The sequence below is a fragment of the Artibeus jamaicensis genome, unplaced genomic scaffold (genome assembly GCF_021234435.1).
Source record: "Artibeus jamaicensis isolate MK-2021 breed Jamaican fruit bat unplaced genomic scaffold, CSHL_Jam_final contig_415, whole genome shotgun sequence".
Taxonomy (NCBI): Eukaryota; Metazoa; Chordata; class Mammalia; order Chiroptera; family Phyllostomidae; genus Artibeus; species Artibeus jamaicensis.
The window spans coordinates 10,157,149-10,229,237 of record NW_026521823.1 but is presented as its reverse complement, the minus strand read 5'-3'; the positions used below and the strand labels follow the sequence as shown (position 1 = coordinate 10,229,237).

The following is a 72,089-nucleotide window of genomic DNA, read 5'->3' as shown; positions in this document are numbered from 1 at the left end:
ATGGATCCATTTTCTAAGAAATAGATTTAATTATAATATAGTACTTGTTTATTTCATAGAACCTGCAACCTAGAGACTGGTCATCTCAGGAAATGCAGTAATAGCACAGTGGCATGACTATTCCATTGGCTTTTCATCTTCCCATTCCATTATTCAGAGCACAAAGCACCCATCCCTAAGTTGCTACCATATCTCAGAGTGACTGCTGCAGCTCCAAACACAGAACCCATGCTCCATTCAGGAAGAAAAAGAGAGACAAAAAAGGCAAAACTTTAAAATTCAGCCAAAAAAAGAGAAAACAGAACAACCCAAGTACCTATTATTCATTAAATTAATTTGCACAAATTTCATAGAAATGATACAAAATAAAATGTCATCTTAAGTCCAGTAGTGTCATCATATTAAATATATCACTTTGTCCATGAGTATAATTTATACTCTTTGGAAATGTTTTATCTCATATTGTCCCAGGTAAGTATGACAATGTATTAGGTTTTTTATTTATTTATTTTTTATTGTAGCTGTAAATAGCTGCAACAAATTTAGAGTGGCTTAGAACAATACAAATTAATACATTATAGTTCCAGAGGTTAGAGGCCTAAAATGGTACACATTTAATTCGTAGACATGGCTTATTGTCAAAGTTCTAGGAAATAATCTATTCCCCCCCGCCCTGCTTTTTTTTTAGCTTCTTGGCCTTCTCTGCATTTGTTGGCTTCATTGCCTCATTCTCTATCTTCAAAGCCAGCAGTACAGCATACTCTCCCCACCCCCACTCCTGCTTCTCATCTCATTCCCTTATCTAGCTTTCATATCTCATATATATCTTTCTCCTTTCAAGGAGAATTGTGATTTCATAGGGCCCACTTGTATAATCTAGTATCATCAAGTTCCTTAATTAAACCTATCTGCAATGTTTGTTTCCCATCCCTGTAAAATAGTATATTCACAGTTTCTGGGGATTAGGACATTGATATTCTGAGGGATGTGCAATGAAAATAAAGTGAGCTAGAGAAGTGCCCACATAATATAAAGTTGTAGAATTTGGGACAGAACCAGACTGTGCAGAATTATCTAGACTACAGAAGACTGTAGCCTTGCAGTTGGTGTCACAATATTCTCGAAGGATGCCTAGTCAAAGTCACTTTAAAAATCTATATGGAGACTAGACAGAGTCTAAAAGATTAATATATTCTGTCCTCGATGATATAGCTCAGTGGATTGAGCACAAGCCTGTGAACCAACAGATCGTGGTTCGATTCCCAGTCAGGGCACATGACTGGTTTGCAGGCCAGTTCCCAGCAGGGGGTGCACGAGAGGCAACCATACATTGATATTTCTCTCCCTCTCTCCTTCCCTTCCCCTCTAAAGATAAATAAATAAAATCTTTAAAAAACAAAGCAAAACAAAAAACCTTAAAAAAGAGTCTGATATTCTTTATATAGTACTTATAATAGAAATCAAGGAATTTTGCAGTTAACCTGAAATCTCTGTGGAAGGGCCCAGCTTTTTCATCAAATCAGATGTGTGTATACTTGTGTGGGAGTATATGTGTTTTTTTCCTACTCTTATATCCCTCAGAATAATTTTGAGCATAGAATGGACTCAAAATATACATTTGGAGCACATTTACAAATACACATTTGTATATACAAAATATACTTCAGGAGCACAGCAGTGCTGGGAACAGAACAGCAGATTTGGAAGGGTACCAGTTTTGATTTTGATGCTCCTATGTTGAAAGCACAGCTGAAACACTCAATAGCCGCATAATTTCAATGACTTACTACTGTCTTCTCTGAGTTTACTTCTATCTCTCATCTCTGAGGAGGAGGGAATACTTTCTTTCTTCCATGAGTGATAGGAAGATTGGAGATTGACTTGACATATAAGTTAGTTAATAAATGCTAGTTGCTTTTATTATTAGTAATATCCTAAATATTGTGATTAACTCAGATCTTTCAATTTTATCCAAAATGCTCCTTATTAAGAAATAAAAAGGTATATAAAAATGAATTTCCATTATCTTCCTCTGAACACACCAGAAACTGATATGCTACATAATTATTTCATTCAATACATTTTAACAACTTTATTGATGTGTAACTTATATACAGTAAACTGCATGTTTAAAGTCTACAATTTTAGTTATTTTGGCTTGTGTATCAAATCATCACTGCAATCAAGATAATGAAAATATCTGTCAAGTAAATCCAGTGAACATTACTCTTAAAAACATTATACGCAGCTAATATAGTACTATTTTCCCATTAGGATGAGGGGGAGCAGAATTCTGCCACCCCAAAATATAGTTTTTGGGGATGTTAATTCTTAAGAAGCAAATACTCAAACAAAACCTTTTACCTCCCCCTTACCAGTCTATAGAAATTCAGATAAATTCGCTTAAATTTTCTGAATTCAGATTCAGAAAAACTTGCCCAAAGAAAGGAAGTTATCACCTTAGCATAACATGAACTAAGTGTGACAGACAGACAAGAACCTAGCAAACTCTCTATTTCCTGCTCTTTCTGGGTGTCCCAGCAAGAATTTGTTTGCCAATGTTTGCTTGTTCTAACCTACATGTGAGTGGTTTACCCTCCCTTTGAGGTCCAAACCACATATAAGCCTCAGCTGCCTGATTGTCCTGTGGTGTCAGGTGCTAACAAACCCTGTCATGTGCATATTCTATAAATTTGGTTATTTTTTCCTGGAACTCTCTGTCACATCAATTTGATTATTAGACCAGCTAAAAGAACTAAAGGAAAAGAAGGAAAACTGTCTACCCCCCAACAGGGAATCTGATAACATACACTACACATTTTCACTTGGATCATGACAATTCTTCTAAACTAAACAAGCCTTTCCTCCTTTCTTATTTATTCTATGCATGTGCTATACATCTAGAATATCATATACATATATATACATACATAATATACACACATGCATAGAGGGTGGGGCAAAATAGGTCTACAGTTGTTCATATGGAAAAACAATATAAAAATTAATATTAATGCAAGAATCAACTCTGTTTTGCTTACTCACAACTGTAACCTACTTTTGTCCAAATGTGTATGCACATACACACTCCCATACTTCTTGACTGTTTGAAGTTGTGAGAAACATCTCTACATCATGCCAAATAGGCTTCCCTGAAAAAAGTGGCTTAGGCAATAAAAATTTAATTCTCAAAAACAAAAAGTCTCTTCACAGGCATGTCAAGACTGATGCATTGACTTCTTCATCATGTCATCATGTATTCAACCTTAGGTGAAACTAGTTTCCATTTTTAAGACTACTGATTTATTATCACAAGTTGACTGCTGTACCTCTAGGCAATGCAAATGATTCACAATTTTTCTTTCATTAGGAAAGCAAACGGATAACCCAAAGCCAACAGCACAGTTTCTTTTGAGACAAATCGGTCTTAGGGACACTTCTGATTGCAAGGAGTATGAGAAATTGAGTCTCCAGCAAAGGAGAAAAATACTGTCACAGTTGACTTAAACCAATAATGATGCTGTAATCATATTGGGACAATGCCTCACTTAAAAGGCCTTGGATCTTCTGAAAATCAAAAAGAAGGGATGGAAATTAGGAATGGGAAATCAGCATGTCTGCCACAATGATACCGTATCTCTATATAAAATTAAAATTCATGGGAAACCTAAAACATTTGAGTATTCCAAATAAAGCTTGACTTTTTTAAACCATCATAATTGTGTACAACTGAGTAACAAAACCATGACATACAAGAATAGAAGAAAGTATTTAAGACAAAGGAAACATTTTAAAGCATGAATGAAATTATTAGTACACATAATATAACTAATTTTTTTAAAAACAGGTATGTGAAATATATGAGAAAAGTGTTAAAGTGACATATTTACAGAAAAGCACTAAAGTATTATATAATCTCTGTAAAAACAGAATTAAGTAAAACATTGTTAATATAAATTCACAAAATTTTGTAGAAAAGCTACACTTTCATCATTCATTCTATTCTAAGATCATTATGATTTTGAAAATAAAAAATGACAAAGCTGACCCTGGCTGGTGTGTGTGGCTCAGTGGACTGAGCACTGGCCTGCTAACCCCCAAACTAATGTGGACACCGGCTTGCAGTCCCCATGGCATCATGGATGAGACATGAGACAAATTCACATGGACTACAGAGTCCTATGGAGGAAAAGGGACAGCATGGCTACTCCCCCAAGGGGGGAGCACGCTGACCCTTGCTCGGACAGGCTTTTATTGGCTTCAATTAGCACAGGAATACAGGTAAAGTTCATTAATCATTGTCAGGCAGTGAGGATCAAACAGTAGATAGCATATGAAGAACTATTAGGGCTTCTTCTGAGTCAGGGTCTATCAGCTAAAAGGCTACAAAATTTTGAGAAACAAACTCACTTCCTGCTCCGGCCTTTATCATTTAATTGAGAGCATTCTTAGCAAGGCAGATTTAATGGTTTTTTATATATTCTTGCTTAGGCCTGATCACCCAGGGAGCCAGCCCTTTCCAGCACAGGGCCGTGCCGCCCTCTGTCATTGTTTCAGGCTTACCACAGGCAGAGGAGGCAAGATAACCAAGAAATTAGAAGACTTCTCACAGACAGAATGAGGACTCGGGCTTCATCAAAGCCAGGAGGCGAGGGTCCATCACCCCCTTTCTCCATAGCCCCTAAGTCCTTCCCTGGGGCCTCCACATCATCATGCCTGTCTTAGGTCGTTCCCCTCCCTGGGGAATCTTACCCATCATTGACTAACTGATCAAGCCTTGGAGGCCAGTTATGGAAAAAGGAGCAGAAGCAGCGCTCCTGCCAGAGAGATAAGCTTTGTCTCCTTAGTGGCTTATGGTCCAAAGATCACTCACTCAGTCTTAGCCATTGCTGGGGTTTACAGCTCCTAAAACCAGGCAGGCTGGTTCCCAACACAAAATAACAAAACTGGTAACATCATGTCTATGATAGTTAAGTAAAAATACATAAGCAAAAATGTAGAAAAATGTGTTTATGTGCATTTCTTTATGTCAAATGCAATTTTAAGTCAATATAGCTTATATTATATCAAAAACAAATAAAAAACTAAGTAATTTTTAAATAATGGTTAAACATTTTGATTTCTTTTAAAGTGTGTTTCACAGTAGTTACTTGAAAATTAATAAATATATAATATACTGTTGTGGATTGAATTGTTCCCCCCTTACAAATTTATATCTTAAAGTACTAGCCCCCCAAGTGACACTGTATGGAGGTGGAGTTTTTACAAATTAAGGTTAAGTGAGGTCATAATCATAGGCTCCACAAGGCCGTAAGGGTGGGGTCGATAGGATTATGGCTTTATAAGAAAAGGAAGATATATTCTCTCTCCTCCCCTTTTCCTTCCCCCCTTTCCATTCTCAGAAAAACCATGATGAATATAAAGCAGCTATCAAAAAGCCAAATAATCTCTAGCCAGAAATTGAATCTGGTGAAAACTTGATTTTTATCTTAGACTGCTAGCCTCCAGAACTGTGATAAAACAAATTTATGTGTTTAAGCCTGTGTATCCTAATTTGTGTTTGTGAGTCATTAGGGTGGGCCGTAATCAAATATGCCTGGTGTCCTAATAAGAGAAAATTAGGTCATAGACATGTACAGAGTGAAGACCACGTGAAAACACAGGAAAAAGGTGACCATCAGCAAGCCAAAAGAGGCTTCAGAACAAACCAATCCTGCCAAGGCTTTGATCTCCGACTTCTAGCTTCCAGAACTATAACCACACAGAAACTTCATTTCTTTAATATGACCTTTTTTCCCTTTCTTTCCTTTTGATTTTAATTGGCCTCATCAGGCACCCTGACTCACCTGCCTTTTTCTTTCTCGCAGGACCAATCCCTTAATCATTAAGCCCTCAGGAAAATGAGGTTCTAGTCAGCAACAAATAATATTAAGAACAAAGCCCCAAGTCAGCTGACCACAGAGATAGAGTTTCAGTCAACATTTAGGCCTCATCCAGACATAACATTTAGGCCTCAGTTGTGTTTCAGCTCCAGGCCCAGAAAAGCAATAAAAATAGACAAAGTAATACCATGGCTGACATCAGATGAGATTATCAACTACTTCCTACCTTAGCAATGGCCAGTTAGTGGAGACCACAACCTTGACCATAACACTAACTCCCTTAGTCACCAAGATTAATGACGTTTTCTCTATATAACCCATCCTCTGGAAGCCATTAGGGAGTCAGGTCTTTGAGCATTATTAGTTCACCTGTCTCTGGGCATGGGCCACTTCCTAAAACCAAACCCTTTCTTTTTTTGCAGCAAATTCCCATTCCAGTCTTACTGCTCTTTGAGGCACACAGGCAAATGAATCTGTTTAGTCTGATAACAGATTGTGAGAAAATAATCTTCTATTAGTTAAGCCTTCCAGACTATAGTACTTTGTTTTGGGAGCCTTAGCGAATTAATACACTATCCTAGTTTTCAGACAACATAATCTCTGTTTAAAATACAAGAGATCCCATAAACTATGTGAACTAAAGAGAATTCAAACATTTGCATCATAAACAATAAGAAACATCCTTCTACTTCTCTGAAGGAGAAAAAATTAGAAAATGAATTAGAACATAAAGATGCTATTCCAAAGGTTTAAAAAATGTTACCTGTGATTAAATCTAGAGGACTACTTGGAAGATTAATGTTAAAAATGTAAAAGAGCAACTAAATGAATGCCTAGATATGGCAAGCTCACAGATTGGCATACTTATTATCATAACAATATACAATTTAAAAAATGATTCTACAAACTCAATCCAATTCCAAAATTTCTCAGAATATTTTTTTAACTTTTCAAGGCTTTGAGAAGAACAAAGTTTGAAAAAGGAGGACAAGATGAGTATGTATCAAATGTGTATAAATCACACATGATATTGCCAAGGATAGAAAAATGAACCTAATATAATGAATATACAAGGGACAGACTTCATATGTGACAGTAGTGGTCTTACAAATCAATAGAAAAAAAGTATTATTCAATAATTGGCAATGAGACAACTTATAATGGTGCTTTCCTCTCTATCAGTGGAGAAGGTAATGACTTAAATCTGCATTACAGTCTTACTCAATCACTGTGCTTTTCCTGGTAACTTCCCATAACTGATTCTCCCCTGCCAGCCTCTTCTCTTGTCTTGAGCCAAAAGTGGCTTCCTCCATTTAGGCCAGGTTATTCAGTGTCCCTGGGTCTCTCCCATATATATACAGCAGGTATACATGTCATTAAGTTTTAATTAGTTTTTCACCTATTAATCTTGTCTCATGTTAATTTATTTGTCTACTCAGAAGAACTGAAGAGTGGAGTATAATTCTTCCTCCCCAGCAATGGGAGCCCTTGCATACTTCCAAAGGACAATTTAGTGTTATCAATTCCACTTAAAGTTAAAGACTTAGAACATGTGTACAAAGAAATGTGTAAAAGAATGTTCTTTATACCACTATATCTAAGTTAAATTTGAAAACAATATACTCATTATGGTGAGGCGTGTAATTAGATTTTATTTTATTCATATATTTGTGCATTATACTGAAATCTAAATAAAAGACCTAGAGGTATATGTATCTACATATTCCAATTCAAAAACAAACATTTTAGTGAATAAAATCAAGCTTCAATATGAATATTACAAATTTAATTAATATAACAATTAATATATAAAGATGCACAGATTCAAGATGCAACAGGGTGGGAGAAGGAGAAGGGGGAGAAGTTACAGGAAATAAGTAGCATAGATGGTAGGTAGAAAATAGATAGGGGGGAGGGCAAGAATAGTATGGGAAATATAGAATCTAAAGAACTTGAGAAATGTGGTCATAAACTAAAGGGGGGGAATGGTGGGGGAGGAGTGTGCAGGGTGGAGGGGAATAAGAGGGGGAAATAGGACAACTGTAATGGCATAATTGATAAAGTATATTTTAAAAAGAAAAAATATATAATAATATATAAAGATGGAAAAGTAGCAAATCAGATATCATTGTGTAATATGTACCTACATATATGATAATAATATACCATTGAGTAAATTATAAACAGTATGTTCAAGGTTTGAGAGAGTGGCTACATCTTTGGAAGAGAGCAAAATGGGATTAGAACAAAGAGTATGTAGAGGAGTATTCTTCAGCTTTGAGCGTGGAAGCAGCTCTATACCTGGAAGATAGGAGCCCTACTGGTTCTCGGTATGCGTGTCATGCTCTGAATCTCTTTTATCAACACCTGTCACTACATGAAAAAAGATGTACAGGGATAAGGGAATAAAATGCATCAGAATTTCTCCTTTTTATCTACTTTACATTTTATTTTTTATTCTATTAGAGTTGTACCATTTTTTTCCTTTCTCTCCCCTCCACTCAGCCCTTCTCTCTCACACACAGTTGATTCCCCCTCCATTGTTTCTGTCCACGAGTCATTCGGAACTGCTCTTTGACCAAGCCCTTTCCCTTACTTCTACCATTCCCCACTTCCTCCTCCCCTCCTACAACTGTCAGTCTGTTCCATGTTTCCATGTCTTTCATGCTGGGTTTTTTTGTTACTTTATTTTGTTCATTAGATTCCAGTTGTAAGTGAGTTTATATGGTTTTTATCTTTTGCTGACTGGTTTATTTCACATAGTGTAATAGTCTCCAGTTCCATCCATGCTGTCAGAAAAGATATTTCTGCTACATAGTATTCCATTGTGTAAATGTATCAGTTTTTTTATCTATTCATCTACTGATGGCCATGGGCTATTTCTAGCACTGGGCTATTGTAAATAACACTGCTATGAACATAGGGGTGAATAAGTTTTTTGAACTGGTGTTTCAGGATTCTTAAGGTATATCCCCAGCAGTGGAATCACTGGATTGTAAGGCAGTTCTATTTGTTGATTTTTAAGGAAATTCCATACTGTTTTCCACACTGGCTGCACCAGTCTGCATTCCCACCAACAGTGCACTAGGGTTCCCTTTTCTCCACATCCCCTCTAGTACTTGTCTGTTGATTTATTAATGACAGCCGTTCTGACAGGCATAAGCTCACACTGTATCTCTCTGATGGCTAGTAATATTGAGCATTTTTCACATGTCTATGGGCTCTCTCTATGTCTTCCTTAGAGATGTGTCTATTCAAATCCTTTGCCCAAAATTTTCTCATTGGATTTTTTGTCTTCCTGGTGTTGAGTCATATTAGTCCTTTACATATTTTGGAGATCAAACACTTGTCCAATGTACTATTGGCAAATACATTCTCCCATACAGTCAGTTCCCTTGTCATTTTGGTGATGGTTTCTTTAGTCATGAAAAAACTTTTTAGTTTGATGTAGCCCTGCTTGTTTATTTTTTCTTATATTTCCCTTCCCCTAGGAGATATATCAGCAAAAATATTGCTAGTGGGATGTCTGAAATTTTACTGCTTATGTTTTCCTCCAGGACTTTTATGGTATCATGACTTATATTTAAGTCCTTTATCTATTTTGAGTTTACTCTGGTGTATGATGTAAGTTAGAAGGCTAGTTTCTTTCTTTTCTTTTTTTTTTTTTGCATGTACCATTCCAGATCTCCCAACATCATTTATTGAAGAGACTGTTTTTACTCCACTGTATGCTTTTGTCCCTTCTGTTGAATATTAATTCTGCATAGAGACATGAGTCTGTTTCTAGGTTCTCTATTCTGTTCTATCACTCCATGTGTCTGTTCTTATGCCAGTACCAAATTGTTTTGATTAGAGTGGGCTTGTAATGTAGTTTAATATCATGTATTATGATCACTCTAACTTTGTTCTTATTTCTCAGGATTGCTGAGGCTATTCAGGGTGTATTTTTTGATTCCATATCAATTTTTGGAATTTTTGGTCTAAACCTTAGAAATATATCATTGGCATTTTAATAGAAATTGTGTTGAATCTATGGTTTTTTTGAGTAGTATGAACAATTTAATGATATCAATTCATGAACATGCTTTATGCTTCTACTCATTTATATATTCCTCAATTTCTTCAGTGTTCTATAGCTTTCTGAGTACAGGTGTTTTACCTCCTTGGTTATTCCTAAGTACTTTATTTTTCTTGTTGCTATAGTAAATGGGAATTTTTTTAAAAATTTCGTTTCTGATATTTAACACTGGTGTACAAGAATGCCATTGACTTGTGAATATTGACTTTGTATCCTACTGCTTTGCTGAATTCACATTTTAGGTCAAGTAGTTTTTTGGTGGAGACTATAGGGTTTTCTCTGCATACCATTATGTCACCTGCAAATAATGACCATTTTTTCTCTTTTGAATTTGGATGCATTTTATTTATGTTTCTTGTCTAATCACTGAAACCAGAACCTCAGTATTATGTTGAATAAGAGTGGTGAAAGCTAATATCCTTGTCTCATTCCTGATCTTAAGGGGAAAGATCTTAGTTTTTACCCATTGAGTAAGATGTTAGTAGCAAGTTTCTCATATATGGCCTTTATTATGTTGAGGAATGCTCCCTGTATTCTCACTTTGCTGACTATGTTTATCATAAATGGGTGCTGGATTTTATCAAATGCTTTTTTTTAGCATCTATTGGTATAATTGTATGAGTTTTACCTTTCATTTATTTTATGGGATGTATTACATTTATTGGTTTGCAAATGTTATACCATCTTGTATCCTTGGGATAAATACCATTTGATTTTGGTTTTTGATCTGTTTATTGTATTGCTGGATTCGGATGGCCAATATTTGTTCAGAATTTTAGCATCTATGCTCTTCAGAGATATTGACCTGTAGTTTTTTCTTTGTGTGTCTTTACCTGGTTTTGGAATTGGTTAATATTGGCCTCATAAAAGCAGTTTGGGAGTGTTCTCTGTTCTCAATTTTTTGGGAACATTTTTGAGAAGGATAGGTGTTAGTTCTTCCCTGAATATTTGGTAAAATTCACCTGTGAAGCCAACCGATCCAGAGTTGTTGTGTTCTGGGAGATTACTCCGCCCTGCTTTTTGATTACTGCTTCAATTCCACTAGTTGTTATTGGTCTGTTCAGGCTTTATGCCTCTTCTTGATTCAATTTTGGGAAGATTACATGTTTCCAGAAATTTTCCCATTTCACCTATTTTATCCAGTTTTGTGGCATATAGTTGTTCATAGTAATTTCTTATAATCTTTTGTATTTTCTGTGGTATCAGTTACTTCCCCTCCTTTATTTCTGATTTTATTTATTTGAATCTTCTCTATTGTTTCCTTGATGAGTCTGGTTAATGGTTTGTCAATTTTGTTTATCTTTTCTAATAACCAACTCCTAGATTCATTGATTCTTTGGATTGTTTTTTTTAGTCTCTGTGTCATTTAATTCTACTCTTGATTATTTCCTTCCATCTGCTCACTCTAGGTGGTGTTGTTTGTGTTCCTCTTGTTCTTGTAGATGTAGGGTTAGGTTGTTTATTTGAGATTTTTCTATCTTCTTTAGGAAGGCTTGTATTGCTATGAACTTCTCTCTCATAACTGCCTTCATTCTGTCCCATAGTTTTGGGTTGTTGTGTGTGTGTTTTTTTCTATTTGTTTCCAAATACTTTTTATTTCTTTCTTATCTCATTGTTAGTCCATTCATTATATAATAACATGCTATTCAGTCTCCATTTATGTTTTTGTTTTTCCCTGGAAGTTGGTTTCTAATTTCAAACCATTGTGATCCGAAAAGATACTTGATATTATTTCAAATTTCTTTAATTTGTTGAGGTTAGCTTTGTATCCTACCATCTACTCTATCTTTGAAAATGGTCTACGTGCATTTGAAAAGGATATATACTTTGCTTCTTTGGGGTGAAATGTTCTGTAAATACCATAAGTCCATTTGATCCAGTTCAATGCCACAATATCCTTGTTGATTCCTCGGTTGGAAGATCTACCTATTATTGATAGTGGGGTGTTAAAATCTCCTCAGATGATTGTATTTCTGTTGATCTCCTTAAAGTCCTCCAAGATTTTTATTATGTACTTAGGTGCTTTTATATTGGGTTCATATGTGTTTTCAAGTGTTATATCTTCTTGGGCAACTCCCTCTACTATTATATAGTGACCTTCTTTGTCTCTTGTTAAGGCCTTTGTTTTCAAGTCTATTTTTGGTGATATAAATATTGCTACCCCAGTTTGGTTTTCATTTGTTTAACATATTTTTCCATCCCTTTACTTTTATTCTACGTAGATCTTTTGTTCCGAGGTGGGTCTCTTGTAGACAGCGTACATGCAGATAGTGTTTCCTACATGTTCAGGTACTATTCTAAACCATTCTACTCTTTTTGTTTATTTCTGCATCTCAGCTTGTTCTGCTTTGACTTTCTTTCTTTGTGTGTTGGCCTTTGTGTAGGAGTCTGTGGAACTCAGTGGTGCAGTGTCTTTGATCTCTTGATCTCAATACTTTAGAGATTCTCTTTATTCAATTTATAGAGGCTCTCTTGTGGTACTTGGGCTTTTCTTATTGATGTCTCATTCATTAGTGTGTTATCTCAAAATAAAAGGAGCTGTTTTCACATAGTCAAATTTAAAACGTGGGGCTGGTGAAATCAAAGGAGGTTTCTAAGCACATCATCATTGTATATTCTGGCTCATACACCTTCCTGCATAATCAGAAGATTATGCTCAAGAGCAGTGTTTCTCAAACTGTGCTCCCCAGGCTCCAGATCTGGGAACTTATTAGAAATGCATATTCTCCATTCTCATCCATCTCCTACCGTAATTTTTCATGGCCCTCTTTATAGACCATATTCCGCAACTCCAGAATTTCTCCAACTGTTCTTTGTGTGGGTCAATTCCCCATGCCAATCCTGAAGGAAACTTACGCTGCTGGCTGGTAGACCCTTGGGCTCAAGGAGTGGCTGACTAAATAGTGGTCATTGGAGGCATTTTGGACGGATATGGCACCTGAGTGCTCAGCCATCTATGTATATGTCTACAGGATTCCTCATGCATCTAGAATGAGCCAAGTGAGAAAGTAAAGAAGTAAAGACCAAGGGGCAGAGATTTCTATTTTTACTCTTTACATATATAAGGGAATGTATTTTCTAAAAACAAAAACAATAGGTAATATATTTTGTAAAACATTAAGAGCTTCTAAGAGGTTGTTTGAGTACATAGGGGTTTTTTTTACATTTTTCCACATTTAAAGTATCTAGTCATAAATTATATATAAAGTGTTTTTTAAATATTTTATTTATTTTTTTAGAGAGAGGGGAAGGAAGCGAGAAAGAGAGGGAAAGAAACATCAATGTGTGGTTGCCTCTCACGTGTCCCTCACTGGGGAACTGGCCTGCAACCCAGCATGTGTCCTCATTGGGAATTGAACCGGAGACCCTTTGGTTCAAAGGCTGGCACTCAATCCACTGAGCCACACCAGCCAGGGCTAAAGTGGCTTTTGAATGCTCCTCAAAACAGCATTTGGTATGAGAAGAGAATGGTGTCAGCTTTGTAAATGGTGCTCATATGTTTAAGGTGACTCAGAAAAAAGATAGTAAAAAACTTACTCAGAAAATAATAAATTAAATTAAAAATTTTGGGTTTAAAATGTTCATATTTTAGTTAATCTTATACATAATGTTCTCTCCAGTTGAGTTTTCAGAATCTCATACAGTAGACTAATCAGGTTATCAATGTATATTTGTTGAATGAATAAATGGATAAACAAATGAGATGAGGAATCTGAGTAATTGATGGCTTTTAGAATTTATATACTCATTATAGGAAATTAAACCACTTCTACATTTCTCATATTTATTTAATTCTCTTTTTGCAAATATTCATGAATAATTGTGCACAGTGTTCTGATGCTGCCTAAATTTTTATGTTAAGTTATGCCTGTTTGTAATCTAGTAGAGGAAGTAGGAAACAGAAAAATTACCAACATTGAAATAATAAGAGAGAATCCTGGATGCTTCTGCTACAGATAGGCTCCTATAAAACCAATCATGGCCATAATTAGGATCTCTGGAAAGCCTTAAGACAAACAAAAAACACAAGTTCACTGCGAGTGAATAAGAAAACAGCATATTTAAAAAGGAAGTGGAAATCTGAAAGAAATTATACAAACCCTATGGTGACTCAGAACTTGGAACAAGCAAAAAAATGTTAAAGCACATATTATTCTATACTGTAATAGCAGATATAAATTAAAATGAATCTCAATCTTCCTGTTGAAAATAAGAAAAAAGACTTTCCTCTCCTCCTTTTTCTTAGAACATTTGCATTAACAAACCTACAAATTTAAGTTTGAAATGTATGTAAGTCTTTAAAAAAACAAACAATCCTTGTGCCAACTTTATTACTATTGGACTTCTTTCTCAAGGATCTGAAAGCCATCTCTTTGAAATGTAAACATTGAAGAAAATAGCATGCTTATCTCTCATTTTCTGAGAGGGGAGTAGGAGGCTAAGTCAGGTGGTGGGATCCCTATTCCAAACTGCAAAACTATGTCTTGCCATAAAATGAGGAGTTCATATATTTTGGGAGGATAAAGCAATTGAGTAACACAGATAAGGCAACCCAACTACTAAGTGAATTTAGGATGAATCCCTATGTGACAAATGGTGTTGTCAAGTGCACTTACTTGAGACTGGTTATTGCTTATTTTGAAAACATATACGCAATGGGTGGTATTGTGACAGCACAGTGAAAAGCTAGGAAAATTCATGAGCAAGTGGAATAGGGAAGCTGAGACAAGAAAATTAAACAAGGCCAAACAATTTGAATAACTTACAGCCAGCCAGTGAATTGCAAGACCTTATCTTCCACATCCAAGGACACTCTTTAGAGCAAATGGTTTATACCTCTCCTTCCTAGCCAGAGAATACATAGCTTAAATCACCCTGATCTGGGAAATAGAGAACAAAAACCCAATTTGTACCATTTGTAACAGCCAAACCCCAGGACAAATGAAGTCAAAGGAACAAATAACAAAAACTCCATTAGAACCACACAGGCCCAACATAAAAGTAAAACAGTAAGGCAGACCAAAAAAAAATAATCCCCAATTCCCTCCACCAACACACTTTTCTCGATGTATCAGCATGTTAAAAAATGTACCTGGAAAGCTAATGAATATTTTGCTGAAACCTTCCCCTTTCTTTCTTACCTACAGAAAATAGATAGAAACTCTCAAGACAAAGACGGTGTGGGTTCACTCTAGAGCATGCCCACGCCCCTTCTTGGGCATGAACTTCAGGAGGAATCCTGAACTCTAGGGGTTCCCATGAGATGTACAACCAGGGAAGCAGCAGACAGTGACAGCTCGTCCCAGGTTTACTCACTAACCCTGTCTCCAAGATGAGCTACAATCAGTCCTGCCTTGCTTCATTTGTTTCCTATAATGTTTCTAGGGGATGAAAGCAGAACACTACCTAAGCTCCCCTGTGCTCCTTCTACTCTAGGTCTTTCTTTGTTTCACTGACCCTAGTTTCGATAGAGGTACTCTCAAAATCACCTGAACTTGTATAGTCAATCTTTCCTACATGAAGTCAAGATGCCGTACACTACAGGCCGGCTGAGACAGACCTGCTCTGGGTTCCTGTACCAGGAACCTTGGCTATATAAAAAGGTGAGATTTCTGTGTTTGCAACCTCTTAGTAGATTGCCTGCAATGTACATTATACTCTGATTTAGTGCTTATTTAATACCACGGCATTTATTTCTCTCTAATCCTTTGTGAAGAGATTTCTGGGTCGGCAGGAGATTTTGTTTTCAACTGTGTCTCCACAACAAATCTGGTGTCGAGGACAGACTGTCTGTCTACCAGTTACTGAATTAAATGGACAAGTTGAAGGTCTTGGGGCCCCACAACTGTTGGGGAAAGGAACTAGAAATATCAAGTCTCCCGTTTAAGTCTCTGTTCTTTTAGAAGAATAGTCAAATTCCATTTTTTTTCCCAAAACCAAAATTAAATAAGCATGAGAAATAGAGGTTAGAAGATTCTATTGAGATCACCATATGGTTGGGTAACATGGGAACGCAGGGGCTTTGCCTTTGGGTCTTTCTCTTAAAGAGCTAATAACTTTCTGTCATATTTATAATAGGTATATGAGAATTCAGTCTTGCAGTGGCCTAAGGAGAATTTTTTATTTATATAAATTAATGTACTTATTGAATCTCATCCCAAGCAAATGAATTAGTGATAATATTATAAACTTGAACTTCCAACTTCACATTATACACAAAATGTAGTTTAAGATAGATCATAGACTTAATATAAAAACTAAAACCATGAAGCTTTTAAAAAAGAAACAGAATATATTTGTAGCTTGGGGCTAGCCAAATGTTTATAAGGAGTTCACAGAAAGCAATAACCCAAACAAAAGAAGAAAGAAAAAATGATACATTAGAATTCCTCAAAATTATAAACTTTTGTTCATCAAACACATCATTAAGAAGGGTAAAACAGAGACCGGGAAAATCTCTTTACAAAACACATGTCTGCCAAAAAGGACTCCTCTAACTCAATAATAAGAAGTGTAAGAAAACACACAAAGTAGTCAAAGATTTGAACAGGCACTTTACAGAAATACACATGACCCAAAAGTGCACGAAGAATCTACCATCATTAATTGTCAAAGAAACACATACTTAAGATTTGTGCATATATTAGTAAGCCTTCTCCAGAGAAATATAACCAATAGGAGGGAGAGAGAGTCAGAGAGGGAGAGAGACAGGGAGAGAAATGTCAAGGAACTCTCAAAAAATTATAAAAGCCGGCAAGTCCAAAATGTGAAGAATAGGTTGGCAGGCTGGAGGCCCACGGAGGAAGTGATATTGCAACTCACATCAGAAAGCAGGTGCCTGGCTAGATTCCGTTTGGGGGGGAGGAGGTTAGTCTTTTTTTTTCTTGTTAGGCCTCCAACTGATTGGATAAGACCCAGCATATTACAGAGATATTTTGCTTCACCAAGGTCTACTGATTTATATGTCAACTTCATCTAAAACACACATTGACAGCAACATCCAGACCAGTGTTTATTTAAATACCTGGGCACTGTGGCCTAAGCAGATTGATACATAAAATTAACTATCACAGTGAATTTCTTTGTAAATTTTACATTAAAAATGTGTGAATAACTACTGACCTTAGCTGAATACATGCATGCCAAAGCATTGAGGGTATGGCAGTATGAGGTTGCAATTTACTTGAAATATACCAGAGGTATTCCAAGTCATGAAATCTAAAGACCTACAACCAAGATTGCTCTATCCAGCAAAACTTTCATTTAAAATGGAAGGACAGATAAGGTGCTTCTCAGATAAGATCAAATTCAAGGAGTTCATCATCACCAAGCCCTTATTATATGAAATGTTAAAGGGACTTATCTAAGAAAAAGAAGTTAAAGAAACATGAACAGTGAAAGGACAACAAACTCACAGTTATTAACAACCACACCTGAAACTAAAGCAAACTAAAAGGACAGCTAGATCAGGAGTGGAAACATAGAAATGAAGATCTCAAGGAGGGTTAGCAACAGGGGGAGTGGGAGGAGGAGAAGGGGGGAGAAGGTACAGAAAATAAGTAGCATAGACAGTAGATAGAGAATAGATGGGGGGGCAAGAATAGCATGGGAAATATAGAATCTAAAGGACTTGAGACACATGGTCATAAACTAAATGGGGGGTGATGGTGGGGATGGGGGGTAGGGTGGAGGGGAATAAAGGGGGAATAGAACAACTGTAACAGCATAATCAATAAAAAAATTAAAAAAAAAAAAAAAAAAACAAAAAAAGAAATATACCAGAGAAATCTGGTGGGTGGCTGGATGGCTAGATATAGAGTAAGACAGATTAATAGATATGTGATAAAACAATTATCATGATATGCTAGAGTTTAGGTTGTGAGTGTATTGATGTGTATGGTAAAGTTATTCTATGCTACAAAACAGGAATATTTTGTTGAACATATAATTATAGGTCAAATTAATGGACGACTTAATTTAGAGGAGAAAGAATCAACATGGGATCATTTAATCATCATATATTTGAAGCATGACCTTAAAAAATGAGAATATTAGCCATCAAAGGGAAAATATAGGAATATAGCTCTTAAAATAAGTAAAAATGAAGTTTCAGAATAATGAATAGGATACTTCAGCCTTGACCAGTTTGGCTGGATTGGGCATCATCCAGCAAGGTAAAAGGTAGCCAATTTGATTCCTGGTCAAGACAAATGCCTGGGCTGTAGGTTCAATCAGGTTAAGACATATACAAGATGCACGTACCAGATTGATGTTTCTCACATCCATGTTTCCCTCCTTCTCTTTCTCCCTCCCTTCCCCTCACTCTCAAAAAAGAAAGGAATGCTTTGCTGGAATAAGATATTTATGTTAGAGACTAGTAACTCTACCTTGCCCCATTACCCATGTGAGTATCCTAGCCCCTTATCCTTTCCGACATTAACCTCTATTACTTACAAGTGCATTCATCTGATCTAATTCTATTAGACTTCACTTGAACTTTAGAAAAGATTTCCCAGCTATAAGCCTCCCTTCAAATTACTGCGACCTTGTGTAATGCTTTCTTTCCCCAGCACGGACTTGCCTTATACTTCTCATCTCTCAGTGCTTAGTGACAGTAAACCTCATTTGCTTTTCCAAGATTTCTAAATTATTCCTCCTTCCAGTGATTTATCAAATCATTTACATTATTTTAATAGAATTTTTCATATTATGTTTCAATTGATTCATTTTTATTGTTTTATCAATTTATTAATTTATATTACATATGAGTTAACATCTTATTTTCCCGATTAGAATATAAAATGAATTCTCGTCAGGAACTGTGCCTCATTTACTTTTCTTCCTTCATAATTCTTATTGTATAATCTTGTCTACAAGCTAAAAAATATTTAATGAGTGTATTAGTTTTATTTTTTTAATTTTTATTTTATTGATTATGCCATTACAGTTGTTCTATTCCCCCCTTAATTCCCCTCCACCCTGCACCCCGCCACCCCTACCATTCCCCCACTTTAGTTTATGACCATGTGTCTCAAGTTCTTTGGATTCTATATTTCCCCTATTATTCTTGCCCTCCCCCTATCTATTTTCTACCTACCATCTATGCTACTTATTCTCTGTACCTTCTCCCCCCTTCTCCTCCCACTCCCCTGTGGCTAACCCTCCATGAAATCTTCATTTCTATTCTTCTGCTCCTGATCTAGCTGTCCTTTTAGCTTGCTTTTGTTTTGGATGTGGTGGTTAATAACTGTGCACTTGCTGTCCTTTCACTGTTCATCTTTTTTATCTTCTTTTTCTTACATAAGTCCCTTTAACATTTCATATAATAAGGGCTTGGTGATGATGAACTCCTTGAATTTGACCTTATCTGAAAAGCACTTTATCTGCCCTTCCATTCTAAATGAAAGTTTTGCTGGATAGAGCAATCTTGGTCTTTGGATTTCATGACTTGGAATACCTCTTTCCAGTGTATTACTTTTCTATTGCTCCCTAATAAATATTACCAAGAAAATTAACAGATCAAAACATTTACATTTTCATTTCATGATCAAGAGTCCAGAAAGAGCTTAACTGGTTCTTCTGCTCAGGGTCTAACAATTTTACAAAGTGTCCACTAGGAATGTGATGCCATCTGAGGTCCTATTCTGAGATCACATGGATGTTGGCAAAATTTAATTCTCTGCATCTGGGGAACTTACCATGGCATGCTTCTTCGGGGTCAGCAGAATGAAGTCTGTAACTTCTCCTATCTCTGGTGCCTGCACCCTCTTCTATAGGGCTGATAAGTTAGAATAAGATCCAATGAGGAAAACCTGCCTTTCAATTTACTTAGACTCAACTGATTAAAGATGTTAATTACATCTAAGAAATCTTTTTACTATTACGATTTAATGTAATATAGTTACAGGAATCATGTCCTTTAGATTTACCAAATTCTATTGGGTAAATAAAAAATAACAAGTTCTGCCCACACTAATAGGAAGTGGGTTGTCTGTACAGGGTATATGTGGGTCATTAGAGTTATACCTACCAAAGGGAATAATAAGTAACCTTTATACTTGCATAATACATTGAAAATGTCAATCAACTCACTGGCACTTTGTCAAATATGATATCACTGAACAAATGGACAAGGGATGTTCACCATGGGTGCTTCCACAAAAGTCAGCAAATACCTCTGTTATAAGACCTCACATGTGAAAATTGTGCTTGCTTTACAATATTGTTTAGTTATTTAGGATCTCAACATATGTCTCTAAGGAGTCATTGTCCTCACCATAGTTTAATAATAAGATTTTAATAATATACATGTTAATACTCAAAATTTAGAAAAGGTGAGAAATAAAATTTGGAGAAAAAGCATCTGCATGTTAATAATGGGTTATAAAACATTTCTGTAACAGAGAAAGACAAATAACATATGATTTTACTTTAATGTAGAATCTGAAGAACAAATTGAAAGAAGAAACAAAATGGAAACAGACTCATAGGCGGAGAGCAGCCCAACAGTTCCCAGAGAGGAGGAGCATTGGAGAACTGGGTGAAAAAGAGTGTAGGGATTGAGATGTTCAAATTGGTTGTTACGCAGTAGTCATGGGGATGTAAAGCACAGCATAGGAAATATAGTCAATAATGTTATAATAACTGTGCATGGTGCCAGGTGGGTAATTGAAATACTGAGGGGACCACTTTGTAAAATATGTTATTGTCTAATCAATATGCTGCGCACCTGAAACTAACACAAAATAATATTGAATGTGAAATTCAATTGAAAATAAAATTGTAATGAAAATTGTTTTATGCAGGTTAATTTTACACTAAAGTTCTCATTTGTGACTTGAAAACAGTATTTCTGTAACAGAAGGTACTGAAGTGTAAATTCTTAAATAGCATGACCCTTTCTTAAACTAGTTATTGTCAGAGTCATTTCTGCACTCAGACTTACTGCTGTTTAAATGATCACTGGGGGTGGGGGGGGTACAAAAGGACTAAATGGTAATGGAAAAATATAATAAAGATTAAATGTGAAAAAACCTACTTAAATCATTCTAAAGTACTAGAAACAGAATATTGTCATGTTTTAAAATTAAAATAGCATTTTGTGTTTTCGTAGAAAACAAAGTGTACACTCTACAGAGCAAAGCAAGTTTCCTAAGGCTGTAATACAATGGTGACTCAAAGGACTTTATACTTAAGGGTTTCTGACTCTGGTCACAATAACAGTCTATGCTTCTTAATGTGCTAACACATTTCTTAAAAGCATGTTCTCTCATCTCCAGAATGCAATGGGAATATGAAAATAAAACTCAAAAGGGGAAAACAGTATTGGTCTTTTTTCTTGGTTATTATGGCTATTAGATAGTAATTGGCTTATTCCCAATTCATAAAATGTTAATACAATATTAAACAGCACATTAGTGCATCCTTTCCATGAAAGGGAATTTACTGCCAGTTCTCTCCTCTTGCAAATGTCTTCTATTTATTATAAACAATAGCATAAATACAAATATGGCAGAAAAAAGTAGGTAATGCATGATATGTACTCATAAAGTATTTATTTTATTAGAAGTAAAATAACTTTGCAGAATAGTCTTAAAGATCCTATTTGTAGGCAAATTGTATTACGAGTTATTTTGAACTTTGGAATTAATGTTTAATTACCATGGCAAATTGTACTTCCAATAGGATATATACTCATTGACAGGATAATGTGGTATACAACTAATAAATGATGTTTAGAGTTACTAGATCAAATAAGCCCACATGTAAAATATTTTATCTTTTAACAATCATATTTTTATGAAGTTTTTAGAAATGGAGCTGGGTATGTGAAATAAAATACTCATTTAGGCAAAAAAAGTTGCTCTGTCCCTCTCAACTGGCAGAGAAGAGCTGGTGGTACTAAATGAAGAGAGTGGAACGTCCCCCCTGGAGCACAGAATTCGGGCTCATCCTAGGAATGCTTAAACCTGTTTTTGATGGTCACTCGTCCTTTAAGGTGGAGCACACTACTTACACACTCCTTGCCTTGGTTTCTTTATTTGTATAACAAGGATAATAAAACATCTACCTTAGAGTTGTTGTGAACATTAAGTGAATTATTACATGGGAGTCACTCAAAGTAGTACATTTTGTGGCATCAGCTGTTTAAAAATTACAAGTATTATAGTCTCTTACTTAGAATGTTTCTTAAGTGTAGATACATTTATTGTATTTGTATTTATTTATTTTAAGGGTGAAGCAAAAAGTGATGAATTTAATTAAATAAAAATTCAAGGTTTTAGTTTCATGAAGGAAACAAACAGGCAAATGACAGAAATAAAATTCTGTCAATATCTAAAGTAACAAAAGGTTAATATCCAAAATATATAAATCTACAAATCAGCCAGAAAAAAAACAGTAACCCAATGAAAAACGAGCAAAGGACTTGAATCTGTCATTTACCTAAAAGCCTATTGAGTATATGAAAAGATGCTCAAACTTGTAAGTATCAGAGAGATGCACATTAAAACCACAATAATTTATCACCTTTCTCACCAGCTAGAAAGCTGTGTAATACCTAGTATGATGTGGAAGTTAGAAATGCTAGTGGGCTGCTGGCAGAAGGGTAGTTGGTGCAGCTGTTCTGGAGAGCAATAGGCATTGCTTAGTCAGATTTTATGTCTACATCTAGATGTACACAGTGAACACAGTAATTCTGATCATGGGCATATCCTAAAGAACATGTCAGACAGGTTTATAAAATTGTACATGAAGACCTTCAAAAATTTTGATGAGAATTTAGGGGAAATTTATCTGTTCATCATGTAATCTGTGACAGTGGGGTTCTCACCGTGTCCAGAGGAAAAGAATTTCCTGAGATCTTCATGGGAGGATAGGACTCTGTGGTATGGTTAATTGATGATGTACAATTAAGGAGGTTCCCCTCTTGACTTTCCAGTGTAACCATCTCCATCTGTCTCACCACGAAAAATGTCCAATCTTGTCTTTAGTGGGGCCAGGGGGAGACCACTGCTTAAAGTATGTCTTCAGCTGCAGTCAGTCCAGTGTTGTGCTTCAGGATTCAGACTCCACCTGGCAGTATGGGCCACATGGCTGTTAAGACCACATGGCCATGAAATGCACCATGCAAGTGTAGGTCACAGACGAGACAGAGCTTCTTTGTTTCCCTGGAATTATATTAGCCTAGTCTTGGGATGAACCAGGTGCCTTTTCAAAAAAGCCAATTAACTTCCCAGTCTTTCATAGGTTTTGCTGAGTCCATCCCCAGTTAAAATGTCAGGCTTATATGGTCCAACACCGCCCACTGTGACCCCCAACAATCTGGTACTAGAGAGAGAAAGGCAGTAGCCTCAATCCTTTTGGTAGAACAGTGCTCTAATCAACTGGGGCACTTATGTGCAGCTTAGAAAAGGGGAGCAAAGCGTACTGGACATAGAAGGGGTGCAGGCTTATGCTCCCCTTCTATGTCCAGTATGCTTTGCTCCCCTTTTCTAGGTAACTGCCAGAGGTAACAATCACAGTGGAAGTCATGAATGCACAGCATGGATTATTATGCAACCATTAGGAGTAACAGAGTAGATGATAACACAGTGCTTGGTGAAAAAGGGAATGTAAAAATAAACTCTATAGCTCTACAGCACAATGTCATTTATGGAAAATATTCACATAAAATAGTCCATGCTTTGCTAGGACACATAAAAATGAGTGGCCATGCTTTCAATGAAGTGTTAGTTGAAGGAAAAAGGGTAAAGAGAATGCTGAATCTTATTATTTCCTTTTTTGCAGTCTTTCATAATTTTTCTTATGCGTTTATTTATTCCCTTACATGCTTGTTCCCCATTTGTTGCAGTTTAAAAAATAAAAATTTTATAATGTGGCCATTTTACACTTCAATGAAATCATAGTATAACAATACTTTACATCATAGAAAACACACAGATCAATAATAACAATATTAGAATATGTACCCCTGACATTTTTTTCAGTAAGTCTTTTTGCTGAGCTGTAATAAGCCATACATTCTGCAGATCAAGACACTGAGGCTAAGTAATGATTCAAGTCTTCCCTCTGCGTCACACAATTGTATGACAAAAATTTAATTAAGTAACCGCAGACCAGCTCAAAATGGTTTAACAAGATACTGAATTGCTTTTCAGAGACAACATACCAAAACCACAAGCCATGCAGTCCAAGCTTGTGCAGGAGAAAGAACTTTGACCTCCTGCTATACCCGGAAACACAAAGTCTCACCCTCACTCCTTCCAACCCAAGGACCAAAACCGGAATTGAACACTGGAACACTTTCAGAAGTAGACAGTCCTTTGCCCAGGAGGATCTTGTGTCAATGTCCCTTTCCATAAATGGCCAAGTTCCAAGTCTTTAAATTCAAACTTGTTGAACAGCACTTCCACATACCTGTTTTTTCCCATACCCTTTTAAAAAACCACTTCAGAACCCAGATCAGAGTTCAGGCTTTTGATCATTAGCTTCCCCTTCCAGTAGGTGGCACTGTTCACAATCATTTTTCCCCCACTGCAATTGTTGATATTTAGTGTTTGGCTCTGTTAGTGCTATGTGAACTTTTCCTGTTCTGTAACAATTATTAGCAGTTTCCAAATCAAAACCCCATGCTTCCTATTCTACTTCAAAAATGTAAATAGGAGCTGCTATGTTTTATTATTTTTTTCACCTCATAAAAGTAGTGGTGATGAGAGTATTGCTTAATTTGGAATTAAATTTTTGTAGGGATATTTTACTACAATGTATAAAGGGGTAATTTCTCAGTTAATCAGAAAGCAATACTGAGGGAGAAGTTTCTATTTTAAAGTCAGACTTTTGAATTATGCATATTCAGCTGAATTGAACTGAACATACTCAATTTCCATACACATGTAATGAAATGGAAGATTTATATTAATAAAGTTTACCACAGAGACCAGAAAGAGAATGGCAATCATAAATTACTTAACTTCAAATTGTTACAACTTATGAGCTCTGCATTTGGGTGTGAAGAGTAAACAGAGTAAAATTAGTATTTCACAAGTTTGGGCTTAAAGGTAGTAAGAAGGCTGCAGATGTTGCTAGAGATTAGGATCATAATTGTTTGGGCAGTGGGAACACACTGTGATATGTATATATCTCCTTGCTCACAGTGGCTAATGAAGTTCATTCTCTGTTTCACTTCCTGATGGTTTTTATTGCCTTTGCATTATGAAAATACAGAAGAGCACATTTATATTATGATATGTGAACAAAGTTGTCATCCTTATGGTCTAGAGGGAGTGTGTTCTGTTGATATTACCTACCTCTTTACAAACAATCATTGAATTATTTTTTTTAATATGATGACATTTAGTTCAGTGACAGTGGGGCTAGACTTTCCAAATGCACTTTGAAATGGAATGAGGAGTTGTCATAGATGGTGAGGAGTTGGGGTATAAGTTAGTTTTTTTGGACATAAAAACCCACCGAATATAGTTCACCTACATGGAAAGAGTAGTCTCATTTGTAACACCAATACTATGTTCTACTACTCACTTTTATCTGAGCTTTTTGAATTTGTTTAAGAAGAACTAACAATTTTGCAAACACAGCAGTATATACATACACACACACACACACACACACACACATATATATATATATATATTTGGTTTATTATGAATAAACTTCTAAGTTATGTAGGAAAAAGTTATACCTTTTACACTTTGAAGTTTCCAATGGAGATGAGGGAAGAAATGGGGTATAGGATATAGTGTGGGGAAAATATGTATCATTTAACAGCTAAAGAAATTAACTCTGTTTTTAAAAATCTGAATAAAATTTGAAAAAATTAAATCTAAGTATGAAGGTCAGAAGATGAGGAAAAAATTAAATACAGCTTCTCTTCCTTAATGAGAGAAAATAAAATTTGTTCTACTCCTGAGAAATGGGAGAAAGTCAAAGATCAGAAGAAATATTTAGCAAGAGAATGATATCCTGGAAACTTAAAAATCCTTTATTCTAGCAAAATAAAGGATGGCTGATGATATCCCCCTGGAAGAATGCACTAACCCCCACCCTTTCACAACAACGTTTAGTGTTAATTTCATTTTTATAAATCCTCAAGCTTTCTTTACTCAATTTCCAGGCACTTGGCAAACTATGCAAGGTGGGCTTTCTGTCCTGTTACACAAACAGAGCTGTTCTCACTGAACTCATTAATAACTACATTGATTCCATGAGGCACCATCCAATCTGGCTCTCTTAGAGATAGAAAGGAAATAATTAACAATCAGGCTTGGCAATCAGGTCTATATAAACCTGAATTTTCCCAATCAAACCTAAACCCTTTGTCATCTTAATAGGAATTTTTTTCATATTTCTTCCTGATTTCTAAGCAATATTCAGCACTGCAGATAACTCCCTTCTTGAAACATTATCTTCTCAGAATTCTACCATGCACATCTCTCCCGGTTTTTCCCTCATTAGCCACTAATTTTTAGTCATCTTTGTAGGCCTCGTTATATCTATTTAGAGTTCCTCAAAGATTAGTTGTCTGCCTGGCCTCTTATCATTCCATGGACTGATGAGACAACATATTTACTCACATGCCCTTGGTGAGAGCCACGTGGCCCCAATTAAATGCAGATGACCGTGGTTGTGGTTTAACAATGTACTGAGAAAGAATGAGACACAGGTAAGGGTATTAACGCACTATAAGGAGTTGTAGCTGATATATGAGTTAGGTTAATAGAAAGCTTATAGCAGAGCCCCAGGAGTAATACTTGGCTCAAACATGCTCAAAGTATCTGAATTCAACAACCTAATATTAAACATGGAGTTTATTTTATAGACTAGAAATTAGCCACGATCCAGTTGTCAATTTGTGATGCTATTATTATTTGCTAAATATTAACAGGAAGTAAGAATCTCTTGTTGATAAGACTTATTGATAATATACAGGAAGCAATTTAACAGGCTTCTATTGACAATGGGGAAAAAGAACCGCCAAATTGGATTGGAACAAATGTTCATGAACTTTATAGAAAATGTGCTTCAAGGTCCCGAGACTGGGTTTTCCCTGAGTTTGAGTTTAATTTGGACAGAGAAATAGAAAATACTTGTTTTGGTGAATCTTAGAAAACAAAAGAGAACATCTCTGAGGGCATTTTCAGCTATAGCACTTTGAAGATGAATTAGGTATTAAAAAAATCCTTTTCGATTGAGTCTTGTTTTGAGATGAGTAACTGAATAAAGTAAACTACAAATATACAAAACAATTATGATTAGAGTTACTGAGGAAAATAAACAGCTTTTGGACACTAGACCATACCTTTTGTTGTATGAATTCTGGATTTTTATAAGAATATATGTAAATTGTATTAAATTTATCTCTACAAATTATAATTTTTACTGATATAATTAATTTGTATATAATTTTTGTATACATCATTTTTTAAATTTCATAAAGCCAATACTTTTCCTAGAGGACATTTGCTGATTTTTTAAACTTTGGTATCTGTAGCCATTAATAGTTGCAGCTGTCAAGCAAATATAGTTCTGATATGAATGCTTCTTGATATTTTCATTTATACTCATGATGAAAGTAAAACAGCAAAGACAAAAGTCAGAACATCACTCTCTTTTCAATGACAGGGTTATATGTTTCACAATTTAGCATAAACACTCACAAACTTAAATATTGACTTTTGTTTTACTCTGTTTACCAGGTGTTCTGATACTTGTCTCTTTTCCTACCATTTTTATGTATGTATGTATGTATGTATTTATGTATTTTAATAGGTTGATTGATTTTAGAAAGAGAGAAAGTGGGAGAGAGAGAGAGAGAAACACTGATGTGAGAGAGAAACATGGATCAGCGGTCTCCAATACACAGCCGGGGATGGAACCCACAACCTAGGTATGTGCCCTGACTGGGAATCAAAGCCCCAACATTTTGGTGTATGAAACAATGCTCTAACCAACTGAGCCATACCAGCCAAAGCTACTTTTATTTTTTTTAATTCAGTTTGATGTCAGTATATAAATGCCTATCTCATTATATTTCATTGTTGAATAGTATGAGTGTTTTATTATTTATTTAAATATTCTAATATTAATGAACAACAGGTTGTTTCTGGTCTCATCTGTATTTGAACAAGGCTATTTCTGTCAGTAGAAAACTTGCTGGTACATGACAAATAAATCTTTGTCCATATTATTAAATGATTATCTAATTAGTTGTAGCATTCCTATTTAATAATACTGGTTACTCCCATAAAAGACAGTTTGGGGATGAGTTTAGTCTGCTTGTATACAATTCGTCCAATATCTCTCATTATGCCTCAGATCAATGGACTTTGCTCCATCAGTAACATAGTTCACAGAAGGGAGACAAGGGAAAAGAGAGACAGAGTTGAGAAGCAGAGAGAGTGAGATCACTACCCTATTTTTTAAATAAGCTGATCAATATAGAAACGTTTAAAAACATCACAGCTTTCATTGTCTATTAGTTTAATCATTGTGTGCCTGAGCTACCAGAAGACTGAATTATACCCAGCATGACTCTGATTACTTTTATATTAAGGAAACTATTCCATGTACTTTATGTTCAAGACTTCAGAAAAAAATAACTGTGCTTTCTGCATCATCTGAGGTTAAATGATGCATCTGAAAATTCCAACACAGGGAAATCTCTCTCTTCTGTTCAAATATGGCTTGACTGATGTCACCCTGCCTCAAGTGTATTACTTAAAAAGCAGTGCAAAGAGAACAGCTGTCAGGGTGAGAAGTCTCAACACATTTTTGCATAGTAACCTGGTCCTGACAAAATGCACTTAATCATGCACAAGCTTCATGAAATCGAGTTCATGAAGTTAGGATTTTTAATGATTATGGCTAAGATAAAAACATTTATACCTAAATAATTGAATAAAGCAACTACAGAAAGCTATCTGAGAAGATATAAAATTTTTAATGAAATGAGTTAATAAATGTTTCTTTCAGCATTCCGTTGCTCTAAAAAACGAAATTAGAAGGACCTTGACGATGTGTTTATTGCTCTGCAGCCTGGAATCAGGGAGAAGACGGAGACCGGTGCTCTGAGTGTTGACCTGTTTCTTTCTCTTTCCTGCTGAACTTAACAGCCTTATTTGTTTTCCTGGGAATTTTGTATGACACAGGAGAGATAATTGTGTCATAGCCCAATATAAGACAGTAAGACCTATACCCCTGAGAAGCACTCAAATTTACTTAGAGGAATAAAAACTGATTTTCTGTATTAGTTTTCTATGGTTTCCTCGGTATAGTCCAAAAAGGTTTTATTGTTTCATATAGCAATTAGCTCCTAACAAGATACCTCACAACCAATAGTAAAACATGTCAACAGGAAATATAATTGAGTCACAGCTCAACTTAATATGTATTATATATTAACTATATATATTTAATATATATAGTTAATATAATATATATTTAATATATAGCTAGTAAGCACACATATTAATATAAATATGATGTTGTGGATATTATATTTTATAAAATATTAATGGCAATATAATAATTGCATTTATACTAAAAATAAAGTCAATCACATATTTACAAAAAAAGAAATTTCACCTTGTCAGACAGTACTTTACATGTTTTGATTTTCTTAGAGGTTACCACTTGGCAAATGTGGGCTGCCATGTTTTTAATTTATCTGACACCTATATTGGCTCTACATCTCTGAGTAGAAGCGTTTTTATGAAATATAGCTCTTCCTTTCCATACTACATTTTCTTTGATGAAGGCTTTCAAGGAATGCAGTAAAAACACCTTTAACATGAACCAATTAACATTGATTAAAGCTAATCATCAAAGCCATAAAAGACCTTTTTTCCAAATCATGTGCCTGAGATTTCACTGAATGTTTTTAGCAGACATTTCATGGAACTTCCAACTGGTTCACCTCCCACCCAATCATCTTGTGCTGACATGTACAGTCACAGAGTTTGGCACGTCACTGAGAGTCATTCCCCCTCAGTCTTTACAGAGTTGTGAACAAACAAAAACACAGTAAACAAAAACCTAGCTTCTCTAATGTAAGATTCTTCTCATTATTTTACAGCCCTCATACTCATGCACAGTAACCACTGCCACATACCAGAATGAATACTGAAAACCATCCCCTCATTCTCAAGAAGCTATCTTCATAAGAAAGACCCATATTGTCTCTTCACTGTCTATAACCTACTTTTATAGCCGAGTGAAATACTCCTCTTGTAGGATTTTGCAGATTTATCCTGTTCCTGACTCAAGAGTCTTCATTCTTATGCTCTGAAGCATATTCAGCAGTTTTAAGAGCTCTCTTTGTTATTTCCCCCCAAAACTGACAGGTTTCATTATAAATAAATTTCTTTTTGCACAGCAACAGAAATCATTAATAAAATGAAAAGACAAGCTATTAAATGGGAGAAGCTATTCACCAATGGTACATTTGAAAAGAGGTTAATATCTAAAATATATGAAGCACTCATACAACTTAACACCTAAAAGACAACCTGATTTTAATGGACAGAGGGCCTGAATAGAGATTGTTGAAAGAGGACATATCCATGGTCAATAGACATGCGAAAATGCTCAGTGTCACTAAACATCAGAGAAATGCAAATTAAAGCCATAACGAGATGTCATCTCACACCTGTCAGAATGGCTATTGTCAATAAATCCACAAATAGCAAGTGCTGGCGAAGATGTGAAAAAAGGGAACCCCTCACGCACTGTTGGTGGGATTGCAGATGGGTGCAGTCACCATGGAAAACAGTAAAGAGATTCCTCATTAATTAAAAATAGAAAACCATATGACCCAGCCATCCCACTTCTGGGTGTTTATCTGAAGAAATCCAAACAGTAATTTGAAAAGATATATACATTCCTATGTTCATCACAGCATTTTGTACCATAGCTAATGTATGGCAGCAAGCTAAGAATATTACTTGTCCATTAAAAAGAATGAAGTATTAACATTTGAGATAGCATGGATGAACCTAGAGGGTATTATGTTAAGTGAAATAAGTGACACAAAGACAAATATATGATTTCACTTATACCTGGAATCTAAAAAACAAAATAAATTAATGAAACAAAAAGAAACTCATAGATACAAAGAACAAACTTGTGGCTGCCAGATGGGAAGGGGATTAAGAGACTGGGCAAAAAAGTTGTAAAGGGATTAAGGAAGTACAATTTGGCAGTTACAAAATAGCCATGGGGATACAAATTACAGTACAGGGAATATAGTCAGTAATAGTGTGATAACTGTGTGTGGTGTCATGTGGGTACTAGACTTAATAGGGGAATCACTTTGTTAGTAATGTAATTGTCTAACCACAATGCTATACACCTAAAACTAATAAAATATGATTGCTAACTGTAACTGAAACATTTTAATTAAAAGAAAAATGAATTTCAAAGGGTTTCTGAGAAGTGGAAGTTTCTGTGTTACGTAGCTTTTGTTAACCATTACCAATTTAAAATATTTCATAGAAAATTTTAATATGAAAATGAAAAAGAAATAAAGAAAAAATATAAGACAGTAAAGAAAACAGAAATGGAGAAAAATAAGGTGGAGTTAGAGGGAGAAAGATAAGTGATGGAGATGAGAAAAATAAGCAAAAATGGTGGCAGAATACCTGGTGGTGGAGAAATGACTCACCCCCAAACCATGTGCAGAGTAATATAATGTTTATAGACTTTAAAAGCAGACTAGCCTGATTCATATTCAAGTTCCACTACTTTGTGACTAAAAGACAGCGAGACATTTGTTTAAATGTCTCATGCTTCATCTTTCTCATTTAGAAAGTGGGAGACAGTATTGGGTGAAGAAGATGAGGGATTAAGAAGTAAAAATTGGCAGTCACAGAACAGTCATGGGGAAGTAAAGTACAACAGGAGGAATAATATAGTCAGTAGTACAGTGTTCACTATTTGTGGTGCCAGGTGGAAACTGGAAATACCAGGCAGGGGCAACACTGTAAACCATATGGTTATCTAACCACCCTGTTGTACACCTGAACCTACACAAGATAATATTTAATGTAAACTGAAATTGAAAAATAAAATACAATAAATAAATAGATAGAAATGAGCTAGGGACTACAGTGTGGGAGAGCATTATTCCATCGAGACGCTCTGATGTGCAGTCTATGTTTCCTTGATCAACTCAGGAACTGCTTCAACTCTTTATGCCAAATGCACAGGAGCCTTTCATTGACTGTTGAATGAGTTACTGATGCAGGTTGTTTCAGTGGTCCACGCAGTGCAGTGACTGTTCCAGGCACCTGCACAGTGCACTGGTGGGGAAATAGGAAGGACCAAAGGTTGGCAGCAGGTATTTAAAGTTTCCAACCTGCCTGTCTTTTACTCTGCAGTCTCCTGCCCTCGCCTGCCTGGCACTTCCTCATCTAACGGTGATGAATCAAGTCTGAGTAGCAGGTCCATTATGTTTTGTTCCTCTGTTATTCATTAACTTTTTACAAAATATTATACAATGTGGCTGCCTACATTTGATTTATCATTTAATATACTGAGAGCACATCTTAATCTCTAGGGTATGGATACACAGTTTTAGTTTCAGAAACTTTCAGTTTCACAAGAAGAAAATAAACCACAAATATTTATGGATAACTCATACATCAGCCAACAACCTCTGTCACTTATAGATTTGGGTGATACTGCCTTTCCCTCCTTTTCAATAAAGTGGATTTCCAAATGCCTCCTAAAATGTTAGCTCCAAGATGCACATTTCCCTATATTTTTCTCATCATTTGTGAGACAGGACTCATTGTTTGCTCTTTTGTTAAAATCCTCTAACACCTCTATTGTGATATTCAGACCTTTCTAGTTTTTTAAAGAAAATAATAAGTATTCTCACTGAACATTTTTGAATTAAATAAACTTCTGTATGGGTTTCAGAATATGCCACTCCCACATACACCACTGTGGCACATGGATAATTTTGAATTGTAGGTACTTGAAAACCGGCCAATGTAAGAGGGGCTGACTCCCTGAGCCTCCTCTGTCCTGCTGCAAACAGGAGATAAACTTCCCTGTGAAGGATGCCCTTCCTGTACCTGCAGGCAGGTTGTCACCAAAAACAGGGAACTTAGGGCTGAGAGAGCAGTGTAAATAGAACTTGTTACTCCTTTACCATACTGCTTCCCTAGCTCCAAGCCCTTTGTCTTAAAAATAAACAAAGATGTATTGTTTTTTTGTCATTTCCTTCAATCTCACATCTTTGTGGGGCTCCCATAGGTACAAATGTAAGTAATGTGTGATTGAGTTTATCCCTCATTAATCTTTGTATTATGAGGGTCTCAGCTAAGAACCTACAGGGAAAATTATTTTTCTTCCTCTACACTTTGCTTACAATTTTTAGATTCTAAGCAGTAGATCTATTTCATAGCTTATAGTCTTTAATTCCCTTTTTGAGTCCTTGTACTTCTCTCATATTATGTTTTATTTTCATTTGTAACTTCTGAAACCATTTCACAAACTCCATATATTCTCAGAATAGCAGAGAAAACAGATTCGTCTCATCACCAAGTGTTGCACCATAATCGTTAACATATTTAAAAACTGCCCTATACTTCCTGAAAAAAAAACATGATATAGGTACATACATGCATATCTGTGAAAAAAAGAGACACAAATAACTGTGGAACAAATGCAATGTGGTCTAGTCACTAAATTTAGCTAATTTTAGAAAAGGGGGAACAGCAACATAGCTTTCAAAGCAAATAGATCTAGTAGTTTTGATGGTGAGACTCTAATTTCCTGTAAGATCTCGTCTCACAGAAAAATTATGTATATGTTCTGTTCTTGGCTCTTGCTTGAACTTTAATATTTATCTTACAGCATTAAGTAGGCATTATCATATCTTCCACTGATGAAATTCCTTAAAACTTGTTTAGTGGCTTAACAGTCAAAGCAATTACCTCTATCACTGCCTAACTGGGCAGCTTGTTCTCCAGAGCAAAATTAATAGATATCATTTAATGGTCAGAGCTGTTTCTGACCTTTCCATGACTCCAGGACACTGAAACTGTTTTTTCAATCTACTGCACTTACATAAAAAGCTGCTGCCAACAGCTTGGATTTAGCATCAATTTGATAACAGAAGGTCTTTCCCAGCAGGGTCAGCACACTTGGCGTGTAGGGTACAGCAGCAACAAGACCTGTCAATATTATGAAAATGCAGCTCAGAACACTGACATTAAAAACAAAAATGTGCAGCTAAGCTTTCTCCTGAGAAACATAGGACCTACTTACTATCACTACACCCATGCTACCATAGAGTTTTGAGCTGAAATGAGTAAGTTATGAGATATGCAGATAAATAAATGAAATAGGAGGGCAGTGTAATTCAAGGACTTGGCAGAGCAAACCAGAATACAAAAATACAGTTTACAGTTTATGATTAAAAATGCATGTGACTGAAACTAAAGGAAGTACTTCCATAAATAAAAAGGCAAAAATATGAGTTCTGTCCAGAAAGTATCTAGCCATGTACTATGAAAAATAGAGACATTTATTGGAGAAGATACAAGAAACATTGCACATAGGACAATGATGCCTCAGTCCGCCTCAAAGTAGGCACCTAGGACCTCACACAGTTCTCCCAGAGTCTCATCCACTGTTCAAAACATTCTACAAAATCTTTTGTTGGAATATTCCTGAATCTCAATGATGGTCTGAAATCTCTTCCCTTTCAAAGGTGATTTTAGTTCTGGGAAAAGCCAGCAGTCACAGAGTGCCAAATCTGGACTGTAAGGAAGCTGAGTCACCTGTTGTGTGATCTTTGTTGATTGCAGCTCATACATGTTCAGCCTTCTCAGCTGTTCTGCTTATTGCAGACTTTCTGGAACATGGATCACTTTCAGGAACATGGATCGCAAATGCATCTTTGAAGTGTTTGTACCACACTTTTATTTGTGCTGCACTCATTGCATCATCCCCAAAAGTATTGTGAATCATTCAAATAGTTTCTGTGGAAGAACAGTCAAGCTTAACACAAAATTTGATGCAGATTTGTTGCTCTTCTTGCTCAGTCACTTTGAATATAACAGCCACACTGAACACTTGCTCACTCCATGTCATCTATCACCTCCACTGACTAGGACAGTGAAGCCGTCATTGTTCACACATGTGCATTCCAGTGTACTCTCCATGGTGGCCAGGTTACATTAATGTCACATAGACCATTTTCATTACATTAACAATGGCTGGGCTTTTTTCATACAGATCTGGTATACACAACTTCTTGAAGATTTTCACTTTCTTCTGAACATGTATAGCAACAGATATCAACTGAGAAAATAGTGGTAGGGATATTTCAACTCAGAAAACAATATGAGAGCACTGATGCAGTATTAGCAGAAAGCTGGGCCATATATGTACTTTTATTACTGTCCTGAGAGGTTTTAGATGTGTTGCAAGTCCTCATTGCCAGGCTTTTATACAACACCACGTGAGCTACCCTCTCTGAGGAAGACCTCTTATTATCACAAGTATGGAATGAGTAAATATGACTATATTTTAAATGTCATATATTTAAAACAACTTTAAATAAAAAAATGAACGTAAACAGCTTTAACTCCTGTTAATGTAGCAAGATGTTTTTATTTGACATGTATTAATGATAAACTCATTTTAAATAATCAGAAAAAATATCCTTTGACCTATATTGTTATTAAATAAATTATAATCCTTAATATTATCAACTCCATAAACAATTACTAAAATAATAAACCAACCCATGTTTAAAAAATAGTTTAAAATTTACTTTGGAAACAAAAACTCAGAATACAAATGTATTTTCTAAGATCTTGAATCTCAGAAAAGGGTGTTCAAAAGCAGATGATTAGAGACTCTAACAATAGGGTCCTTGCCACCCCTTTCTATAAATAAACATCTAACTGAATATAACGACATAACTACCTAATCCCACCAGGAACTGATTCCTCAGTAAGTATAAATTCGACATAAGTAAAAAAAAAAGTTATTGTGAAATGATTAAGTCTGGGTGAAAATATTATCAACACAAACCTTGTTTTTTCTAGGTCTTTAGAAATTGAATCCCAGTGTTGAACCTTAACCATTTTCTCATTTCTCCCTCTCCTTATTTCATTGTTTCCCCCCAGATTCTTCTGTTTGGTGATAACAAAAGCTTCTAAATTGCTGATCGGAAGATGAAACTGTCAGAAGCAATTTTGTTAACGTATCTTTTAAAAATGGTTTAGAAAAAAACCCAATATGTTTATGCCTTTATCTTTGGCTAACTAATATATTTTAAAATAAACTATAAGTATTATATGAGAGCTGAAATTTTGAGACAAAATATAATTCCCCTGTTGAGAGTTATAGTGTTAATATTCACATTACTTTCTATTTAAAAAAAAGACAAAAATGTTCAGTAAACATAAAACAGCATTTTCTAACTTCTTGATGACCCTTACTGTTAGGAAAGGCAAAATGTCCTTTCATTGTCTGAACGCGGAATTATCAATAATATTAGCAATTTGAGAAGAGTTTTAACATCTTCAAAGATACTTTTTTAAGTTTTATGATAATCAAACAAGCTTATACATTTTTATCAGATGATAAAGTGTTAGGTAGCCTAACTGATTTACTCCTTTCCTAAAATAAATTATTTATCAGAAATTATCATTTTTGCATCTTTACAATAGCCTTATAAATGTCATTTGGAGGATGAAACAGAAAACCCATTAGTATATATTTACTTGGCAGCTCTGAGTGCTATATATTTTTTAATATCTATTTGATTGAATTAGTGCTGCTATGTCCTAGTCCATTGGAATCACATTTAAAGTTACAATGGATAGTGTGCTCTCATACAAAGTCACTTTTCCTTGTAAAACCATGATGATTATAATCAAAATCAATTTCAAGGGCTCCAAGGACTTTAGGATTACCACACTGGCCAAAGTAATGGAAAATTAAAATGATTTAAAATCCATTTTAGTCCTGTGTATCTTAAATATTACACTTTATCACATTATGTAAATTACGTATATTTGCAATGTAGTGTAGTTAAACAGCCCCTTATGTCTTCATGCAAGTGATAAGGGTAACACACTACCCACTTTGTAATGAGTGCATAAAATGATAATTTTGTAGGCAAACATTCCCAGCTCTCTGGCAGATGGCATAAAAGGCTGTTCAAGAAACCTTTCAAAGCAAGTTGAAATAGTCTGATAGTGAATTAATGGCAAATGCCATCACTGTAAGTTTTAGAACACACAAAATACTTCAATTTTTCTGATAGCAAACTTTAGCCAAATTGTACCAATACATTTATTTTTAACTTAATCTTTCATTACTTCAGATGGATCAGAACTATAAAATATTGCCACAATTATTGGCGTTTCCTTCATTATCTACAAACTATGTTTATCTATTTTGATTGTAACCATATAAGAATATGCAATAATTGTTTAAGTACATTTTCATATGTTAAGTTGTGGGGGTGACTTTCCTCGCAAGTCCCCCCATGTGCCACGGATGAGAATGAATATGACCGAGACATGATGTGATCTGCTTAGGGAGGAGAAGTGGCCATTTTCCCTGCTGGGAAAAAGCCGTGGGCTGGTGGCCAGTTTCTCAGGGGAGACAAAGGCCAGCAGTGGCCAGTTTCTCTGAGGAGAAAAGGCCTTGAGCCCCCTCCTCCAGAGTTTTTATTGGGTTGCAATACACAGAAATACAGGACAGCAAGGATCAAACAGTAGATAACATTTCAAAGAAACCTGAGGGATTACTATGAGTCCAAGTCTGTCAGGAACAGAGTTTTGGGGTTTCTTGCTTGAACCCTTAGCAGAGCAGATTTCACAGATTTAGCAGCAAGTCTTTGTGATGCCAGATTTTTCCTCAGGACACGCTCTAGCAAGGCAAGGAGCTGCACCCTTCCCAACAGGTATTCAGGCTTAAGGGGATTAGAGCCAGGAAGCACTTCTCTAAGAGAACATTTGTCAAAGCCCGGGGGAGGGGGGGGAGGCAGGGGGGAGTAGGGGGGTGAGAGTCCATTGCTCTCTGTTGGAGCACCCTGAGTCCTTCCATGATGGCCTCCCAAGTGATCGAGTCTGGCTTAAGTTGCCCCCCGCTGTAGGGGTCTTACCCATCATTGACTTCCAACCAAGCTCTGGGGGCAGGGAGAGGAAACTGAGGCAGTGTTTGCTACCAGAGACAAGCCTTGTCTCCTGCGGCTTGCATTCCAAAGGTAGTCAGTCGCTCACTCATCCTTAAGCCACAAGGGGTAGAGAGTTACAATTCCTGAAATCAGGCAGAGCGTTCCACAACATTAAGTAGAATATATAGTGCACTAAAAATATACCTGTTTTTCTGCCTTCAATTTTGTCCTTCCTTATTTTTTGAAAATAAAAGTTTATAGTTTTAGGTAACAGGTTGATATATTTATTTTCAGTATTTTTTTCAATTAATAGATGTAGGGGACCAGTTTGTCTTGGCCTGGCAAATGTGACTCAGCTCTGTATGGAAAACCTATAGAAGTGAAGTGGTGGGCAGGAGCCAGACCTTCAAACTGAGTTTTCCCGTGGGAATCAGGCCTAGAAAATACTTACCTATTGTTATGGCTTGCTCTTGCTAAAACTCCCTCACCCTGGTCTAGAACAACAAATGTATATTGTTTATCTTCAAGATGATTTCCAAAGCCTGTGTGAGCTCTCCCAAGGACAGAGCTAATGAGCTCCTTGCCACCCCCCTCTGCATGCCATTTCTGTTTCCTTGATTGTACCTAGAATGTAGATAATAATGCTCTGTGTGATAGAGAATAAATCTTTCTATGATGTAAGAAAACAATAAAAGCCTGTCTAGGCAAGGGTCGGGGCACTCCCCTCTTGAGGGAGTGGCCAAGGCACCATAGGCACTCTCCCCTTGAGAGAGTAGTCGTGCCTGTTCCCTTTTTCCACACAGGATTGTTGTCGACTGTGCATTGATTCTCGTCATATACAACAACAGGCGGACTCTGCTGGTCAGAGTCTGCAACAAATAGATAGAACATTGATTGCATGAATTACAGAAAGAATTTATCTTCACACTTTCATTCAGGGATGGACTAATCATTCCCATTGGATACTGTGAATTTGGGCCTTTATCTCAGTTTTGTGTTTGTTTTTAGTTGGTCAGTCACATGTTTTATGATTTTTTATGTCTTTTAACCCTCTAACATAGAGCTTATAATCAGTTTCTTTATTTTTTTATTTACTCCAAACCTCTGAAATTTTTAGCATAGTTCTATGCCAGTTTAAAAACATAAAAATATTTTCCTGAAATATGGCTGCAATTATTTTAACATAATTATATATTCATATACTATCTATTGAAAAAGCAAAGCAATATGCTTTTAAAAATATTTGGAAGCCATTTTTAAGTAGGATATAATTTGGATTAAGTATAATTTGTAATGATACACTTGCAAGAATCCTCTATTTCAGTTGAGATATTTATGCACAACTCTAAATTTCATGCATTGCATGAGTTTAAGTTTTTTAGTTCACTGTACAGTTCTAATAGAATTTTAAAAGACTCTGTAAGTATTATAAACAGGGCTCAAGCTGAAAAAATCCTTCTTTTTGTAAGTGTCTCTAAAAGTACCGGTTCTACTTTGAATAATTAATATGCCAAATCTCTCTTTTCTACACAAATAATAAAAATGTCCTTTGATTCTTTTGTGCTAATAATTGTCTTTTCTATTTTCACTCTAACATTTAAAGAAAGATATTATTGCATAATTCAGAGTATTTAAAATTGGTTAGATGAAAAACACATTATATGTAAATATTATATTAGTCAAGTTACATGATGAAACTTACATTAAAAGTACTTTGATGTACAGTATGAAATAGATATGTATATTTTTAAAATTTACATCCCAGGGTCAGTTAGTTTGACGTGAATTATTTTAATTAAATCTATACTCTGCTAGTGATTAGTTATCTTCTGATGTGTCCAGGATAGACCTGAGGTATTTGTTTAAGTGCCTCAAATATAATTATGAAAACCTATACCTAAGCATTTGTTAAATAACAAAGGTGAAGCTAGAAATAAATCTTTAGTCGGTGTTTGACTGGTCTGTCTGAGAGCCACCAGCGACAGCCAGAGTTGTGAGTCACCTCCACCATACACACTGTGTGTGGAGAGAGAGGTGCACAAAGAGGTGCTTTATGTCTGTATCCCCTCCTTTCATTTTGCTATGAAATTCTGAATTATTTTCACCAGTGGAATATGAAAGGAATTAAAATGCACTTTTTCTGTGACAAAGTTCAAAAAGTACTTCTTTTGACATAAAGGCAATGTATTAACAGAAAACAATAATTTGAGGACTCCTGTTCACAGATGGTGTCCATGGTGACCTCCCTTCCTGTGGGTGCAATTGGAGAGGATGAGGGTGATGTCCTCAATCTGCCCAATCTTCATTCCCAAGTAGGCAAGTGCATTGAGAGCTGCCTGGGCCCCTGGTCCAGGGGTCTTGGTCCTATTTCTTCCTGTTGCCCAGAGTTTGATGTGGAGAGCAGTGATACCCAGCTCTTTGCACCTCTGGGCCACATCCTGGGCAGCCAACATGGCAGTGTATGGGAAGGACTCATCTTTGTCAGCCTTTACTTTCATCCTACCAGTCTCACCGCAGATGGTTTCATTGCCAGAAAGACCAGTGATGTAGACAAAAGTGTCACTGAAGGATGCAAAGATACAGCAGACACCAAATGCATTTTCTCCTTCAGCCACCTGAGGACCGACGTTGATGATTTGATCTTCCTTCTTTTCCTTCTCCTTTCGAGGTGCCATTGCTGCTTGTCCAGTACAGATTCTGCCACTGACGTGAGAGAAAAAGTACTTTAAAGGTACTTTTAAAAGCGTTTTTTTCTTCCTTTAAAAAAATTTCTGGATGTAAAAAGCAGTTGTTCATTATCTAAGTCTTTTCTTTTTGATTTGTAGCCACAGAGGATTAGATGGTCCTTACAGGATGATGAAGCTACAATAACTGACAAGCATGGAGGTGCCCGCTAACTAGAGTGATTGTCCAGATCCATCTTCGTTCGGTGCATGAACAAGGCATGTGAATCATCCCAGCCCAGCACACAAATACCTTCAGAATATTATGTTGGAGTTAATGTCCCCCTGTGCCTGTGTGCTCCCACTTCACATGGTTCTTCTGAGTAATCCGAGGTTTCTTCAACTAACCTTCTGTTATCTGCAGAGATCAAAATATTTTTTTTGCATTTCGGAAGAACGTGTTTTACTGGGGATTTCTTTACATGTCTAATGGCACAGAATTAAACTGTACTAAGAAAAGTTTATTTTTAAAAAAAATTCTATGCACATGTTTAAACACACAAAATGGTTTGGTTGAAAGATTGAATGTCATTTATATATATTCCCTGGATAACAATTTATTAAATACTGGATGTATAGCTTCTATGTGTTTCTTAACAGATTAAGTTATTATTATATATTCTGTGAAAAACACAAAATTCAACTGAATAAATTTACAGATCTAATTGGCTTTATTCAATGATTGATATGTCAGGCAGCATCCCATCTTGCGGATAGACCTGTACAAAATAAAAGTTTTCTACAGGTGGAAGCGAGTGGCAAAATGAAACTCTAGCAAAGAATGACTTGTTTCGGTCAAGGTCAACTTCTTTGGGGGATAAGGGAGGTCTGTGGGGCAGATTACTACACTAGATCAAACCAGGTAATTCCAGATTGGCTAGTTAGAGGTTACATTTCTGGCAGAGGCTGAAATTGCAATTAGGTTAAGTATCAAGTCTTGGTTTGCTAATAGGGTTGTCCCTCTTTCTCTCTCTCTCTCTCTTTCTCCCTCTCACTCCTCACCTTTTGATCAGACTCTCAGATTAACTGAAAGATGGGATCAAAATTTAAGGCATTAGATGCCTCTTCCAGATACCTCTCTGTAGCTCTTGTAGCTTTTACTGGTCTTCTGTGTGGTATTCACAGGCCATGAACTCAGCTCACATTATTCCAACTGGACATCTTTTTGTTCATTTCTTCTTTGGTGTTCCAGTCATAGGAAGAGCATTGTTTTTTGTGGTTAGTAGCTACAAACATGCATTTAAGGCTTTTGAGAAAACACAATACACTGGAGAGATTACTATGATTAATATAAGTAGGATATTCCCCAATGTTTGGGGTGAACTTCAAAATGTGGTCCCCAAGACCCAAATCAATTAAGTAAAAAAAGACCACATTGAAGTAATCTTTCTTAATCCAGTGGCTTGTTCAGTGAGCTGTGTAGCTGAGTCTCACCCTGCCCAGAAGTGTTGATCCAAATACAAGTTGTGTGGGCAACAGTGTGGACACCTCATCACTCAGCTGAAAGATAATCAAAGGCTTTTTATTATCAAAAACAACTTAGGTCAGAGAGACTAAGGATTTTTGTGGTAGCTATTGTCTTGGCAGAAGATTCTGCAATATATTCAAGAGTTAAGGAGAGGTTCCTAATCATAGCATCATTTACATTTACTCCTCACTGGGGAAGCAGGGCTCTGCCAAAGGAATCAAGTCCTGAATCATGACTACTCCCTAGTAGGACTTCTTAACTTAACAATCTAAAGTCAGGGGAATTATCCGCTGAGGTGTTTCAGTCCATTTGTGAACCATTAGGGGAAAGTTAGATTCTTAAGAGGCATTGACTGGTTACCCACCAGCCATAGGCCCAAGAAGAGTAATAACCACCTCAGACAAAGCTAAACCCTGTCAGGGCACAAACCTTTCTCATCACATCAAGGTGGTACTATTAATTGACTTATGTGCAGGGATTGTTGCATTTACCTGTTCAAGCCAAGGTCAGTTAGGCTTTTACTGCATTCAGGTTGTAAATCTAGCCTGAAATAAAGAGCCGTTCTAAATGTTAATACCTTGCAAAGATGGGTACTATTTTGGGGATATTTTTGTAGTTGGGGAAGATCTGATTTAGATAATCACTAGAATGCAGAGGTGCAAATGTACTGAGATTTATTAGGTACTTACATCTAACTGGGCAAGTTTAGTTATAATTTGAGAAAGGTAAAAATAAGGCACTGGATGACCTGGCCGTAAATGTTAATTAAACTTGGTGAGAGACTTCTAATGGCAGCTGATCATAGTTTACAGTGACATTGGCGATAGCAGGGAAATCAGTCACAGGGAGGGGCGGGAGATCTCCAACATCACGGATTGATCAGAACCGTTGATGACAAATCCAGCAGTCCAAAACGTTGGCCTGAAGATATGGATAATGGCTCTTTCCAGACCAATACTAGGGTAAAGGAAAGAAAGAGAAGATAAAAGAAATTTATGTTTTCTTAAAGTATGAAGTCTTGATCCAGTGTTTGAGGTGGAAGCAGTCTGCTTTGATGTCAGCTACTTCTCTTTCTCATTGGTTTGACTTAGAGGTCTCCAGCCTCTGTATTGGACTAGATGTCAAGTGGAGTCTTATTTAGCTCAATGACTTCCAGTTTTGTGGCAATGTTAGTGGTCAGGTGTCTTATAATGGGGTTCAAAGGCTGTATTCATTTGACAACATTTAATATAACCAGTCACCAGGCTCCAGACTATGAACAACAATTTTTTTGAACTGGGATATGGGAAGGCTTCTTTAATTTGTTGCTGATATGCTTTAACGTAAGACATTAAAGATGCACAGTAGCTGGTCATATTATCATGAGATAACAAAAGGAGCAGCAGAGGGTTATGTACCAATAGACATTGAGCTACCAGTGACTATTTCATGGGGAGTGAGTTTATGTTTCCAAAAGCGGGAACTACAAACAGTCAGTAAGACCAGAGGCAATAATACCTTAGGCCAAAGGAGTGCAGTAGCTTCAGCAAGTTTAGAGAGTGTGTGTTTGAAGAGACCATTAGCTCTTTCAACCATGCCTGATTATTGGGGTCACTGGGGACAGTGATAATTCCCAGAACTTTGCAGTGTTTCTGTTGAGGCTTCAATGACTTGCTTGGTGAAGTGGGTGCCTCAATCACCTTGCTTGCTATACCCCGAGTAGGAAACATGTTTTCCAACACTTTGCCCCTAAGGTGGCATCAGCTTTGTGGCAGAGAAAGGCTTCACCCGATGTGAAAAACATACTTATGATAACAAGGACGGTTTGATAACCCATGTATGTGGCAGTTGAATGAAGTCCAGCTGCGGGTGTCCAGTGTGTCCAGAGGAAGAAGGTTTGAGGTCTCAGGGAACAAAAACGGGTTTTCCAGGATTATGGGCCTTAAAGACTAAACATTGGTAGTAAACTGTTTTTGCAATTTTATGGAAGTCTCATCACCAATGTTTATTTATTTTGATTCATTTTAATTAAACCATGGTGGGTAAAGAAATACAAAAAACAGTGTTTGCTAGGGGCCTTGAAGAATCTATGCTGTTGTGGGTTTTCCACAGACTCAATTGTTTACTTAATTTGCAACCATTGTTTGCCTATCATGACTTCTCTGATTGAGGAATAGACTATCTCCATGTTACAAGGACATTAGGGTTGCAAAAGTCTGGCACCAAGGAATCATTTTTGTAGAAGCAAAATTGATTTTATCCACATGTGCCACAACCTTTGTATATTCCACTACTGTTGCTTTTGCACGGAAGTCAGCTAGGGCACTTCCCTGATATACTCATGTTCAGTGCTTTTCATGGGAGTCTGTTTTGATGATAGCCTTTTCAGAAGGTAAGCAGGAAGAAGGTTATTTACTTGTTCATTTTTTACTGGGATCCCTGTGGACCTAAGAAAACCTTTTTTTCCCCCAAAACATCCCCAAATCATATAGATAACCCTAGAGGCATATTGGCTATCAGGATAAATATTAACAATTTGTTCTTTTTGTGACTCGCATGGTCAGGTCAGGGCATGGATCTTGGCTCTTAGGATGAATGAACTTGTGAGAGGTTTTCTCTTTGAAGTCAATTGTATTGGTTAGTAACAGCATAATCAGCATGGCGATTCCATTTTTCATTTCTACAGTATGACCCAGAAACAAAACTAAATCAGGATTAGTTAAAGGAGTATCTTGTAAATCAGGACGTGGTATCCCCCAAATGGACATTATTACCTGAAAGTCATGGGACTGACCTTCTTCATGCAGGGGTAGTAACATAACAGGATGAAAAGCAGAAGGATCTCATAGGAAGTTAGCTTGCTTGCAGAGAAATGTTGAGTCAAATCAGAATTTAAAAGACTTTGGACAGCATGTGGAGTTTGTAAATAAATGTCATTTCCTAGGGTTAACTCTGCTGAGACTTCTACTAACTGCAGCTGCAGCCATAGCCTTAGGGCTGTAAGAGTAGGCAGCAGCAACTGAGTCAAGCTGTCTGCTATAAAATGTAATAGGACTATATTTTTGCATAAGCACTCCCAGGCTTGGTTATCTCCTTCATGTAGAAATAAGGTGAAAGTTTATGAATAGTTAGGTAGCCCTAAGGCAGGTGGTTCTTGCAGTTCTCATTTTAGTCTTATAAAAGCCCCTTGTTTATTTTCCTGAGGAAGCAGTGCCAGGACTAAAATTTTAGTAAATTCATGAAGTGTGGAAGCCAACACGAAACAAAAATAAAGGAAGCCATAGTCTACAAAAAGGAACCCATAGCCTACGAAAGCCAGCCAGATCTAGGGATCCATGAAGCTCTCACTCAGTTGTGGGTCTAAGGAATTTTTGGATTAGCTTAATTGTTTTTGGAGGTAGCTGAATTCTTTGATTCTTAAATTGTGACCTAGGCAATGAACAGTGTCTAGAGATAATTGTAATTGTTTTTAGAGAGTTTATATATATATTTAAGCTAACTGTTTGTAGCAAATGAATGGAATCTTTTATGGATACTTCTTTGGTAACTGAGCACACCAAGAGATTGTGTACATATTGTAATGCGGTCTACTTCCCAGGGGATTGGAGGGTGCTTAAAACTTGGTGGTGTATTTGGGAAACAGAATAAGGTCTGTCATATATCTGAGGTATGACTGTCAGGTATAGTGTTGCTTGTTCCAAGTAAATGAAAATAAGTATTGTCCATTGGGATCTATAGGGATGTTGAAAAAGGCTGAACTAAAATGAATAGAGAGCGATCTTGAGTTTGGTGGAACTTATGACAAAGGGAAGTTGGGGTTTGGAACAACTGGAAGACAAGGTATAAGTACCTTGTTAAGGTTTCACATCCTGAACAAGGGTCCATCCTTACCTATTAGGTTTCTGAACTGGAAATATTGGCATAGTATAGGGGCTGGTGCAAAGATTGAACAGCCCTTGCTCGAATGAATGGGTATTCTGCTATGATGGTGAGACTCTGTATGATCTCAGGTTCTAATGGATAGTAAGGCAATTTAGGAAAAGGTTTAGTTGCCTCTAAATTTTTATAGATTCAGCACTTTTTATTCTCTGAGCATCACTAAAAAAAAATAATCCACAGATTTCTGGGAAGTTCAATTAAATTTGGGGACTCTTTTTGGAATTCTTTCTATTCTATATCAAGGACAGATTTTAAGAAACATACAAGAGCAGCCCTGGCTGGTGCAGCTCAGTGGATTGAGCATTGGCCTGAAAACCAGACAGTTGCTGGTTTGATTCCCAGTCAGGGCACATGCCTGGGTTGTGGGCCAGGTCCTCAGTAGGGTGTGTACAAGAGGCAACCACATATTGAATTTGTCTCCCTCTCTTTCTTCTTCCCTTCCCCTCTTTTTAAAAATAAATAAATAAAACCTTTAAAAAAAGAAACACAGAAGGGCTGGTTGAGGTTGGTCAGGAAATTCTAAGGTGTGGTCCCCATTGAAGGCAAAATGTATTAGTGCTTTCAACTTGGGATGGAGATTCCTACCTAATAGATTGACCAGGGATGTCTCACATAGAATGAAGGAATGTTTTTCACTGAAGGTCTTAGAGTCATTTATACTGCCTGAGATAAAATACCCTTTGAACTTTACTAGATATCTCCAATACAGAAGGTTTTTTTCCACTCTGAGCAATTTATGGTCTTATTTAAGTAGAATTTAAAGTAGACAGCGTAATTCCAGAATCAACCAGAATTTGGCAAGGTTTTTATAGTTACATTTAATTTTATTTCTAGCTTGGATGTTTAAGAAATGACCGGTAGCGGTTTAGCAGAGGATCCCTGGGAATCCTGTCAGCTCTAAAGGGCCCAAACAGAGGCCCTCCCTGGAGCAGGTGTGGGAGCATTCATTGATGTTGAAGAATTTGCATCAGGCCTTTGAGACCAATCTCTTTTCCAGTATCTCAGCTGACTACAGCTGAGACATAAAACACTATACCATAGTTTTGATAATAGACCACTAGGTGCAATTTGGGTGGGGAAAGTATTATTTTAGTGCCAATGTTGGGGTTTTTCATTCAAAATTGGGAACTGTGAAAAGCCAGTCAGATCTGGAGCTTATGTAATGACAGCAGAGCTCAGAACCAAGAGAAACTTGATCATGGTCCTTGGACAAGGTAAAGAAAATAGCTATGTCAATGCCAAAAAAGTCCAATCTGGTAAGAACTTTTATCAGTTTATTTGAGTCAAACCGATGACAACTGCCAGAAACAAAACCTTAATGAATCAAGAAAGTGCTTCAGAAAATGGCAATTTTTATCTTATACATTACAATGAAAATAGAAGACTTAAGGAGACTTCTGGTCAGATGGAGGCATAGGTAGACATGGCTCACCCCTTGCACAGCTATATCAATATTACAACTAAACTACGGAGCAACCATCACTCAGAACCAGCAGGAATTGAGTTGAATAGAAGCCCAACAATGATGGAATTTAAGAAACCACATTCATCCAGACTGGTAGGAGGTATGAAGACAAAAAAATGAGTTGGTCCTACATCCATGTGTGGTGAAAAAAAATTTGGGAAGGATATTCCTGGAAGGAGGAGTCGTGACCCAACACCAGGTCCCCTGGCCCAGGAATCCAGTGCCAGGAAGATAAGTCCCCATAACTTCTGCCTGCAAAAACCAGAGGGGATTGAGTCAATGGAAGAAACTTCTGGAGTCCCAAGCAGTTCCTGTTAAAGAACTCATACATGGACTTACTCAGACTCACTCCCTCTGAGCTCCAGCACTGGGGCAGCAGCTTGAAAGGCACCAGTGGCATTCAGGGAGGAACCGAAGTGTCTGGCTTTCAAGTAAGAGCTGCGGGATAGCTTTCGCACAGACAGAAAGGTGGGCAAAAACCATTGTCACTTTTCCTAACCCTCCTCTACAGAGCCACAGAGCCAGCAAGTAGGTGCCATATCTGATACTCCATCAACCTGGCTAACGCTGTTTGTCCAACGCAGGAAAGCCCCTGGGACTCTGCCCCACCCAATTTATGGGCCTGCTCAAGCTGTTTACAATGGCTTTTCCATATGAGTGGCTGGTTGGGTCTCAACGCTTCACAACTTCCTAAGTCCTCTCACACAAGCGACAGCTAGCCTCAGTGAGCACCTAGCCACGGAACCACTTGGGGAGAACTACTTGCCAAAAGAGAATAGACAGGCTCAACTAAGGTAAAGATTAATATTTGTCAGGGAAGATTCTAGCCTAGGACATGACTGCCTTCCATGACCTGTTTTTAGTTAGAAAGTTTTTTCATTTGTTTATTTTTTCAATTATATTTTTCTATTACCATTTATCTCCCCTATACCCTCTTCCACCTCCACCAACTCCCCTCCACCAGCAGTCACGATACTTCTGTTCATGGCCATCAGTTCTTTTTTTTTCTTTTTCTGTTTTTCTCAATCCATTCATCCCCACTGCAGCCTCCTCAAAAGTGTCACCTGCTCTCTATCTATGAGTCTGTCTCTATTCATTCCATCCTTCTTGGTCACGTTAGGTCTCCGAATTTGTAAGGCTGTTACACAGGCCTCCCCTGAGTTTGTCAGATTTATTGTGTGTCCCCTTTTCATCCACAACTCTAAAGTGTTCACAGGTACCATGCCTGTGTTTCTAATCCCCAAAGTCATTAGAAATGACATCTTCTATACTGCCACCAAATCTGCTTAGAAAAGAACAACAAATTTTAACTGAGTAAATTTGAAGATATAGTTGGTTTTAATCCACAATAATGGATCAAACAGCATCCATCCCTTCTATCAGGTAGAAGGAAACTCTTAAAGATCTGTACAAAATGGAAGGTTTTTATTAGGCAGAAGTGAATGGGAAAAGGACATTTCTATCAGAGAGTGGATTATTTCTGTCAAGGTCTCCTTCCTTTGGAAATTCAAGAGGTCTCTTAGGTGGATTACCCTCACTTGTGCTGACCAGGTAACTGCAGATTGATTAAAGATTACATTCCTGGGAAAAGCCAAAACTGCGATTAGTTTAGTCACTAAGTCTTGGTTTTGCTGATGGGGTGAGGGGAGGAGAGGGGAGCGGGGGGCGGGGTAGTTGTCTAGCACAAATGACTCCAATTTGCACCTGTTGTTTCAATTTTTAACAATCTTCCCTGACGAAAGTCAATCTTTACCTTAATTTAGCTCACTTTTTCTTTGCATCTGTGATATCAAATTTCCTTTTCCTAGACCCTGCAAAGCACAGGCACCACACCACAGGGAGATTACACATATCCTCATTGTTTTGGTTCTAGTTGTTAATTTTTGACTGTTAACTTTCCTGTATCCACCTATGTAAAAGAAATATGCGTCTATCATTTTACTTTTCATCCAGTCCCAGAGGTTTCCCCTGCCTCCCTAATCTGTCACCAATGGATTTCATGTAAACTACTTAAGTCTTTTTATTGTAATGCATAAAATAAGGCGCAAATGGCCATTTTCTCAATTCATTGAGGTTTTGCTTCCTGGTGATTGTCATGATTTTTGGCTCAAATAAACTTATAAAAATTCTTACAGGTTTCAGTGTTTCTTACATTGATACTTTATAAAACATACAAATCATAATGGATATGGAAAGAGTTGTTTTTATTAACATACTGACTCTTTTTATTATGATATTTTTATTTGGAGATAAAAAGTGAAGGAAATAGAATAGTTTAATATACTAAACTGTACTTCTCTCATTAATGCTTTTAATTAATCTTCGATAAAGTTATATTAATAGACTGTTAACCAATAGACTATAAAAAAACAGGTGTAGCATTTATCTGAGCAAAAGCATTGAAGTCTGAGAGTCACAGACTCAGGTGGCAACTGGAAGTATACTCTGAAGAAAAAGAAAGGTAGGGTTTATAAAGGCAAAACCACAAAATGTAGTTTTGTATGCAGATGAAGAACTGACTAAATTAACAGGGACTGGTTAGTTCCAGTATGCAAACAAGAGGGGGTTAAAACTACAGGGAGAAAGTAAATTCCCTGAGTCCATGTGGCAGTTGTTCCAGAATGTTAGGGTTCAGCCTTGAACCCAGGTTCATGATGAACAAAGGCTGCATGAGCCTCATTTCCTCCTCAAAAGCCTTTTGACTGTCACTCTGACTTTCTTAGCAATATTAATTCCATTTTACTTTTTTCCATCATTAGCCTTAAAAACAATTATTCATCCAGACTGACAGAGATTTCAGTTAATTATTCTTTAGATCTCTTTATAATAAATAGCTTTCCTTTCAGAAATTCCCTGATTACAAAATCAAACAAACAAACCTCTCTCAGATAACAAAAGGTAGAAAAAAGCCCAAGTAGCTCATTTGCAAGTGATCAATCTGGTGTTTATACTAGATTGTTCTTTAACCTTTCACATTAGAGAACTAAACACCTTTAAACAATGGAGAAAGATAAAAGACTTTGCTGCAGTTGAAGATTAAGAGCTTCAGTGTCTTCAAGTCTTTTAAAAAGGGTTAAATGTCTTCCTAGGGATCATTTGTTTTGAATCAACAATCCTGAAAGGATGAAGGAAAAAGAGATGAGAGAGGAAGTAAAGAGAAAGATGAATGAGATGGAGTGCTCTCTTCCTAAGTTCAATAAATGTTTCATTATTTTTTTAAATAATATTCTTTAAAAAGTGGATACTGATTATACAAAAGAGAGTTTTTCCCCTAGAATCTTTATTTCAAAATGCCATAATGGGAAGTGTTAGCAATTGAAAATAATTTGTAATGTGGTAAATAAACAAAAAAAAACTTTTTTGACTTTGATAAGGAAAATTATTGTATCCATTCCAGGCAAAACCTGGCAAATAGCAATATTTAATCAACAGTACCAACCAGAAGACTAGAGAAATAGTGATTCTGGTTAGCATTTTTTGAATCAGATACTTTTTTTTTTTGCTTTGCAAATTATATTTTATAGATTACAGTTGCGCCAACTTGTCCTCTCTAGCCCCCACCCACCCAGTCCCTACCCACTCCCTCAGTCAATCCCCACACCATTGTTCACGTCCTTGTGTAATGCTGATAAATTCTTTAGCTACCCATATCCTATACTGCATTTTACATCTGCATGGATAATCTGTAACTACCTATTTGTACTTCTTAATCCCCTCACCTCCTCACCCACTCCCTCACACTCCCCTCCCACCTGGCAACCATCAAAAGTCTCTCTGTATCTATGATTCTGTCTCTGTTCTTCTTGTTTGTTTAGTTTGTCTTTATGTTCAACTGTTGATAGATACACATTTTCGCTTTTTTAAAAGATTTTATTCATTTATCTTTAGAGGGGAAGGGAAGGAGAGTGGGAGAGAAATATCAATGTATGGTTGCATCTTGTGTGTTCCCCACTGGGAACTGGCCTGCAACCCAGGCATGTGCCCTGACTGGAAATCAAACCTCAATCCTTTGGTTCGCAGGCCCGTGCTCAATCCACTGAGCTACACCAGCCAGGGTCATTTTTGCTATTTTATTGTTCATAGTTTTGATTTTCTTTTTCTTAAGTAAGTCCCTTTAACATTTCATATAATAATGGTTTGGGGATGATAAACTCCTTTGTTTTTTTCTTGTCTGGGAAGCTTTTTGTCTGCCCTTCCATTCTAAATGATAGATTTGCTGCATAGAGCTCTCTTGGCTATAGGTTCCTGCTTTTCATGACTTTGAATATTTCTTGCCAATCCCTCCTGGACTGCAAAGTTTCTTTTGAGAAATCAGCTTATAGTCTTATGGGAAATCCCCTGAGGGTAACTAACTTATTTTCTATGCTGTTTTTAGAATTCTCTCTTTATCTTTAATTATTGACATTTTAATTATGATCTGTATTGAAGTGAACCTCTTTGCATCCCCCTTCTTTGGGACTGTTTGTGCTTCCTGGACTTGCATGTCTATTTCCTTCACTAAATTGGGAGAGTATTCTTTCATTAATTTTCTAATAGATTTCCAATTTCTTACTCTTTCTCTCCTTCTGGCATCCCTATGACATGAATGTTGGACCTCTTGATGTTGTCACAGAGGCCGATTCAATGATCCTTATTTTTTTGGAGCCTTTTTTCTTCTTGTTCTGATTAGCTGTTTTTTTGCTTCCTTATGTTCCAAGTCATTTGATTTGATTTTCAGATTCATCCACTTTACTGTTGTTTCCCTGTAAATTGGTCTTTATTTCAGTTAGTGTTTTTAACTGCATCTTTTTATGCTGTTGAGGTCCTCACTAAGTTTCTTGAGCAGTACAACCAGTGTTTTGAGCTCTGCTTCTGACAGATTGCTTATTTCCATCTTGTTTAGCTCTTTTTCTGGAGATTTGATTTCTTCTTTAATTTGGGCCATGTTTGTCTTCTTATTTTGGTAGCCTCCCTGTGTTTGTTTCTATGTATTAGGTAGAGCTGTGTCCATTCCATGTCTTGGTAGTGTGGCCTAATATTGTGTGTCTGTAGAGTCCAGTGGCACAGCCTCCCTTATCCCCCAAGCTAGGTACTCGAGGTGTGCCCTTCATGTGGGCTGAATACACACTTCACTTATAGTTGAGCTTTGGTTGCTGTTGACAGATCAATAGGAAGGATTTACCCAGGCCAATCAGCTGCAAGGATTGACTATGACCACTGACCACCAACCACTGCCCTCTGTGTAGAATCAGCTATGCAGGGGCAGGGAGGTCATACTCTGATATGGTCTGTAGCTGTCCACTGAGTATGCTGGCCCTGGGGTTTCTCGGGTTGTGCAGGTCAAGGTCAGCCCCTACCTATGTTTTTCCCAAGGCCACCCTGCCTGAGCTATAAAGCAATCTGAGATGGCTGCTACTTGTGCTGGGTTTGGAGATTTCCAGGTGAAGCCAAGCTATGTATCTAGGCTGACCGCCTGATGCCAACTGTTGCTTATTTGAGAATATTTAAGAAGTTGTGAAGCATAAACCAAGACCAGCCATTCATATGGAAAAGTAGTTTGGGTGGGGCCATACTTTGGATGTTTCAGAGTCTCTGGGTATCTCCAAGGTGGGTCAAACAGTGTTAGCAAGATTGATGGAATCTTAATGTGGTACTAGCTTGCAAGCTTAGTGGCTCTGGGGGGTGAGGGCTCAGAAAAGAGTCAATGGCCTCTGTTCACCTGTTGCCAGACGCCCCAGTTTCTTTCAGTATGCCACTGGTGCCTTTCAATCTGCTACCCCTGTGCTGGAGCTTAGAGGGAGTGAGTCTGAGTAGGTGAGTCAATGTGTGGATTCTTTAAGAGGAACATCTTAGGGCTCTGGAAATTCTTCTGCTAAATCAATACCTACTAATTTTTGCAGCCAGAAATTGTGGGGACTTATCTTCCTGATTCTGGAAGCCTGGGCAGGGGAGCCTAGTGTGGGGCTGGGACTCCTGGCTCTCGAGAAATACCTCTCGAATTTTCATCCACCATATGTGGGTGAGAGTCCAGCCCATTCTGCCTCATCACCTCTCCTACCAGACTGAATGGATGTGATTTCTTTAATTCTGTACTTGTCAATTTTCCATTCAACTTGATTTCTGATAGTTCTGAGTGATGCTTGTTCTATATTTTAGTTGTAAATCAATGTGGTTTTACAAAGAGGCAAGTCATATTTGCCTACGCCACCATCTTGGCAGAAATCTCTAATACTTAACTTATATAATCGTTTGCACTTAACTGCTGATATACTGGGTTCTGTATTTACTATTTTTGTTCTATTTGTATATGCCTGTTTATTTCTTTGAAATAATCAAAAATTTTTACATTGTTCCATTTTCCTTCAATTAAGTTTTAGTTCAATTTTAAAACCATTTTTAGTTAGACTGCACCTTAAAACATGCAAATTATCATTTTAACTACTTGACTGATACCAGTTGAACCATTTGACTTCAGAACTCCATTTACTTCCCTCCCATCATCTGTTACTGTTACCATGAGTTTCAGCATCTATAAAACTGAAGCTCCCCAGGGTACTACAGTTAATATTTTGTATAGTTACTGTACATTTATATTTTCCTTTCCAATGTTCTTTATTTCCTCTTGCATGTTTATATTTCTATCTAAGACCATTTTCCCAAAGAAGTCCCTTTAATTCTAATTTCAGTGCAGGTCTACTGGTGCCAAATTCTCTAAATATCTGTTTGAACACAGCTTTATTTCACTTTAATATTTGGTGGTTGTTTTTGCTAGTATAGAATCCTATGCTTGTTCTTTTCTTTTTCTAGCTTTAAAGATGTTGTTACATTGGCTTCTGATGTCATTACATTGGCAATTTGGGTGCCATTCTGTTTAAGTGACTGTTGTGGATATTGGTTTTTGTCAAGATTTTTATTACTCTTTTAACTGAACTTTGCCAGCGTAGTGTAGGCTGGCTAGGTTGGAAACCCTGTGCAAGTGGTCCAGGGTGAGCAAGCTGGTGGGGAGATTGCCATTGCAAACAGGCTCCATCACTAGCTTCTGGATTGGAGTGGAAAAGTCTATGTGTTCTGTGATGCCAATGTTTTTCGAAAAAACTGTAAACCAGGTACTCACAATAGCGCTCAACTTTACCCAGCAGAGTTTGACACACTCACCTGGGCTGGGCTGTCCAAGACCCTGGTAGTCACACTTTTTTTCTTGTGGACCAGGTAATGCCAACTTTGGATCAGTGATCTCCAGGTTTGCTTGGTAGTGATGTACGTTTTCTGCTTGCTTTGATTCTCTTTTTCCCATAAGTTTTTTTTTTTTTTAATGATCTCATCTGGGATTCTTTACTCATTCGACATGGAAGGTGATCCATTCTGTTGCTTTGTCATTTTCTCTTCTGCAGTCTCCATGGCAAGAGTTTTTGGTCCCTTTGTCTTAGGACCTTCCTTTGGTACCCATATATCCTATAAGTCCAGATGCTGCCCTTTCATCTCTAGTGGCCCCCCAAAGCCTTCCAGAGGCCATACCTGTTGAAATTCACCTACCAAAGCCAAGATCTCTTCTGATATTTTTGTTTCAACTGACTTCTCTGTATCATCAAATCCACCGCTTTTTTTAACCAATGTACTTTCAAGTCTAAAGACAGTTGAGTATTCCCCCTGCCCCGAATTCTCAACAGACAGGTCAGGGTCATCCTCTGTACCTGTCTCAGAGAACTCTTCTTCAGAAGCATCTGGTAACTGTGAGTTCTCAAAGTATTTCTGTTTTTCATGGCTGTCATCGGGTTCTGCATGACAATTACCACTGCAAACAAAACAGGTGATGTTGTACAAAAAAGGATAAAACTGCATACAGCAAATCAGCTTCAGGTTAATTTCATTCTATTAGCACTGCATAGTTGATTTCGAAGCCTACCTAAAGGCCTCAAGTGCCCCACTGATATTCTTCAGAACTAGGTAAGCATTTTCCAGGCTCAAAAAGGTCAGGGGCTTAGAGCTATTGATGGCCAAAGCTTGAAGAAGAAGCTTAGCAGAATGAAGACGAAGGCCATAGTGAATCAAAAGGCTGGCCAAGTTCACAGGAGAAATGTTCTGGTATTGAAGTGGAATGAAATTCAAAGCTCTCTGAAGACACAAACAGCAAAAGTATTTTTCCTTACTGCTCTTCAGTACAGTCCAGCTTCATTAAGTGTTGGCCAGACAGAAGCATTTGGCTTATTAATAGCATGAAATAAGGAAGACCCAATTTTTCTTATCTGATTGTATAGTTATTAATACAGGGAAACAAAATTTTTCATGCATGGTCATCTGGCATTTTGGTTTTCAGATTCATGCGGACCTCAAATTCTTTGACTAAGTAAGACAAAGTCTGGCTTTTTCTAGAGTCAACTATGGCAGTCAGGGGTTTGAACTTTTTCTTCTGAAGAATAATCATCACAGTTGAGTTCATGGATCCTGAGCTCTCTGATTTCCTGAGGCAGAAAATATGTTGGCAGTTCTTCACCAACAGGGACTCTAGGGAACTTTTCTGCACAAACTACTCTTTTAGGCCAAAGCAAATTCTGTTTGTCTCTATATGCAACAGTGTCCCTATCTCAGATCTAGAGAATAGAACTGGCTACAGGAGAAGACTCGGCCAAATCACTGATGTCGCTCTGGCTTGCTGGAACTTCAAAGTTCACATACATCATATAGGAGGTTGATGAATCTTCACCAAACTGAATGTAATCCATATTTTCAGAGATATCTCCATGAATGTGGTGCATAGGTCAGTCTCATTGGCAATGTAAACTATGCTGCTGGTTGACCAGATGGCAAATCTGATGATTTCCTAATTGTGCCTCTTTTCCCATCTGTAGGTCATGGATGATATTCCTTAAGATTTGCTTTTCTTGAATCAGCTTATGTTTTTTCCAGGATCTTCTGCTTTCTCTGGTAATGGTCATGTTGATTTGATATTCTTTCAACTAATTCAGTGTTTGCTGGAGGGATCTCTGTTGAGCTTCCAATTTTTGCTCAAATTTTTGCTGACACAGGACAGCATGCTTCCTTTTTATAGCTTGCTCAAAACCAGGTTTGGCCTGCAAAGCCTGGTAATAACAGAGCAGTAAGTGGTTATATTCCCTGTGCATTGGATATATATTTCCCAAGGTGTAATAGCTGGTGAAGCAGTCACTGTCATTCAGTGTGTGCAAAACAGCAGCATCAGCAAAGACGTGCTCTGTGTAGAACATTTGCCAAGTTGACCAGAGCAATATCTTTATTATGCTTGGAAGAGAAGTGAAGTGCTTACATAGCACATTCGACTGCCTGACATGGCTCATTCTTTATTCTCCAGTAAAATGGAGCCATGTTATATAGCACCAATGAGGAAGAGTTCTTCTATTGGCCTTCGTGAATGAGGTGATCTATGTCATCCATATTCCTTGCTACTTGTTTAGATAAATATGTGGAGACTGGATCTTCTTTAGGTAGTAGAGGTGAAGAAAGATTAGCTCTTTCTTGTACACTTTATATGTTCCCTCATACAGATCCAGGTCCCCTAAGAGCACTTTGGCTTTGATATAGCCTAGATCCTCTCTATTATGTCACTGCTTCAGTCCTGTATCTCTGTCCGCATTCTTTTCTATGTGAATTTTTTTAGCAACTAATTGTTTCTCCAGTTCTTCGAGGTGGTTAACTGTTGTTTCTTGTCTCATTAATATGACTAAATCACGGGGATGCTTCAAGTTCATTGGCAAATCCACTGCTTGATCTTCTGTCCTCCATGACAATCCAATGTGTGGTAGCCAAGAGCTCTTGAGTGCCAGACTCAGCAAATCAGAAAGGCTGAGGTGCCAGCCAGAACTGGAGTGAAGTAGCAGCTCTCATTAGCCCAGCTGCAGACCTCTGATGCTGCCACCATCTTGCCCATGCTCCCCTGCTTATTATTTATTTGATCCTCACTTACTGTTATCTCCTTGAAAGGGCATGGAATAAATCCTGGGTTAATATCAAGGATTTTAAAATTTAATCTATATGACAAGACATACAAACTAAATCTTTAGAAATCTGTATTTTTATAAAGAAGGTTCTTTTTACCTCATTCCTTATAGTTTAAACTATTTTATTCTTTGTGTGTATGACATAATAGCATCAAACATAACATAAATAATGCCACTGTGTAACTTTTTCTCTTTCAAAACAATAATTTCTTAAGTACAGCACGTATATATTCCAAATCAGCAACCATTAATAATACTTGCCTTCTCTGTGGAAGGGTCACATCAATTAAATCATTTTTATAAACAGTGTCATCATGAAATGACCTTGAAGTGCACTGTAGGTCCATGATCTTGCAAGGTGCTTTCTTATGTTCCACACCATACCTCTCAGTTAGCTAACTATGTACCGATGAAGTCCAGCACTCATTGTTTCATAGATGGCATGAGTACTGTACCTTTCACTCCATTAGTGACTGCCAGATTCATTTTGGATTAGGCATAACTATCTAATTTGACACACAAGAGCTAATCCCTTTACCCTTTAAATTTCTGATGTGTCATATTGCATTATACTTCTTCTGTCACCTTCCATCACTGTATATTTTGTCACATAGAAAAGCCAATGTGACTTGACGAAACACGAGATGATGGGACCCAAGGGATTTAAAGCAAAGCTAGTCAGTGGGGCAGAAATGTGACACATTGCTTCCAGTGTGCAAATACTCACTTTTTGAAAAGTAGATATCTGCTAAAAGCAGGTATGCTGGGTGATCCATAATAGTGTGGGAAAAGATATGGATTTTGCCTTTTAGTGGCTAATTTAAAACACTTTGCTTCCCTCTATAAATACCAGAAAAAATGATTCAAAGTGACAATGGCGAGGGAAAAATTAGTTTGACTCTATTTTGTGTGGTAAGCATTCTCTTAAGCCCACTAAATAATCCACTGAAATGCCTCTCAAGGTTTCTTCATTTTATTTTTAGACCAAATAATAAATAATTTGCATAAGATTATGTCAAAATAACCATCATCTTTTGTATTTTAACACTTAAAATAATAACTAAAAACAATACACTGAAAAAAAAATTCACACTTTCCAAGTACTTCCCAGGTTCATTTTAAAGTTGTAATATAAATTCCAGCCAAGATAGAGGTGTAGGTGGATGCACTTTGCCTCCTCATACAACCAAAAGAAGGACAGCAACAAATTTGAAAACAAAAAACAACCAGAATGGTCAGAGAATCAAACTGTATAGAAGTCTGGTGACCAAGGAGTTAAAGAAGAAACACTCATCCAGATGGGTAGGAGGGTGGAGTTAGGCAGCTGGGGTGGAGAGGACTTATGGCAAGGTGGCTGCTGGAGGACTGGGTGGGTGAGGTGGTTGCTGGCAGACTGGGTGGTCCCACATTTGCGTGAAGATAAACTAGGAAGAACAACTGGGGAGCAAGATAGACCACACAACCGAGTCCAGTGCAGGAAAAGGAAGCCTCAAACCTCTGGTTGTAGAAACCTGAGGGGATTTCAGCAGTGGAAGAAACTCCCAGCCTCATAGGAAGGTTCACTGGAGAGACATACAGGGTCTTAGAACATGCACAAGCCCACCCACCCAGGAATCCGTACCAGAAGGGCCCAAATTGCTTGTGGGCAGTGGATGAAGTAACTGAAAGCGGGGCAAGAACCCAGCAAGTGGCAGTGTCCCCTTCACTGACCCCTTCCCCACTTCCCCACTGCCATGATGAGCAACGTGGATTATCCTGTCCTGGGAAATACATAAGGCCCACCCCTTTACAACATAACGGTTGCAAGAAGACAAAGAAATATGGCTCAAATGAAAGAACAGATCAAAACTCCAAACACAAATCTGAGCAATGAAGACATAGCCAACTTATCAGATGCAGAGTTGAAAATACTGGTAATCAGGATGCTGACAGAAATGGATAAGTATGGTTGCAAAATAGAGGAAAAGATGAAGGTTATGCCAAGTGAAATAAAGAAAAATACACAGGCAACCAATGGTGAAGGGAAGGAAACCAGGAGACAAACCAATGGTTTGGAGAAGAAAGAAATTTTCGACCAGAACACAATGAACAAACAAGAATTCAAAAAAAAAAAAAATGAGGAGAGGCTCAGGAACCTCCAGGACAATATTCCAACATCCAAATATTCCAACATCCAAATCATGGGGGTGCAAAAAGGAGAAGAAGAGGAGCATGGAGTTAAAAACTTATGAACAAATGATGAACAAAAACTTCCCCAATCTGGCAAAGTAAATAAACTTCCAGGAATTCCAGGAAGCTCAGAGAGTCCCAAGGAAGTTGGAACCAAGGAAGCACACACCAAGGCACATCATAATTACATTACCCAAGATTAAATATAAGGAGAGAACCTTAAAAGCAACAAGTGAAAAGGAGACAGTTACCTACAAAGCAGCTCCCATCAGACTACCAGCCAATTTCTCAAAAGAAACCTTACAGCAAAGAAGGGGCTGGAAAGAAGTATTTGAAGTCATGAAAGGCAAGGACCAACATCCAAGATTACTCTCTCCAGGAAAGCTATCATTTAGAATGGAAGGGCAGCTAAAGTGCTTCCCAGATAAGGTAAAGTTAAAGAGTTCATTGTCACCAAGCCCTTATAATATGAGATGTTAAGGGGACTTATCTAAGAAAAAGAGGAAGTTCAAAACTATGAGCAGTAAAATGAGAACAAATTCACAACTATCAACAACTGAACTTAAAACAAAACAAAACAAAAAACCTAAGGAAACATCTACAAAGGAACAGAATTATAGAAATCGAAATCACATAGTGTTATTACTGGAGAGGGAGAAGGAGGAGAATGGAGGAAAAGGTACAGAGAATAAGAAAAATAATTGATAAGTGCAAAGTAGACAGAGGGATGTTAATAATATGGGAAATGGAGGAGACAAAGAACTTCTATGTATTATCCATGGACATGAATTAAGTGGGTGAATTGCTGGAGGGAACTTGGGTACTGGGCATAGTGGGGCAAAGGGAAAAAAGGAAACAACTGAAAAAGCATAATCAATAACTTATACTTAATAAAAAAGAAATTAAAAATAAAGTGGTAATGCATTTTCATAGTATTGGGTTATAAATTGGTACCATAAATCCAGAAATATTTATGGGGGTAAATGGAATCTATCAGCTCATTTGAAAATTGAAAATATCGTAGAAACAACACATTCTACTTCTTTATGCACAGATTGTTTTAGTTTTTTGAATTGGGCCTTTCAAAGAATGTACTGATTTATACCACAAAATTAAGCAAAGATAAATAATAGAATACAGAGAAATAATTTACAACTCTGAGACAGGGATGCAAAGTTAATATTTTGATATTTTAAAATATCAAACACACACCATATTTAAATACACATCCTACAATTAGATGATTTCCCACTGTATGAGTACTTACTGCGAGGCCATTAAGTCAGCATTTCAGTTAAAGGAGCAATATATTTGAAAGCTTACTTCAGTCCTCTTGAAAGTTTAGATATAAGAATGTGTATTGGACTTGATCAATATGATATATTCAAAAATAATAAACTAGAAGCTAATAACATAATGAGTACATAGCTCCATTTGAAAAAGTAGTGATAACAGCAAAGTCTCATTTGTACAAGTAGATGTCATAAAAGTACCAGGAGCTGTGCTGGGGATGTGGCCAGTGTCCAGACTCAATATGGACATGTCATGTATTCTGTTTGCTGTTCAAAGCCAGTGGCAGTGTGTTATGCACCTGATAGCTCTCAGTAAAAATTTTTATTGAAATGTCTAATTTTCCATGTTCCTTCCCTTCTCTCTTAGCCTATTTATCCTGATATATTTATTATACAAGATCTGTCCAGAAAAAAACCTAGCCATTGTTAATACAACAAGAACAGTTTGCACAACATCAGTGTAACTAGCCAAGGAGAGTGGACTGGGATGTACATGTGTAAATAATGACTTCACTGTACTAGACAGAAGGGGCAGCAGACATTGCGGAGTGAGCATGTGTACTGTGTGGCCATCACATTCAAAATGACTGATGAAGGAGGGCAATAAATCCACATCCAATTTGGCATGAAGCTTGAACATTATTCTGTGAAAACTATTCAGATGATTCAGAAGACCACAGCTATGGGCAACTGGTGATTGGCAGCTTCATCACAACTACATGCCTGCTCATACATCATGTTGCCTCCAGAGTTTTTTGCAAAACTTTATTATTTTTTGAAGACCTTGAGCAATGCAAAGTTGTTTTTATTTTTTATTTTTTAATACATTTTATTGATTATGCCATTACAGTTCTATTTCCCCCCTTCATTCCCCTCCACCCTGCACACCCTACCTCCACCATTCCCCCCCTTTAGTTTATGACCATGTGTCTCAAGTTCTTTAGATTCTATATTTCCCACACAATTCTTGCCCTCCCCCCTATCTATTTTCTACCTACCATCTATGCTACTTATTTTCTGTACCTTCTCCCCCCTTCTCCTCCTCCCACTCCCCTGTTGTTAACTCTCCATGTGATCTTCATTTCTATGGTTCTGCTCCTGATCTAGCTGTCCTTTTAGTTTGCTTTTGTTTTGGGTGTGGTTCTTAGTAACTGAGTTTGCTGTCCTTTCACTGTTCATCTTTTTTATCTTCTTTTTCTTAGGTAAGTCCCTTTAACATTTCATATAATAAGAGCTTGGTGATGATGAACTCCTTGAACTTCACCTTATCTGAGAAGCACTTTATCTGTCCTTCCATTCTAACTGAAAGCTTTGCTGGATAGAGCAATCCTGGATTTGGTCCTTGCCTTTCATGACTTGGAATACTTCTTTCCAGGCCCTTCTTGCCTATAAGGTCACTTTTGAGAAATCAGCTGACAGTCTGATGGGAAGTCCTTTGTAGGTGACTGTCCCCTTATCTCTTGCTGCTTCTAGAATTCTCTCTTTCATTTTAATCTTGGCTAATGTAGGACAAGAATTCAAAAAAAAATGAGGAGAAGCTTAGGAACCTCCAGGACATCTTTAAACGATTCAACATCCGAATTATAGGGGTACCAGAAGGGGAAGAGGAACAGCCACGAGTGGAAAACTTATTTGAACAAATAATAAAGGAGAATTTTCCCAATCTGGCAAAGGAAATAGACTTCCAGGAAATCCAGGAAGCTCAGAGAGTCCCAAAGAAGTTGGACCCAAGAAGGAACACACTTTGGCAAAACTTTAAATCCCCCAGGTAATTCCACACTCCCTACAATCCACATTTGGCATCCTGCAACTTCTGGCTTTTCCCAAAACTAGAATCACCTTTGAAAGGGAAGATATTTTAGATCTTCAGTGAGATTCAGGAAAATACAATGGGGTAGTTGATGGCAATTGTGTGAACTGTGTGAGGTCCCAAGGTTCCTAATTTGAAGGGGACTGAAGCGTCATTGTCCCATGTATGATGTTTCTTGTATCTTGTATCTACTTCAATAAATGTCTCTATTTTTCATATTACATGGCTAGACATCTTCTGTACAGACCTCATATATTTATTATATAAACATAACATGTAACTCTGCTGACTGTATTTTGGTAAACTTTCTGTTTCCTCCCAAATTTCTATAAACAGCATATAGTTTGGAAACTACAAAATAGCTGAAAGGAATTGACAAAATGTACATATATATGTTACTAAATTTCATTTGAAATTAAAAACAAAGTTTATACAAATTGTATCTTTTTCAAATCTAATCAAACTATTAAACTAATAAACTATTGAATAACAATTATTCAGTGATTCTCAAATGTTAGTCCTTTGACAAGTTTAAAGCTGTTTGCATAGGAATCACTAGAGATATTTTATATAAAAATATATCAAAAAATTTGGTTTAGTAGATTTGGTTTGGACATCCAAAATCCATATTACTTAAGCTTTTCCAAGTTTAATTAAGAAATCATTCCAGGGAACTAGCCTTACAAAATAAAAATGACCAGGCTTTTTCTGAATTCCAGCCCCTGAATCGATCTCTTTATGCCAACAGTTTTTAATTTTTTCCAGCTAATGGCACATGTAAACTAGATAATAAAATTCTGCAGCACACCAAAAATATATATTGTTTTGCCAATCTGGCAAAAAAAAAAACAGGTAACATTTTGATTCATTCACACTTGACAGCTGTTGTCATTTTTTAATTTAATAATCTAAGGAAAAAGAAGGGTCATTGCCCCTATTTTAAAGGGGCCAGACTTTGCATGTTTTAAATAATCTAAGGAAATAGAGGTCATTAATCTAAGGTCAATAATGTAGCCCCTGACTAAGGAGTCAGATTTTGCATGTTTTAAAAATTCTTGTAGCATGCGCTGAAAATTGTTCTTCTTACCAATAAACCTCCGATGCCACTGATTTCTAAGAGAGTTTTTGTTCGGCATGATAGGATTTATTATATACCACGAATGGTACTTGGTTAGCTGTAACTTGGTGTACTTAGGAGCTGGTCTTTTGTCTTTAATGCTTGAATCCCGGCTTCAGAAGTGTCACCAATTCCTTCTCACTGGAAGGACACTGGGCAGCCAATTTCTGATTAACACTGTTTATGTTTGCAAGTAATTGCTAACAAATTCATGCCAGAAAAACTGCCTGTCTGATTAATTCTAGTGTCATCAGTTCCCAGCTCACTGTTGTGCTAAGGTAGGGCAGACGAAGAAAACCGCTTTACATCGGTTTGCGCAGTATCTGTGCTTACTTTGTATCCACACTGCCAGTTAGCTCTGTTTTCATATCACGAATAAGATGCCCTGTCTTTCGGCATAAACTTTTCCTCATTATCTATACCCAGCTTTCTCCCCCCAGGACTACCCCTGCCAACCATCAGCTTCAGTTCCTGATTCTGTCCCAGCCTGATCTGCTCCAACACATTTAAAATTCTGGGACATGACCAACTTTAATTGCCACATAACAACAGAAAAATAGTATCTGTATATAATTAAAGTATACTTCATTTCAAGTGCTAAATTTGAGAGCACATTAGGACAGGTAATAAAGGCACGCTCATTAATATTACAAAATATGGTATGAGAAAGGAAGTAGAGGCATGTAGGTATCAGTCCAGAGTACCATTTCATTTGTGTCATTGAGAGTAGGGTTTTTCTACTAGTGGTGCTAATGCGATCCTCCAGGATGGACCAATTTTCTACCGGGAACTTTTTAGGCTCATCAATAGCACAACTTCAAAGTGAACATTTTTTTTCCTTTTTAAATAATTAATTAATTAATTAAATGTTATGAGTAATGCATTAAGCACAGAGTGTACATAATTCATTAAGCTATATTTGAATCGCATGGATTTTATCTTTCTTTTAGATCATATTTAAAAATATTTTACTGCATCTATTATCATCTCTTTATAACTGGGGTGTAACCCCATGGCAATAATGGTTCAGCATCTTAGAGCAACTTGTAAGGTGCCGTTCGAGGGAAGAAAGATCCCACAGGCCTGCACATGGACAATGAACATCTCCCCAGTATTCATTTTCAAAGCACTGTAATGCTTTTTGAAAAGAACAGCTCATGGTGTCACCAAATATGAGTGAGTGGATATACACTTTTCCTTCCATGCTCTTTTATGTTGGAAAATAATGTAAAATTCCAAGAATAATACTCTTTAAGTTTACAAAAAATAATACTCTTTAGTTCATGTATAAATCTATGTATGTATCCTTGGCATCGATTTCATCAAAGTTTTCTCAAAATTAGAATTCAACAAAACAGTGAGTGCAATGTACAGAGAGAAACTAAGATTTTTAAAAACAGCTCGCACAATGTAATTATTTTTATTATAGTTAAAAAGAAATTAAACTTTTTAATTAGAATGTTACACTGTAATTTCAATCTAAGCAACTGTTTATAAAATAGCCACTGGCACTGTCATTAAAGTAAAAATGATTGAATTTAAATTAAAATAAATGATTTTTTAGAAAACACAGCTAGGTGCTTAACACAACTTTCTCCATAAAATCTTATAAGGAAAGATCTAAATTGTTAGAATTACATCTTTCATTTTATTAGTTACCATCTTTTAAAAAATTGTACATATTTTCTATTTTGTAACCCTAGTATTGCATAACCCTAGTGTTAGCTAGTTATAAGTTTTATTACCTAAAGATGCAATTTCAGTATTAAGTGCATGAGAAAAACTGATCTTTCTGTTAAAATTAAAAATCTAGTTGAGTAAATGGAAGGCTTTGTGATGCATATTTCATTTAATTATAGTATTACAGGTTAATGGTTGTAAATTTTCCATTACTAATTTATCAGTTTTATTGAGAAGTGTTAAAACACACAAATTGTTTCAAAATGAGTATTTTTAAAAGCATCTAAAATGGTATTTTAGAGTTTAAACCTTGAAATGTTATATGACTGATAATGGAAAAAAATGTATATAAATAGTCCATGAAAGAAAGAGTGGGTAAGTAGTTACTTAAATTTTAAGTCTAAAAATAGTGTGATTTAATTCAAGACTTTTTTCTAGTCTCTACATCTTAATGGAAAAGACAATAGTCCTATCTTCAAGAACATTTTTATTAAATTTGGAGAAAAAATAAACAATCGATGAACTATCAAGCACTTGTATTTAAGCTGTATGCTAGTTCCATTTTTCCTGTAGTGATTTGCATCTATTGATAACGTCAACTAAATTTTTAAAAAGAATTTTAAAATGAAAAGGTACAGTGAGAAATGTGTTTTTAGATCTTTCTCAAAGTAGAGGTGAGTGAGGTCTTTTGTTTGACTAATTTCATTCTACTTCCGTTTCCCACAGATTATCCAAGAACCAGGTGAGATGGGAAGGCCAACAGGCACTAAGAATCCTTTCAGTTCCAAGTGGCCTAAAGTACCTCAACTCAGAGGTAAGCAGGAATGGGACTAAATCCACAATGATTTAGCCCTGGGTATTTTATTATTCTTGAAACAATTGTGAATGAGATTGTTTCCTTAATTTCCCTTTCTGTTAGTTCATTATTGGTATATAAAAATGCAACTGATCTGGATATTAATTTTGTCTCCTGCTATTTTGCTGAATTCATTGATCAATTTTAACAGCTTCTTGATGGAGTCTTTGGTTTCTCTATGTATAGTATTGCGTCATCAACAAATAAAGACAGTTTTCTTCTTCCATTCCAATTTGGTTGCCTTTTATTTATTCTTCTTGTCTGATTGCTATGGCTAGGACTTCCTGGATTACACTGAGAAAGAGAGGTGAAAGCAGACATCCCTGTCTTGTGCCCTGTCTTAAGGAGAACACTTGCAGTTTTTGCTCATTGAGAATGATGCTGGCAGTGGGTTTGCCATATATGGCCTCTATTATGTTTAGGTATGTTCCCTCTATTCCCACTTTGCTGAGATTTTTTATCACAAGTGGATGCTGGATTTTATCAATGCTTTTCTGCATATATTGATATGATCAGGTGTTTTTATTCTTCATTTTGTTTATGTAGTAAATCACATTTACTGATTTGTGAATGTTGTACCAACCTCGCATTCCTGGAATAAATCCCACTTGAATATGGTGTATGATCTTTTTGACATATTGTTATTTTTGGTTTGCTTATCTTTTGTTAAAGATTTAGCAACCACTGTGGAAAGCAATATGGATATACATAAAAAAATTAAAATGGATATGTCTTTTGAACCAGCCATTCCACTTCTAGGAATATATCTGAAGGAACCCAAAACACTAATTCTAAGAGTCCTAAGCACCCCTATGTCCATTGTAGTGTTATTGATAATCACTAAGATATGGAAGTAGCCCAAGTGTCCATCAATAGATGAGTGGATAAAATGACTATGGGACTCTTGTACAATGGATACCACTCGGCCAATAAAAGGAAGAAAATTTTACTTTTGCAACGGCACAGATGGACCTGGAGAACTTTATGCTGAGTGAAATAAGCCAGTGAAAGGAAGACAAATACCTTATGATCTCACTTATATGTAGAATCTAATGAACAAACTGCACTAACAAGCAAAATAGAGATGGACTCATAGATAGCAAGCAGGATTACAGCTATTGGGGGGAAGTGAGGGAGCAGAGGAATAAAGCAAAAAAGAAAAAGGACTCATGTACATGAGTCGTCACAGTGCAGTGATTTCAGGAGGAAGGGGGGTATAAGAACATTAAATAGCAATAATAATTTTTTTAAAAATTACATTTGGGATCATCATATTAAAAATGCCCATAATGAACTATGGCGAACTACTAGGGAAAATCTTAACAGAAGAAGAGGGATTAGATCTAGGGAGGAAAAAAGTCAGAAAAGAAAGTCTATGGCAGCAAGACAGTGAGAGGTACCTTCATTGTTTCAGAAGATGTCACCTTTCTGTTCTAAGTATAAAAAAACAGAAAGAGAGAATGTAGCTGTAAAGGATTTTAATCAAAAGAAAATTGATATATTATTTTTGAAATAGAAAGCCTCTCCCACACTCCTCAACTTATTTCCCCACCTCCTTCTCCAATATCTGCTTTCCTCTCTTCCCTCACCCAGTAGGAGAATGGTATGATTAATAATTTTTTAGAAGACTTAAAGATTGGTGGTTTTTAGAATATAAATGAGGTTTTGGAGAGTTGCAATGGAGATGAGTTGCTTTAAGAGAAAACAAGCTTTGTTGTAAGAAGAAAATATACAACATCTGTCTAGAAGGTCTCCAGCCATTTAATATGAAAAATAGAGTTGTTTATTGAAGAAGATACAAGATACAAGAAATATTGTACATAGGACAATGATGCTTCAATCCCCTTCAAAGTAGGCACCTTGGGACCTCACACAGTTTTCCCAACTGCCATCAGCTACCCCATTGTATTTTCCTGAATCTCATTGAGGATCTGAAATCTCTTCCCTTTCAAAGGTGATTCTAGTTTTGGGAAAAGCCAGAAGTCACAGGATGCCAAATGTGGGCTATGGAGGGTGTTGAGTCACCTGGGGGATTTAAAGTTTTGCCAAAACACTCTGGAGGCAACATGATGTATGAGCAGGTGTGTAGTTGTGATGAAGCTTCCAATCCCCAGTTGCCCATAGCTGTGGCCTTCTGAATCATCTGAATAGTTTCTGCAGAGTAATGTTCAAGCTTAATGCCAAATTGGAAGTGGATTCATTGCCCTTCTTCGTCAGTCACTTTGAATGTGATGGCTACACAGTACACATGCTCATTCCAAGCCTGTTCTCCATTGACTAGTACAGTGAAGTAGTCGCTGTTCACACATGTGCATTACAGTCCACTCTCCTTGGCAACCAGGTTACATCAATATTGCTCAAACCATTCTCGTTATATTAACAATGGCTAGACTTTTCCTGGACAAACCTTGTGTGTGTATCTGTATAATAAATGTTACATTTTTCATAAAAACATAAGAATTTCTGTATTGACGACCTGTATAATAATATAAAAAGAGAGGGGTATCATTTAATTTTCATTAAAGAGCTATTGTAATACATTTTTTTGTGAAGCCTAAAACTTAGATATTCAATTATAATTTGTATGTAATGGGAGTTCAGATTAATTTTAATAAAGCAGTAAGTTCCTCCTCTTTTTTGAAAATTAAGTATAAAATAAGTGTGGAGGTCCAACTGAGGTAGATGGAAACTGTAGAAAGGAGACCAATAAGGAAATAATTGAAATATTTCAATTAGGTAAATATAGGCACTGAATAATAATGGAGCATATAAAATAATTCCTGAGATATATTTATCACCATTTGTAAATCAATTTGATATATTGGTGGAACAAAATAAAAGAGTGCTAAAGAAAAGAAATCAATAAAGCAGTTTTTGGAAGTAAAATGTTAACTATTTTACTAGGAAAACTACCTCTAATCTTTAGCTTTAATTTTTTTCTATTTATGAAGATAGAACCTTTAATTTAGTGTAGCACATATTTTGGGATTCAGAAATATTTACCTGATGTGGATAATAAACAAAGGGCAAACTTACTCAACAAAGATTTCAAGTGGGTAGATTGTGTTGAATATATCATAGAGAAAATTGATGATTTCTTTTTTCTTTTAAAGTAGATAATGGTGAAATAATCTCTTACATTTTTAAATAATAATTTTATATTTACTGAGCCATAAGTGGAAACTGTTAAAGATTAAGGAGGCTTTCTAGAAATATTTTTTCTTCTATAGAAGGTAAATTTAAACATCTGTGGTGATGGGATTCAGGGCATACTAATCCAAAATATGGCACCTTAGCATGTTTAACGTTTTTTGACTGAAGGAGTTCTAGAAAAACAATCAAAATTTTCACTCTGATATTAACCTTGATTGTCTTTCCTGGAAAATGCCATAAAACTTTCCTAAGTAGAAATGTCTTCCTTATAACTGAAGGAAAGAAACATTCTTATCTCAAAAGACAAAGAAACATCAAGAAGTTATTACCAGGTTACTACACTTACTTTACATTCTTAAACACATAATCTTCCATTCCTGTCCACCTAGCAGTTTTATGAGTCCATTATCAAACAGTGAAATACTACTATTTAGATCTAACTGTTGCTTCGGGTCTTCATTTCCTTATGAAGTCTCCCATGTCATGTAAAACTTTCATCAAATAAATCTGTGTGTTCTTTTTCCTGTTAATCTGTCTTTTGTCAGTTTAATTTTCAAAACTAGCCAGGGCCCCTAAGGGTCAAGGAAAAGTATTTTCTCCTCTATAATAAGCAAAAAATCCTAAACAGTATGAAATATCAGAGTAATGTCATGATCCTCTTGAGAACCTTTCAGATCACTCAAAGAATATATTGAAAGATCAGGAAAAGTGTATTTTACAGTCAGAATTTTTATGCAGGGTAGACAGATCATTTCAATGGTGAAAGAATTTAGACAATTGAATTCATTTTTGCTTAAGAAATTTCAGGTGATTGAAAGAAGCACATGTAAATTTTGACTAGAAATATAAACTTACTTTTTTTTCTAATTTATCTTACCGGCTTTGACTAGTAATTTGATGTGAAGTAAAAGAATTACCATCATTAAGTAAGAATGGTGGGGAAAATTATAATCAAGCACCTTTCAGGTACCTGGAAGCGGTAGGAAGCCCACATGCCACTCCCTATTTAGCAGACAGTAACCTGTTTATGTCTAAGGAAGGAAAAGGTGTGGGCTCGAAGGGTTGATTTGGCCCTTTAGAGTTACATGTGATGCTTCATTTCTGTTAACAACTTAAAACCAGCAAGTGAAATCTTTTCTCTTTGGGAAAAGACTGCCAAGAACCTTTGGGCAGTGATTTATCAGAGGAGTCAGGTGAGAGGAGAACAACCCTACTCGTACTGCATAAGATAAATGAGGGTGCCCTGTATACTAAGACTGTTTGGCATCTCTGCACAGGCCAAGTTATGTTTGATGAATTATAAAGAAAAAGCTGGCGCTGCAAAGCACTTAGAGGACGATACCCAGTAATGTGAAAGACTACACTAGCTATGTAACTTTAGACAAGTTATTCGACCACCCCAAATCTTATTTTGTTATGTGTATATGTGTGAAAAAGAAATGTACACTCTCACGTAAATAGTTGTTATCCAAATTAAATGAGGTAATACAGATGGTCTCCCACTAAAATGGGTCAACTTTATGATGGTGTGGAACATATGCTGAAGCTCCCAATCAACCATGTGATCACAAGGTTAAATAGCCAATGCTCTACGGTGTACTGTGTTGCAAGCAATTCTAGGTAATATAGTTTCCCCATTTCAGCATGTCTACATAACACCCACCTGTTTCTTCTTTTTCTGGTGAGAAGAGAGGTCACTATTGTTGAGATGAAACTCAGGATAATTGCCCAAATCTGGGTTAATGTAAGTTTTTCTGAGTATGATTAAGTTAGGCTAGGCTAAGCTATGATGCGTAGTAGGTGAGCTGTATTAAATTTATTTTTGACTTATGATATTTTTAGCTTACAATTGGTTTATTGGGATATAATCCCATGTTAAGTCAAGGAGTATCCTCATAAATAAAGTATTTAGCAAAGTGAAGGAGAGTAAACCAATATTTTGCTATATAACCAAATATTTAGCTAGTTTTTTAACATCGTGGCTTTTGAATTTTTATTTAAAATGATAATATCTTCACCATGAGCTCCTGCCAAGATGATAACTTATGCTTGTACAGAGTCACAAAACAAGAACAAAAAAATGTAGAAAAAGATAATAGAAATAGGCTCTTCATTTTAAAATTTTAACTTTATTAGATGAAGTATTAAACAGCTTTACTGAGGAATAATTTACATACAAAAACATCAACATTTAATGTGTACAGTTATGATGAGCTTGAAGATATATGCTTATGTCTAGATGCCATTGCCACAACTAAGGTAACAAACATACTTGTTGGGGGCTGGGATAAGCCTGAAACAGGCTGATACAATCAGACCTGAAGGTTGCGCCTGAATAACAGGACGCTGCGGTTAGGAGC

General features: G+C 36.6%; 1 protein-coding gene and 1 pseudogene across 1 annotated transcript; both read right to left on the bottom strand.

Annotated features, from left to right (window-relative positions):
* Positions 1–40,347: 40,347 nt before the first annotated feature.
* On the bottom strand, positions 40,348–40,803 carry LOC119039752 (40S ribosomal protein S14-like). Its single transcript, XM_037132569.2, has one exon. The coding sequence runs from the start codon at positions 40,801–40,803 to the stop codon at positions 40,348–40,350; it is 456 nt and encodes a 151-aa protein (XP_036988464.2).
* Positions 40,804–54,449: 13,646 nt separating this feature from the next.
* Positions 54,450–57,999, bottom strand: LOC119046080 (tetratricopeptide repeat protein 17-like; annotated as a pseudogene).
* Between the last annotated feature and the right edge of the window lie 14,090 nt (positions 58,000–72,089).

Bases quoted from the DNA above. Each gene is read 5' to 3' on its own strand.
- LOC119039752 (XM_037132569.2), bottom strand. From the start codon at position 40,803: ATGGCACCTCGAAAGGAGAAGGAAAAGAAGGAAGATCAAATCATCAAC.